Below are 72,089 nucleotides of genomic sequence, written 5' to 3'. Positions count from 1 at the left end.
TGTTAACAGTGAAGTTATCCTTGTTGGAAGCTTGTGGAGCAAGGGCTTTGTAAACAAAAGGAGCATAAGGATGTGATCTACATGACATCAAAGATCACTTTACAGATTTATACTGTAGATCACTATCTGAGTGAGAAGATATTGATGCACTGCAAATGGGACTCGTCCCAAACTCATTCTCTCCCACTGTCTCCTGGAACAACCCCATTTAACCTTCTCACACACAGAGATGCCAGGCAATACGAACACTGTCTCACTGACCAGCTACTGACCACTTGGAACATCAATACTGTTATAGGATGAGTCAGAAACAGTGCCCTTGTCACGCCCTGACCTTAGATATCTGTTTTCGATATACACTGCTCAAAAAAATAAAGGGAACACTTAAACAACACAATGTAACTCCAAGTCAATCACACTTCTGTGAAATCAAACTGTCCACTTAGGAAGTAACACTGATTGACAATCAATTTCACATGCTGTTGTGCAAATGGAATAGACAAAAGGTGGAAATTATAGGCAATTAGCAAGAGACCCCCAAAAAAGGAGTGATTCTGCAGGTGGTGACCACAGACCACTTCTCAGTTCCTATGCTTCCTGGCTGATGTTTTGGTCACTTTTGAATGCTGGCGGTGCTCTCACTCTAGTGGTAGCATGAGACGGAGTCTACAACCCACACAAGTGGCTCAGGTAGTGCAGTTCATCCAGGATGGCACATCAATGCGAGCTGTGGCAAAAAGGTTTGCTGTGTCTGTCAGCGTAGTGTCCAGAGCATGGAGGCGCTACCAGGAGACAGGCCAGTACATCAGGAGACGTGGAGGAGGCCGTAGGAGGGCAACAACCCAGCAGCAGGACCGCTACCTCCGCCTTTGTGCAAGGAGGTGCACTGCCAGAGCCCTGCAAAATGACCTCCAGCAGGCCACAAATGTGCATGTGTCAGCATATGGTCTCACAAGGGGTCTGAGGATCTCATCTCGGTACCTATTGGCAGTCAGGCTACCTCTGGCGAGCACATGGAGGGCTGTGCGGCCCCACAAAGAAATGCCACCCCACACCATGACTGACCCATCGCCAAACCGGTCATGCTGGAGGATGTTGCAGGCAGCAGAACGTTCTCCACGGCGTCTCCAGACTCTGTCACGTCTGTCACATGTGCTCATGTGCTCAGTGTGAACCTGCTTTCATCTGTGAAGAGCACAGAGCGCCAGTGGCGAATTTGCCAATCTTGGTGTTCTCTGGCAAATGCCAAACGTCCTGCACGGTGTTGGGCTGTAAGCACAACCCCCACCTGTGGACGTCGGGCCCTCATACCACCCTCATGGAGTCTGTTTCTGACCGTTTGAGCAGACACATGCACATTTGTGGCCTGCTGGAGGTCATTTTGCAGGGCGCTGGCAGTGCACCTCCTTGCACAAAGGCGGAGGTAGCGGTCCTGCTGCTGGGTTGTTGCCCTCCTACGGCCTCCTCCACGTCTCCTGATGTACTGGCCTGTCTCCTGGTAGAGCCTCCATGCTCTGGACACTACGCTGACAGACACAGCAAACCTTTTTGCCACAGCTCGCATTGATGTGCCATCCTGGATGAACTGCACTACCTGAGCCACTTGTGTGGGTTGTAGACTCCGTCTCATGCTACCACTAGAGTGAGAGCACCGCCAGCATTCAAAAGTGACCAAAACATCAGCCAGGAAGCATAGGAACTGAGAAGTGGTCTGTGGTCACCACCTGCAGAATCACTCCTTTTTTGGGGGTCTCTTGCTAATTGCCTATAATTTCCACCTTTTGTCTATTCCATTTGCACAACAGTATGTGAAATTTATTGTCAATCAGTGTTGCTTCCTAAGTGGACAGTTTGATTTCACAGAAGTGTGATTGACTTGGAGTTACATTGTGTTGTTTAAGTGTTCCCTTTATTTTTTTGAGCAGTGTATTTTGGTTAGGTCAGGGTGTGACTAGGGTGGGTACTCTAGTTTTTGTATGTCTAGGGTTTTTTGTATGTCTATGTTTGCCTGATATGGTTCCCAATCAGAGGCAGCTGTTTATCGTTGTCTCTGATTGGGGATCATATTTAGGTAGCCATTACCCCATTGTATTTGTGGGATCTTGACTATGTGTGTGTGTAGTTGCGTTCTGCACTGCATGTAGCGTCACGGTTCGTTTATTCGCTTTATTGTGCTTTAAGTTTCTCTTCTAAATAAAAGGATGGAAACTTACCACGCTGCATCTTGGTCCACTCATTTCTAAACTCATTTTTTTAGATTAGCTCTAAATCTAGATTAATTTAAACCATGTTGGTGCAACCCACCCCTAGAATACATCTTGTGGCTAGAAAGTATGTAAACTGACAGTTGATTCATGATTTTACCATTTTTGCTGTGAAGAATTTTAAAATAATTAAAAAAATATTGAGATACAATTATTTAGGTCGGAGGGGTCACCACCTTTCTGGAGAGGGAACACATGGGCAGCCTACAAAACCCTGGCGATAGCACCCGAGATGATCGTCAGATTACAAATGTGTCAATGACTCCACTATCTAGGGAGCAGACAGCTGCAGCAAGACAGGATCAAGCAAATCAGCCCCAGTGGATTTTTTTTAGTGTCTCTCTCTCCCCATCTTTCTCTGTCTCTCTCTCTCTCTCTCTCGATGTCTTTTTTTCTTTCTCTCTCTGCCCTGCTCCCGAGTAGAAAGTTGTTCAAATGAAAACAAAGATTCACTAGAATTTGACTGATTTTCCAACGAGCCGGCTGGAGGCTGGGAGAGGGAAAAGCAGTTGACTGATTGACCAGGGCCAATCATACCACCATTTCTTTCAAATAAAAAGCCTGCAGAGATAAAATGCTGATTAAAAACATCAGTTATTGCATTTCTCTCAGTAATGATGAGTCTGACACCTTGCTTAGGCAGGGAAGGAGAGGAATTTCCATGCTTCAATGCAATTTTTTTCCAAAATGTTGATGATCACCAGCAGAGTCCAAGATATAACTTAGAAAGTAGCTTGATTTAGCGTTCTTAATTGAGGAAGTACATCTCTTTTTCAGTCGACTGAATCGCTGCTGCCAATCAGCTAACCCCATCAGATTGGTAAATTGTGTGACTGACAGCAGGTAAGAATTGGCAAATCAACACAGTCTGAATCAGCTGTTGTGTGATAAAGGTTTAGAATGAAAGATTCCCTTATTGGCCCCACACTGTTCAACACTCCAAATGTTGCCTTTGTAATTGAATACATCTGCTTTGCCTGTCCAATGACAGAGAGTCAAAGAAAAGAAAAAGATGGAGTGAAGAAAAGAAGGATAGAGATTAAGAGAGAGGGAGCCTTCCCTTCATCTGGGTATAGGTGTAGTGGAATGATCTCAGAGAGCTGTGATAATGAGATTGACCAGAGCTATTCACCTCCTAAATTAATGGTATCCCTGATATCCTGAGGCTGGTATAGGAAATAGCTGAGGTCCAGGAGAGAATTGTTCTTTGCCGCACACAAGCCTAAGATCACTACGTGAAATGCCAAGCGTCGGCTGGAGAGGTGTAACGCTCGCCGCCATTGTACTCTGGAGCAGTGGAAAAGCGTTATCTGGATTAATGAATCACGCTTCACCATCTGGCTGTCCGATGGACGAATCTGGGTTCAGGCGGATGCCAGGAGAATGCTACCTGCCCCAATGTATAGTGCCAACTGTAAAGTTTGTTGGAGGAGGAATAACAGTCTGTGGCTGTTTTTCACGGTTTGGGATAGGTCCCTTAGTTCCAGTAAAGGGAAATCTTCGCGCTACAACGATTCTGAACTTCAAACTTTGTGGCAACAGTTTGGGGAAGGCCCTTTCCTGTTTCAGCATGACAATGCCCCCCTGCACAAAGTGAGGTCCATACAGAAATGGTTTGTCGAGATCCGTGTGGAAGAACTTGACTAGTCTGCAAAGAACCCTGACCAACTGAGAGCCAGGCCTAATCGCAAAACATCAGTGCCCAACCTCACTAATGCTCTTATGCCTGAATGGAAACAAATCCCTTCAGCAATGTTCCAACATCTAGTGGAAAGTCCTCCCAGAAGAGTGGAGGCTGTTATAGCAGCAAAGGGGGGACCAACATATTAATGCCAAACATTTTGGAACGAGATGGTCGTCGAGCAAGTGTCCACATACTTTTGGTCATGTAGTGCACTTCTACTCAGCCCCCAGACGCTGTCTCCCAGAAAGCCTGGCCTTTCCCCAAGGTTGCCATGGAAATATTAGACTCGGAGACGAGCACTCGAGAAGTTGAACCTTGTTAGCGACGCTAACCACATACATGCGCACACACACACTAATGTTCATGTGAAAACTTCAAAGAACTTGGTTGTCTTCCAGGAAGGCAGGATGAGAGAATTAGTATTCCAAAGATACCTTGCTTCCCGCTCACACAGACACACACACACACACACACACACACACACACACACACACACACACACACACACACACACACACACACACACACACACACACACACACACACACACACACACGTGTTCCTACTAAAATGCTGAGGCCATTATTTATGTAGCTTTTAATGTGCTCTCCATTTGATATTCAGAGTGCTTTTGGACCTCCATCACAGGCTTTGCCACTGCTTCATTATGCTCACCTCGCCTGCGACCCCATTTTGGATCTAACCCAAGGCGCTTGCGGCTCCCAATACCTGTCAGTTGAAGGTACCTGGCTCTGTCTGGCACTCTGTTGCTTTGTAGAGCCAGTTAAGCACTAAGCTAATGCCATTCTACTTTTCTGACGCACATTACCTGCTAATATGCTAATCAGTTAGCTCCGCTGCCTTGTTGACTTTGAAGTGGAGTAGCACTGGGTATCTAAAAGGAGACTTGTAGCAAATAGGTACATAGCAGAGAGGAGAGGTGTGTGTGTGTGTTGAGAGATGCACGTAGGAGGATTAACCTGACCTGGGACAGGTGTTTCTCCTCCTAATCTACCTGCTTGTTGACACTGTTTTGCATTTTTCATCTATTTCTCTCTCTCCCTTTCTCGCTGTCTTTCTCATTTTCTCCGTGTATCTCTCCCCCTCTCTGGACAATCTCTGTGTTGCCTAATAATCCAGTGACTGCGGTCTCTCCATCTACCTTTCTCTCTGTCTCTTTCTCTCACTTCTTTTCCCTTTGTTCCTCTCCCTCTCTCTCTATGGTTGCTACTACAGACCTGGTCAAAGACAAACACCTTAATCCGGCCCGGCCGGGTAATCCCTGTGGGGTAGGCATCATCTAATGCCTGTCAACACGGCAGCCGACACACACTACGCATGTGAAAATAGACATGTACAAAAACATGCATGAATTTAGGGCTCAATCTATATAGCTGATTGCACAATAGAAACGTAAAAGGTCATTTCAGACTGAGCCGACGTATACAGCATTTACTGTGAATGCTGTCTCTGCTAACACGGGAACGCTGCTTTTCAATTTCAATCACGCTGTAACGCTGAACTTCCGCGATACGGATTGTCACGCGTCCAATATGCACACACGCAGACACATTTAAACAAACAAAACGCATATGTACAGACATACAACACACACACACACACTTAAACGAACAAAACGTGTGTGTACAAACACGTTACACACAAACAAGCAGCGACACAGCCTGATTAAAGTGGCTGTTAGATTAGCCCGAATAATTCCAGGCGTGATCCCTGCGGAAATCAGATAGCCTGTCAGACAGTAGAGGACACACATGCTTCACCATCTCCCCTACATTACCGACCATAAGAGCGGCGATGGCCTTCTGCTGCACAGCATTCTGATTAATATTACCTTAACTAATAATATTACTTCTACTTATGGTATCCTCATGGTACGGCAGACAGGATTAATATGTGAAGAACGTAGTGTACCGTGCACGCCGTGTCCTTTATTGATTTCCTTTATCATAATGCCATTGCTATGTGCTGTTCATGGTCATATTAGAGATACTATGTTACTTTAAGATGCCGAAATGACAAGATATTTACCTACAAACGACAAGATGAAATATTCTCAATACACTGGACATGATGTTATCAATCCCTGGTGCCAATAGTAGATGTTGAGCACTGACCTGAAAACGTGCTTTGATGTTGAGACATGGATAGGGCAGATATTTCAGTATAATTTGGCACCAGGTTGTTAGCCACTGATACATCATTTTCATTGTAAACACCAATTGAAAAAGGAAATAAGCACTTCCTCATTTCCTGTATACCCTGACTTTAAATGTAGAGTGTACAGATGGGAAGGTACTACACTATATCCACTCCAGGTAGAACAGCTATTCTCTCACACCACCAGGGAGTTGTGGTTATTGACAGTGTGTTGGATAATGACCTCTCTACCTGCCACTGAGGATCTAATATGCCTTATTGACCATGAGGAATGAGGACGACGGGTTGATTTAGGGGTTGTCATGGCAACGTTTCCTGCATAGCATAACAGAGACAGGCGGCTAGGACCAGAGAAGGGTGCGGTCATGCCGGCCAATACGCTTGTAGCACGGTGGTTATGTGGTCACTGATGTGTGTGTCAGGGTATTAACCGTGTGTGTACAATCGTGCGTGTGATTAACGGGATGTGTGTGTATTGGCGTGACCACCAGGCCACCATTGTTCCTGTACCCAAGATGGCAAAGATAACTGACTATCGCCCCGTAGCATTTACTTCTGTCATCATGAAGTGCTTTGAGAGACTAGTCAAGGATCATATCACCTCCACCGTACATGCCACCCTAGACTCATTTCAGTTTGCATACCGCCCCAACAGGTCCACAGACGATGCAATCGCCATCACACTGCACACTGCTTTGTCCCATCTGGACAAGAGGAATACCTATGTAAGAATGCTGTTCTTTGACTACAGCTCAGCATTCAACACCATAGTACCCTCCAAGCTCATCATTAAAGTTGAGGCCATGGGTCTCAACACCGCCCTGTGCAATTGGGTCCTGGACTTTCTTTTTTATCAAAAAAATTAAATAATAATTGCAATATATCTATTGGCATTTTTTTTAAACAATTTAACAATCAGCTAAATTTGACAGCTAATACCCCGTTATTCCTTTCACCTAACACAAAACACCATGCTACATGGGGGCACATTGTGCAAACCCTTCCCTCCCAAACACATGAACACCCCCTCCCTCCCCTCTACCGGTATTAGCTTCAATGATTAACAACAACAAAAAGAAACAGAATGACCTTCACATTACATGCGAAAAAAATAATTATTCAACGCAAAACAAATAATAATAATACATTCATGAAGAAAGTAATAATTGTAACAATAATTGCTTAGACAAAAACAAAAACATATGCATAAATGTGCCCACCACCGTTTTACACCTTGGGCAAAGTTTTGAATAGATCTTATACAGTCTCTCTGGTGTAAAGTAGACCCTATGTAAAATATTGAATTGCATCAACTTGTGCCTTGTGTTAAATGAAAGACGCTGAGCATCTAAAAAGAGCTTTCCTCGTTTCTCATCCTCAAAAATGAGACTAAGATCATCATGCAACTTCATGCAAGCTTTCAAAGTTTCATTGTTCCCCAACAGAGCTTGAAGACTAGAGTACATGTAAGAAATAAAACCTTTTACCCCTTTACCCTTTTCCTTTCCCTGGGCTGAATCCTCCCTGCTGAGTGGCAATATAATGCCTAACCTGTAGGTACTTGAAGAAATGAGTTTGAGGTAACTGAAAATGAGATGCCAGTTGTTGAAAGGAGAGTAGTTCATCTTGTTAGGATTTCTTTTTCAGAGTAAGTAACTCACGGACACTATAGAAGCTTTAACCAAGTTGAATCATCCCCAAAGGTTCTGTACAGCTGAAAACAGACAGCTAAACATTTCAGACTTCACAGTTTATATGCATCCTACTTAAGACACTCCCCTTCCTCTCCAATCCTTACATTCTATGGCTCTACAGGAAGCTAATAAAGAGGGTAACAGGATTCCAAACATGTATTACTCTCGTAAGAGAATCTGTCCTCACCTCCTGACCTCAACCCCTCTTTCAGCTAATACACAGATGTCCATCTGTCTCCCCTGTATCAACACATCGCTGTCCTCTCCTCCATCAAACGCATTCCAAAGCCTTCTTTCTTCTGAGAACCATTCACGTCTAACATAACCCATTCTCTTTAATTTCCTATCATTCATTTGATATCTCAATGTTCAACGTTTAGCACATCCCAACAACCTTCTCTATAGAGATTACAACATATTTTAATGCCTTTGTTGAACCAAGAAAATGCAATACCATCTCTCAGGGCTTTGGGTAAGATGGGGTTATTATAGGAAGGTTTTTGTTCATTTATAGATCTAAGCCCTTCTGTTTGTTTACAGACTTCAATCCATATATTTAAAGTGTTTTTAATGAAAGGGTTATTTTGAGACCTAGCAAAGCTTTAGGTGGGCTAATATAAGGTGCCAATGTTGCAGGGGTCAGACACTCTTCCTCTATCTGTCTCCAACAGGGTGAAATTCTTGTTGTATTTTGCCGTACCCACACAGCCTTTAACTGAGATGCCCAGTAATACAACTGGAAGTCAGGTAGAGTGAGTCCTCCTTCTGAGTATGGTTTTCATAAAGTTGTGGGATTCACTCTGGGGGGTTTCCCTTTCAACAGAAATGAAGAAACCTTCCTATTAAGTTGTTTGAAAATAACTTTGGGCAAGGTTTGAAAAAGGTGCAAGAATTGTGGTAACATATTCATCTTTACACAACTGACCCGCCCAATAAAAGAAATTGGTAAATCCCGCCATCTATCCAATTCTTCCCCAACCTTTTGTGGAGTATAGTTCAGTTGATATGTCTTAATAATTTCAGAAGGAATTTGCAATCCAAGATATGACATTTCCTGAAGTTTCCAAGAAAACGGCTGGTCTAAGATTGGGTTCTGCATAGCTGCCCTGTTAAAAGGCATAATTATACTCTTTGATAGGTTTATTTTATATCCTGAAAAGGTCCCATATTCTTTCAGGATGTCAACTAATGTTCGGAGTGAAATTTCTGGTTTAGTGAGGTAAAGCAAAATATTATCAGCATATGACACCATAGGCCCACTTCATCTTGCTTACCGCCCCAATAGATCCACAGATGATACAATCGCCATCACACTGCACACTGCCCTATCCCATCTGGACAAGAGGAATACCTATGTAAGAATGCTGTTCTTTGACTATAGCTCAGCATTCAACACCATAGTACCATCCAAGCTCTTCATTAAGCTTGAGGCCCTGGGTCTGAACCCCGCCCTGTGCAACTGGGTCCTGGACTTCCTGACGGGCAGCCCCCAGGTAGTGAAGGTTGGAAAAAACAAGGATGTGTGCTCAGCCCACTACTTTACTCCCTGTTTACCCTTGACCCCCTCCCTGTTTACCCTTGACCCTTGACATGCCTCCAACTCAATCATCAAGTTTTCAGATGACACAACAGTAGTAGGTCTGATTACCGACAATGAAGAGCCTACAGGGAGGAGATGAGGGCCCTGAGAGTGTGGTGCCAGGAAAATAACCTCTCACCCAATGTCAAGAAAACAAAGGAGCTGATCGTGAACTTCAGGAAACAGCAGAGGGAGCACCCCACTATTCACATTGGCTGGACCGTAGTGGAGAAGGTGGAAATCTTCAAGTTCCTCGGCGTACACATCACTGACAAACTGAAATGGTCCACCCACACAGACAGTGTTGTGAAGAAGGAGCTACAGGAGGCTGAAGGAATTTGGCTTGGCACCTAAAACCCTCACAACTTTTACATATGCACAATCGAGAGCATCCTGTCGGGCTGTATCACCGCCTGGTACGGCACCTGCACTGCCCGCAACCACAGGTCTCTCCAGAGGGTGGTGCGGTCTGCCCAACGCATCACCGGGGGCAAACTACCTGCCCTCCAGGAAACCTATAGCACCCGATGTCACAGGAAGGCCAAAAAGGAAAGCCACAACCACCCGAGCCATTACCTGTTCACCCACGCTATCATCCAGAAGGCTAGGTTAGTACAGGTGCATCAAAGCTGGGACCGAGAGACAGCTTCTATCTCAGGGCCATCAGACTGTTAAATACTGTTAAATAGCCATCCCTAGCACGTTAGAGGCTGCTGCCCTATTTACATAGACTTGGAATCACTGGCCACTTTAATAATGGAACACAAGTCACTTTAATAATGTTGACATATTTCACATTACTCATCTCATATAACTGTAAACTGTATTCTATGGTATTCTACTGCATCTTAGTCTATGCTGCTTTGACATTGCTCGCCCAAATATATAAATATTCTTAATTCCATTACTTTACTTTAGATTTGTGTGTATTGTTGTGAAATTGTTAGATATTACCGTTATATATTACTGCGCTGTTAGAGATAGAAACACAAGCATTTCGCTTCACCCGCAATAACATCTGCTAAACACGTGTATGTGACAAATACAATTTGATTTGATTTGATTTGTATGCATGTCAATCTCTCCTGACTCAAAGTGAAGGAGAGATTGACTTCATCACTACTTGTATTTGTGAGAGGTATTGACATGTTGAATGCACCAAGCTGTCTGTTAAAACTACTGGCACACAGCTCGGACACCCATGCCTACCCCAAAAAGACATGCCACCAGAGGTCTCTTCACAGTCCCCATGTCCAGAACAGACTATGGGAGGTGCACAGTACTACATAGAGCCATGAGCACATGGAACTCTATTCCACATCAAGAAACTCATGCAAGCAGTACAATTTATATATTTTTTAAATGATAAAAATACAGCTTATGGAACAGCAGGGACTGTGAAGCAACACAAACATAGGCACAAACACATGCATACAAACACACGATAACATACACACTATACACACACATACACATATATTTTGTGTTGTAGATATGTGGTACTGGAGTAGGGGCCTGAGGGCACACACTTAATATGTTGTGAAATCTTTTGTGAGTGTATTGTAATGTTTAAAAAAATGTATAACTGCCTTATTTTTGCTGGATCCTAGGATCCATAATAAACACTAATACAAATAGTATACTCCCGTTACCTGATTGTATCACTTTATTTACTTAGCCAGGATAGTTCACTCAGTAACACTTGTCATTGTTTTCCAGGGAGAATACCTCATCCTCCTATCCACATTATTGAAACCCATTCTGTCAAAAATGTACTGTATGTTAGTGTATTTCAGAGAACATGTCCTCATACTGTCAACAACCAGAAATAATATTGCACATCATTACTGTCCCTCTGCCCACCTCATTGCCTCTCTTCCCAGCCTTGCCCAGCCGAGACTATCCCAGCCCAGCTGCACGGGAGAGCTTGGAGCCCCTGGGGAAATTGCCCTCCACTCTGCTTCTTCACAGACATCTGCTGACAACACCACCAAGATTAACTCAGAGAAACCCTGTAAAAAAATATGCTCTCAGCGCGTCGGTAATAATAAAACAAGGAAGAGCACGAATGTCATGCAAAGAATTGTGTATTCACAAAGACATCAGCTGGCATTCAGACATCAAACTAAATACCCTAAAAATAATGAAAATTAAATCAAAATGTTATTTTATTCATTAATTAACTCAAATGTATAAGAAATCTCTGTTCAGTAGTTGAGCAACAACAATGCCTTTGTCTTACAATAAAAGTAAATGTTAGATTGAGTTCAATACCAAAATCGCAAATAATCCAGATAATTAAGGTGCAAGAAATGAAATAAGTATTGATCTTATCGGTTCAGCTGTTCCTCTGTGTAAAATTCCAAAGGAAAGTAGTCCACAAAGGAAAATGAGTGGCGCCGTTGAGGACTTTCACCATTTTGAAGTATTGTCAACTGTGTGGGACTTCCTATCGGTTAAGAAAGGATCACATAATTCCATCTAGGTCATCAATAAGGATCACCCACTGAATTATACTTGTGAGCAAACATTCCATAACTGCTTGGCTTTATACCTGTTCAAACAACTCACAGAAGTAGGAGGAGAAGAAAAATGGCTACTTCAAAATGGAGATGGCCTCAACAGCAATGCCCAATCTCACAGACGCTTTAATAGGACAGATACAAAGATGAGTTTTCTAAGTCTATGGAATGTTCTGGCCTGTATGGCGTGAGGAAACATTGGGTCCATACTGGGTCCTACCTGAGGTTTAGACCTTTGGTTTAAAATGGCTAGCTGTTAACTTTTCTCATAGGCAAACCTGGCACAATTAGCTGCCTGGCTACCACGAGTCAAACATGTTGGAGGATTATATGTTTACATTGATAGCTACATCATTAAAAAAGACAAAGACGATGGAGGTCTTGTTAAATAGCTGTATTTTATTATTTTTCCTCTCTCTGACTTGAAGTTTGTGGGATGTGACAGCTGTGAGTTCAAATTAAGTAATGATGGACTGTCTTTTCTCTTTGCTTATTTGAGCTGTTCTTGCCAATATATGGACTTGGTCATTTACCAAATAGGGATATCTTCTGTATACCACCCCTACCTTGTCACAACACAATTGACTGGCTCAACCACATTAAGAAGGAAAGAAATTCCACAAATTAACTTTAAACAAGGCACACCTGTTAATTGAAATGCATTCCAAGTGACTACCTCATGAAGCTGGTTGGTTGAGAGAATGCCAAGAGTATGCAAAGCTGTCATCAAGGCAAAGGGTGGCTGCTTTGAAGAATCTCAAATATAAATTATAATTTGACTTGTTTCACACTTTTTTGTTTACTGCACGATTCCATATGTGTTATTTCGTATTTTTGATGTTTTCACTATTATTCTAAAATGTAGAAAAAACACTGGAACGAGTAGGTGGGTCCAAACTTTTCACTGGTACGGTAGCTCCTTATTAAATTAATTCTTAATCTTAATTTTTATTGTATTGATTATGGAACCAAGGCAGCAGCTACTCTTCCTGGGATCCAAACACATTAAGGCACTTACATCACACGTCAAGGTGTTGTCTGCACCCTTCTCAACACACTGGCTGTGTCTGAAATCTTGCTTGGCTACTACTATTTGTGCTATATACTATTTATAAAGTACTGTTTAGTAAAGACAAATGCAGTAAGCAACAAATATCAGCATACTAGGCTCATCCTACATCATCTAATGTACAATTTCGTTGATTCCCTCCATTCATTCATTTTGGTACAGCGCGTCCCCTCGCTGATTGTCAGCTGGGTCTCAACATGCGATTCTCTTCCTCAATAGTGTGCAGTGAATTCTACTAGATGAAAGGCAAAATGAGTGTGACATCTTGCCATTTAAAGCATACTAAATCATCTAAATGGTTTCACATACTATTTAAAATGCAACCATGGCTATCTGGACACGTCCACTAACACAATTAACATGCTTCTACATTTCAAAGGAAAAAATGTATAATGTGGGATTCAAACCCTATTTGGCCAGCTAGTCACACATAATGTACATGATCTAGTTTATTTGATTAGGATAACGTGCTGTTGGACTTCTGTTAAAGATGCTTTCATAAATAAAAAGTGTTGGATCACTTCAAACTACGTTGACAATTTTAGTTGGCTGATACAGAATTTTGTTACCGGATATAATCATGCTGCTCAGGTGGTCGTAATTGTGCCGATGAGAAAAGCTAGCAGCCAACCATTTTAAACCAAAGGTCTAAACCTCAGTTTTATGCAAGAGTTCATGAAAGTTCGGAAAGTTGACCCCTTTACTTTTTCCAAATTTTGCTACGTTACAACCTTATTCTAAAATGTATTAAATTATTTATTTTTCTCATCAATCTACACAGAATACCCCCTAAATGAAATACATGATTTACATAAGTATTCAGACCCTTTACTATGAGACTTGAAATTGACCTCAGGTGCGTCTTGTTTCCATTGATCATCCTTGAGATGGTTCTACAACTTTATTGGAATCCACCTGTGGTGAATTCAATTGATTGGACATGATTTGGAAAGGCACACACCTATCTATATAAGGTCCCACAGCTGACAGTGCATGTCAGAGCAAAAACCAAGCCATGAGGTTGAAGAAATTGTCCGTAGAGCGCCAAGACAGGATTGTGTCAAGGTACAGATCTGGGGAATGGTACCAAAACATTTCTGCAGCATTGAAGGTCCCCAAGAACACAGTGGCATCCATCATTCTTAAATGGAAGAGGTTTGGAACCACCAAGACACTTCTTAGAGCTGGTCGCCCGGCCAAGTTGAGCAATCGGGGGAGAAGGGCCTTGGTCTGATGAAACCAAGATTGAACTCTTTGGGCTGAATGCCAAGCGTCATGTCTGGAGGAAACCTGGCACCATTCTTACGGTGAAGCATGGTGGTGGCAGTATGATGCTGTGGGGATGATTTTCAGCGGCAGGGACTGGGAGACTAGTCAGGATTGAGGGAAAGATGAATGGAGCAAAGTACAGAGAGATCCTTGATGAAAACCTGCTCCAGAGCGCTCAGGACCACAGACTGGGGCGAAGGTTCACCTTCCAACAGGACAACAACCCTACAGTAAGCACACAACCAAGGAGTGTCTTTCAGTTTTATTATAGAACGATGAGAAAAAAAAACGATTTAATCCTTTTTAGAATAAGGCTATAACGTAACAAAATATGGAAAGAGTTAAGGGGTCTGAATACTTTCCGAATACACTGTCTACCCATGGCTTTTAAATTATGAAGGGTTTTCTAGTTACTAGCCAGCGACTGGGGTGGAGCCCACAGCCTATACATAGAACCTTGTGGGTCACAAAGTATCTAAGTGTGTGAAACAGTAAATGTTATATCTTTAGTCTGTTAAATCCTATCACTGAATAGAATGTGGGTAAATATTTTGGAACACCACAGCGTTTTTAGGAAATATCTTCACCAACTGTGAGAAAAAAAACCGAAAAAAATGCCAAGTAAATGCCTACAAAAACTTTCAGCTGAAAGGACCCGTGTACAACACAAATCACTACAAAGAGGATGTAGATAGAGCACCCACTGTATACTTTAATCAATGTGGAAGAGCTATAACCACCCACAGAGGGGTTTGGCTGGGAGACAGTTTGCCATTAGCGATTGACAGATATTTATCCGCCTGGTGATGGATGGAGGGATCAGGATGAAGAGATGGATGGATGTTTTAAAGAGAGAGAGAGAGCGAGAGAGAGAGATAGAGAAAGATGATGTTAAGAGAGTTTTGACAGGAAGCCTCAGCTACTGCTGTGTTAGGTAACACACACACAAGCACGTATATACACAAACACACACATACACACACTCCAGCTGCCGTAGGTGTTAAGTTTGACACAGCGGAAGTGTTATTGATGTGTTGGAGGGCGGATGCGAGATGCTTTCTGTAGCGCTTCGCTAAACTGTTAGCCTGTTTGCTGATTTTCACAGCGTTTGGCTTGACAGTGTGCTATTCAATTAGTCTAATTAAGGTTGTCTAACACACACACGCGCGCTTTGTTCGATTGCACACACACACCCATTACGCATCATCGCGCCGCGTCAAATTGAAAGCCATTTGATAAGAGCATCTGAGGGTTTAATTATTGTAATGATCTCATTGCACAACAATCAGCTTTTCATCGTCCGACGTTGCCGTCAGAGACAGATTGTTTTTAAAAGCCCCAGCTCTCTGATGAAAGTCTGTTTGCTCTCTCTATCTCTTTATTTTTCTCCTCTTTGCACAATCTATTCTCTGCTTTATATCTCTGATTAATAAAACGTAGACAAAATAAAAGCGTACCATTTTGAAATGTATTTATTCAAAATTCTTTGAGTTCTAAGAAAAGCATTTTTGACATCATAAACTGTAGTGAGATGAAAAAGAAAGTCTCTAGAATTCATATAATGTGACAGAAATGCTTACAGGCTTGTCAGAACGAAGTCAACCTCATTTTAAATCATCTTACCTGGCTCAACAGAAGCCTGATCGCAGACAAGTTAGTGATATAACCTTTCAGACTTTTCAGGGGGGACTGTAAAACTTTAAAGGGATGGTGTGAGATTTTGTCAGTTAAGCCCTTTTTCTACTTACCCAAAGTCAGATGAATTCATGGATATTATTTGTATGTCTCTGCATCCAGTATGTCTAGGTATTAGCTCTGGCCTCAGACATGAGTCTTCAGGACACAAACACAAATATTTTACCTAGAGATCTCAGATCTCAGCACCGATTGACAGATTGAAGGATATGGTATCACCATATATACACATTATTTATTTTCAGAGTTAATTGGTGTTAAAATATCAAGGATTCTCCCCTCATTAATGTTTTTATATGAAGACATAATGTCTGCAATGGAATTGACTTTATGAAAGCAAATACACACACACACACACACACACACACACACACACACACACACACACACACACACACACACACACACACACACACACACACACACACAGAGGGCCAGGACTGGGTCGCCAATCATTTTACAGCATGTTACAATCAGTAGCGGTGCGTGGGTAAAATCACTGAGGAAGCTAAGCCAGTAAAAATGCTACGGCGGCAACATGTTATACTCTTTTGGTCCAGACAGCATCCGATACATGTGTACACATACTGAGATAGAGTGGCGCTGCTTCCATTGATGGAAAATTATGAAAACACAGAGAGAGAGACGAAAGATAAATTATTTTGAAATTAAATTTGTTTTATTGGTCAAATATTTGCAGCCATGAATACACACCACTGGTTATAATATGTAACCTGTTGATGATAGAAGATGTTCTTCTATTAAGGGCCGGAGGGCTATCTGGTCCAATGCAGATATTTCTACATGTTCTAGTCAATTGTGTCTGCAGCCATAACAGTCTCATGGTATTCCAGTTATTCCACCGTAATCAGATTATCTGCTTGCTGCTAATAGATAAATGAGATTATAAGACTTTATCTTGAATGGACTTAATATACCATCTGAAATATTGGGATGCCCATGACACAGTGCTTAATGGCCCTATCTCAATTCCTAACATCCTATGTACTCACCTCCTTCTCAACCGTATAGGAGAAGAAGGTCCAAGGTCCCTCCCCTCAGACCTTCTCCACAAATATGTTTTGAGGAGGCGATGAGAGAAGATGTGGAGGAATCAAGGCTTTCCTGAATTGAGAAGGAGACAAAGTAACAGCATGCAACAGATCTTCAATCTCACCCAGCTTTGTAGTGGTAAAAAAATAGGTGGGTAAACTCTGATCGCCGGTCGCAGTGAGAAAAAAAGGCAATGCTCCCTATACTTTCAATGCAGTTTTCTGCAAAAAAAAAATTCTCAAACAAAAGAAGTGGGTAAACCACACTACTGACCTCACCTTGAACTGCTGTTAATATGATACACACTTCGTTGCCTTTACATTGGTAAACACTTCCAAGTGTTGTTCACGGTGCAAAACCTTGAAATGAGAGTGTATGTAGACCATCTTTATTCATCGCTTACTGACAGCAACATGCTCCACCTCGGGCAGAACACTGTGTGTGTGTGTGTGTGTGTGTGTGTGTGTGTGTGTGTGTGTGTGTGTGTGTGTGTGTGTGTGTGTGTGTGTGTGTGTGTGTGTGTGTGTGTGTTCGACACACTCAAAACTCTCCTCAGCAACTAACTGCCAATTTTCTACATAATTACACCCACAAAAGGCCAAACACACCTTTCAAAAGATATCAATAACAGCATTTCCAGTCCAGACTGATTGAAGCCGAATGGAAAAACTTGCCTGTTATTTTTGTCTGTTCCCGCCCTTTTGCCTTCTCGCTTTCTCCAAACAACTACTCATCTTTAGAACTTAAACTCATAAACCCAAGTTATTCATCTAATATGTATTCTTCTTCTGGCCTTCCAACACCTTTTTGAACATCTGAACAGCACTTTAAACAAAGTGCAGGTTCTATCATCAAAAAGATCTTCTGTAGCTTAATCTGCTATAAAATCAAGTAGACCTGAGCATTCTATTGATCTCTTCTGTATTCGCAAATCCACCTTGAAAAAGTTACAGAACTTCACAAAGTCAATTGAGTCCATGAGCATCAGTGAACTGAACCCCTCAGTACAATAAACAAGTCATTGTATCCAGAATCAGCTCTAGCTGCAAAAGTCCAATTGGAGAAAAACAATTACAAGGAGCTATATATCTAGACACTCTCCTGACCCTTGTTGATGACTGTAAATACCACCGCCACCCCTCACAACCTGCACCCTTTGACCCCGGCTCCATATTGATCCATGTAGCCTGGAGGAGAGAAATTGCCTGGGATTACAGGTATCAAGTAACAAACAAAACCCTCCAGAAATACGCTAAACAAATAGTCCTCCAATAATCCTCCAGTAAACAAAAAGTCTGCTCCGTAAGAGTATCCCTATAGGGCGGGATAATAAAGACCTAAAAATATGAAAGATATATTTTCATTCCCACGACCGGGAGGCACAATCAGAGTAGAGAGGGATGGATTTTTAAGGGCCTCTTTGTTGACTGGACAGAGGAGAAAATAAAGAGAGGGAGTGGTTATTGCCATTGATTCAGTAGAGGCAGAGGTGGAAGAGTAGTGTGAAGGGGGGTGATCGTGGGAGTTCATTTTTATTTGGTGACTCGGAGGTAGGACATCGATCCCACTGCTGACACCAGTAATGAGACCGCTGCCACCCACTCTGTCCCCTGATGGGTCTATCTTCAGCACTCCTTGGCATCCCACCCAGTTTACTGTCTGTCAAGGACTGTCTGCCAGCACTGTGGAAGAAAATGACACCAAGAGAGAGTAATTATACTGTATCAGGGGTTGACAACAGGTGGCCCACTGGACAAAACCGTCCCGCAAGTGATTGAACCCCCCGAAAGTTTTTTGTAAAAAAATAAACGTCCTCTCACTGTCAACTGCGTGTAAATATTTGTATGAACATAACAAGATTCAACAACTGAGACATAAACTGAACAAGTTCCACAGACATGTGACTAACAGAAATTGAATAATGTGTCCCTGAACAAAGGGGGGGTCAAAAGTAACATTCAGTATCTGGTGTGGCCACCAGCTGCCTTAAGTACTGCAGTGCATCTCCTCCTCATGGACTGCAGCAGATTTGCCAGTTCTTGCTGTGAGATGTTACCCCACTCTTCCGCCAAGGCAAGTTCCCGGACATTTCTTGGGGGAATGGCCCTAGCCCTCACCCGCTGATCCAACAGGTCCCAGACGTGCTCAATGGGATTGAGATCCGGGCTCTTCGCTGGCCATGGCAGAACACTGACATTCCTGTCTTGCAGGAAATCATGCACAGAACGAGCAGTATGGCTGGTGGCATTGTCATGCTGGAGGGTCATGTCAGGATGAGCCTGCAGGAAGGGTACCACATGAAGGAGGAGGATGTCTTCCCTGTAACTCACAGCATTGAGATTGCCTGCAATGACAGCAAGTTCAGTCTGATGATGCTGTGACACACCGCCCCAGACCATGACGGACCTTCCACCTCCAAATCGATCCCGCTCCAGAGTACAGGCCTCGGTGTAATGCTCATTCCTTCAATGATAAACGTGCCCATAGGCAACGTTGTTGCCGGTGATGTCTGGTGAGGACCTTCTTTACAACAGGCCTACAAGCCCTCAGTCTAGCCTGCCTCAGCGTATTGCGGACAGTTTGAGCACTGATGGAGGGATTGTGCGTTCCTAGTGTAACTCGGGCAGTTGTTGTTGCCATCCTGTAGCTGTCCCGCAGGTGTTATGTTCAGATGTACCGATCCTGTGCAGGGGTTGCTAGCGTCCCACCTGGCCAACCTCCAGTGAAATTGAAGAGCGCCAAATTCAAAAACAGAAATACTCATTATAAAAATTCATAAAACATACAAGTGTTATACATCAGTTTAAATATAAACTTCTTGTTAATCCAACTACGGTGTCAGATTTCAAAAAGGCTTTACGGCGAAAGCATACCATGCGATTATCTGAGAACAGCGCCCAGCAGACAAATCATTACAAACAGTTACCAGCCAAGTAGAGGAGTTACACAAGTCAGAAATAGAGATAAAATTTATCACTTACCTTTGATGATCTTCATATGGTTGCACTCACAAGACTCCCATTTACTCAATAAATGTTTGTTTTGTTCGATAAAGTCCCTGTTTACATCTAAAAATCTCTGTTTTGTTCGCACGTTTTGTTCAGTAATCCACAGGCTCAAACGCAGTCACAACAGGCAGACGAAAAATCCAAATAGTATCCGTAACGTTTGTAGAAACATTTCAAACAATGTTTATAATCAATCCTCAGGTTGTTTTTAGCCTAAATAATCGATAATATTTCAATCGGACAATAACGTCGTCAATATAAAAGGTAAACAAGAAAGGCGCGCTCTCAGTCGAGCGCATGAAAAAGCTCTGGGACACTGCAGTGTCCACTCATTCAGAGTGGTCTTACTCCCTCATTTTTCAGAATACAAGCCTGAAACAATTTCTAAAGACTGTTGACATCTAGTGGAAGCCATAGGAAGTGCAATTTGAGTCCTCAATCAATGGATACTGTAATGGCATTCAATAGAAAACTACAAACATAAAAAAATCCCACTTCCTGGATGGATTTTTCTCAGGTTTTCGCCTGCCAAATCAGTTCTGTTATACTCACAGATATTATTTTGAAAACTTCTTATGGCTGCAATCCCGGTAACGGGATTGATATGACAAAAAGAAAAAAAAGTGCAGGGCGCCAAATTCAAAAAACAGAAATCTCATAATTAAAATTCCTCAGACATTCATGTGTCTTATATCATTTTAAAGGTAATCTTGTTGTTAATCCCACCAAAGTGTCCGATTTTCAAATAGGCTTTTCAACGAAAGCACTACAAACTATTATGTTAGGTCACCACAAAACCACAATAAGCACAGCCATTTTTTCCAGCGAAAGATAGCTTTCACAAAAACCAGAAATAGAGATAAAATTAATCACTAACCTTTGATTATTTTCATCAGATGACACTCATAGGACTTCATGTTACACAATACATGCATGTTTTGTTTGATTAAGTTCGTATTTATATAAAAAAATCTGAGTTTACATTAACGTGTTAGATTCACTAGTTGCAAAAACATCAAGTGACTTTGCATAGCCACATCGTTTCAACAGAAATACTCATCATAAATATAGATGATAATACAAGTTATACACATGGAATTATAGATATACCTCTCCTTAATGTGTCAGATTTCAAAAAAACTTTACGGAAAAATAAACCATGCAATAATCTGAGACGGAGCTCAGAACAATAGCCAAATTAGCCGCCATGTTGGACTCAACAGAAACCAGAAAATACATGATAAATGTTTCCTTACCTTTGATGAATTCATCAGAATGCAGTCCTAGGAATCCCAGGTCCACAATAAATGCTTGATTTGTTCGTTAATGTCCGTTATTTACGTCCAATTAGCTACTTTGGACATGTTTACCAAACGCCAAACCCAAAGCGCGTCCACTACCGTCCACTATAACGTGACGAAATGTCCAAAAGTTCCGTTAGTCAGAAACATGTCAAACGATGTACTGAATCAATCTTTAGAATGTTGTTAACATACATCTTGAATAACGTTCCAACCGGAGAATTTCATCGACTTCAGTTGACCGATGGAACGGAGCTGACTCTCACATGAACGCGCGTGTTCAATGCGTGATCACCTCCTGCCAGAGCTCACTAATTCCTGTCTCCTTCGGCCCCCCTTCACATTAGATTCATCAGACAAAGTTCTATTGACTGTTGACTACTAGTGGAAGCCGTAGGAAGTGAAAACTCATCAATATCTCTCTGTGATTTCAATGAGAGCTTGGTTGAAAATTGGCACCCCCAGAAAAAATACAAACAGGAAGTGGAACTTCTCAGGTTTTTGCCTGCCATGTCAGTTCTGTTATACTCACAGACATAATTCAAACAGTTTTAGAAACTTCAGAGTGTTTTCTATCCAATATGAATAATACTATGCATATATTAGCAACTGGGAACGAGGAGTAGGCCATTTAATATGGGCACCTCTGTGCACCTTTCATCCAAGCTACTCAATACTGCCCCTTCAGCCATAAGAAGTTAACAGGTTTTGAAACTTTAGAGTGTTTTCTATCCAAATCTACCAATTATATGCATATCCTAGCTTCTGGGCTTGAGTAGCAGGCAGTTTACTTTGGGCACGCTTTTCACCCGGAAGTGAAAATAGTGCCCCCTACCCTTGTGAAGTTTTAACGACCGTCCCATGTTCATTAATTGTTTATGGTTCATTGGACAAGCTTGGGAAACAGTGTTTAAACCCTTTGTAATGAAGATCTGTGAAGTTATTTGAATTTTTACTAATTATCTTTGAAAGACAGGGTCCTGAAAAAGGTAAATTTCTTTTTTTGCTGAGTTTATACACTGCTCAAAAAAATAAAGGGAACACTTAAACAACACAATGTAACTCCAAGTCAATCACACTTCTGTGAAATCAAACTGTCCACTTAGGAAGCAACACTGATTGACAATAAATTTCACATGCTGTTGTGCAAATGGAATAGACAAAAGGTGGAAATTATAGGCAATTAGCAGGACACCCCCAATAAAGGAGTGATTCTGCAGGTGGTGACCACAGACCACTTCTCAGTTCCTATGCTTCCTGGCTGATGTTTTGGTCACTTTTGAATGCTGGCGGTGCTTTCACTCTAGTGGTAGCATGAGACGGAGTCTACAACCCACACAAGTGGCTCAGGTAGTGCAGCTCATCCAGGATGGCACATCAATGCGAGCTGTGGCAAGAAGGTTTGCTGTGTCTGTCAGCGTAGTGTCCAGAGCATGGAGGCGCTACCAGGAGACAGGCCAGTACATCAGGAGACGTGGAGGAGGCCGTAGGAGGGCAACAACCCAGCAGCAGGACCGCTACCTCCGCCTTTGTGCAAGGAGGGGCACTGCCAGAGCCCTGCAAAATGACCTCCAGCAGGCCACAAATGTGCATGTGTCTGCTCAAACGGTCAGAAACAGACTCCATGAGGGTGGTATGAGGGCCCGACGTCCACAGGTGGGGGTTGTGCTTACAGCCCAACACCGTGCAAGACATTTGGCATTTGCCAGAGAACACCAAGATTAGCAAATTCGCCACTGCCGCCCTGTGCTCTTCACAGATGAAAGCAGGTTCACACTGAGCACATGAGCACATGTGACAGACGTGACAGAGTCTGGAGATGCCGTGGAGAACGTTCTGCTGCCTGCAACATCCTCCGGCATGACCGGTTTGGCGGTGGGTCAGTCATGGTGTGGGGTGGCATTTCTTTGTGGGGCCGCACAGCCCTCCATGTGCTCACCAGAGGTAGCCTGACTGCCATTAGGTACCGAGATGAGTTCCTCAGAGCCCTTGTGAGACCATATGCTGACACATGCACATTTGTGGCCTGCTGGAGGTCATTTTGCAGGGCTCTGGCACTTCAAAGTGTTTCCTTTTAAATGGTATCAAGAATTTGCATATCCTTGCTGAAGGTCCTGAGCTACAGGCAGTTAGATTTGATCCTTAAGAGGTTTTAAACAAATTTAAATATATTTTATAGTTGAGATTCTTCAAAGTAGCCACTGTTTTCCTTGATGATAGCTTTGCACACTTTTGGCATTCTCTCAATTAGCTTCATGAGGTGGTAACCTGGAATGCATTTCAATTAACAGGTGTGCCTTGTTAAAAGTTAATTTCTGGATTTTCTTTCCTTCTTAATGTGGTTTGAGCCAATCAGTTGTTTTATGACAAGGTACACGTGGTATACAGAAGATAGCCCTATTTGGTAAAAGACCAAGTCCATATTATGGCAAGAGCAGCACAAATAAGCAAAGAGAAATGACACTCCATCATTACTTTAAGACATGAAGGTCAGTCAATCTGGAAAATTTCTTCAAGTGCAGTTGCATAAACCATCAAGCGCTGTGATGAAACTGGCTCTCATGAGGACCGCCACAGGAATGGAAGGCCCAGAGTTACCTCTGCTGCAGAGGATACATTCATTAGAGTTACCAGCCTCACAAATTGGCAATTAACCTGTTTGGCGTGCAAGCCCGACGTCGGTACACTTATGACAACAGCCACTTCAAGTGCAGGGCGCGAAATTCAAAAGATATTTTTTTTAAATATTTAACTTTCACACATTAACAAGTCCAATACAGCATATGAAAGGTACACATCTCGTGAATCCAGCCAACATGTCCGATTTTTAAAATGTTTTACAGGGAAGACAAAATATGTAAATCTATTAGCTAACCACGTTAGCAAAAGACTCCACTTTTATTACTCCATCAGTTTTTGACTCCATCAGTAGCTATCACAAATTCGGCCAAATAAAGATATAAATAGCCACTAACCAAGAAACAACCTCATCAGATGACAGTCTGATAACATATTTATTGTATAGCATATGTTTTTTTTCGAAAAATGTGCATATTTCAGGTATAAATCATAGTTTACATTGCAGCTACATTCAGAAATTGCACCGAAAGCAGCCATAATATTTACAGACACCAACGTCAAATACCTAATTACTCATCATAAAACATTTCTGAAAAATACATAGTGTACAGCAAATGAAAGACAGGCATCTTGTGATGCCAGACAATATTTCCGATTTATTAAGTGTTTTACAGCGAAAACAAAATGTTGCGTTATATTAGCTTAGCACAATAGCCAGAAACACTTGGGCGCCGGCGACTACGACAGATATATGAAATAACATCATAAATTGGGTCTTACTTTTGCTGATCTTTCATCAGAATGTTGAACAAGGTGTCCTTTGTCCAGATGAGTCGTTGTTTGGATTCAGAATGGCAACTTTCTCTCTCCATTTAGCAAGCGCGCTAGCCGGGTTGCACGGATCTCTCCATGTAAACAAACGGAAGAGAACGGAACACGGCAAAACTCCCGAAAAAATTTCAATAATCTGATGAAACTATATTGAAAAAACATACTTTACGATGATATGGTGACATGTATCAAATAAAATCAAAGCCGGAAATAATAGTCGCCTATAACGTCAGCAAAACAAAAGGCAACCCCACTGTCCAAATCGCGTTCTTCAGAGTACCGGAACTGGGGTACACGTCATTCCAAGAGGATTTATTCCATCCCAGATCGAGATAATCACCTCATTTCTTCTCTCAGAGCCTTCTTGACACCCAGAGGAAGGTGTATGACGTGTATGTATACTAATAGGTCTTGTGCCCATGTATAGGCATGAAGAAGAACAGAGCATCGATTTCAGACGTTCCACTTCCGGGTCAGGAAAAGTGCTGCAGAATGAGTTCTGTTTCACTCAGAGAAATAATTCAAACGGTTTTAGAAACTAGAGAGTGTTTTCTATCCAATAGTAATAATAATATGCATATTGTACGAGCAAGAATTGAGTACGAGGCCGTTTGAAATGGGCACGATTTAACTGGCTACTCAATACTGCCCCTTGCAGCCATAAGAAGTTAACTGCACCTCAGATTGCAGCTTAAATAAATGCTTCACAGAGTTCAAGTTACAGACATATCTCAACATCAACTGTTCAGAGGAGACTCCACAAATCAAGCCTTCATGGTCAAACTGCTGTAAAGAAACCACTACTGAAGGACACCAATAATAATAAGAGAATTGCTTGGGCCAAGAAACAGGAGCAATGGACATTAGACCAGGGGAAATCTGTTCTTTGGTCTGATGAGTCAAAATTTGAGATTGTTGGTTCCAACCGCCATGTCTTTGTGAGACGCAGATTAGGTGAACAGATGATTTCCGCATGTGTGGTTCCGACCGTGAAGCATGTGTGGTGGTGCTTTGCTGGTGACACTGTTTGTGATTTATTTAGAATTCAAGGCACACTTAACCATCATGTCTACCACAGCATTCTGCAGCGATACGCCATCCCATCTGGTTTTCGCTTAGTGGGCCTATCATTTGTTTTTTCAAAAGGACAATTACCTAAAACACACCTCCAGGCTGTGTAAGGTCTATTTGACCAAGAAGGAGAGTGATGAAGTGCTGCGTCAGATGACCTGGCCTCCACAATCAACCGACCTCAACCCAATTCAAATGGTTCGGGATGAGTTTTTATTTTTTTATTTCATCTTTATTTAATCAGGTAGGCTAGTTGAGAACAAGTTCTCATTTGCAACTGCAACCTGGCCAAGATAAAGCAAAGCAGTTCGACACATACAACAATACAGAGTTACACATAGAATAAACAAACATACAATCAATAATACAGTAGAAAAAGTCTATATACAGCATGCGCAAATGAGGTAGGATAAGGGAGGTAAGGCAATGAATAGGCCATGGTGGCAAAGTAATTACAATATAGCACTCAAACACTGGAATGGTAGAATGTGCAGATGATGAATGTGCAAGTAGAGATACTGGGGTGCAAAGGAGCAAGATAAATAAATAAATACGGTATGGGGATGAGGTAGTTGGATGGGCTAATTACAGATGGGCTATGTACAGGTGCAGTGATCTGTGAGCTTCTCTGACAGCTGGTCCTTAAAGCTTGGGAAGGAGATAAGAGTCTCCAGCTTTAGTGATTTTTGCAGTTCGTTCCAGTCATTGGCAGCAGAGAACTGGAAGGAGAGGCGGCCAAAGGAAGAATAGGTTTTGGGGTGACCAGTGAGATATACCTGTTGGAGCGCGTGCTAGGGGTGGGTGCTGCTATAGTGACCAGTGGGCTGAGATAAGGCGGGGCGTTACCGAGACTTGTAGATGACCTAGAGCCAGTGGGTTTGGCGACGAGTATGAAGCGAGGGCCAGCCAACGAGAGCATACAGGTCACAGTGGTGGGTAGTATATGGGGCATTGGTGACAAAACGGATGGCACTGTGATAGACTGCATCCAATTTGTTGCGTAGAGTGTTGGAGGCTATTTTGTAAATGACATCGCCGAAGCCGAGGAGCGGTAGGATGGTCGCCTCGCTTCGCGCCAACAGAGATGGCCGCCTCGCTTCACGTTCCTAGGAAACTATACAGTATTTTGTTTTTTGATGTGTTATTTCTTACATTGTTACCCCAGGAAATCTTAGGTTTTATTACATACAGTCAGGAGGAACTATTGGATATAAGAGCAACGTCAACTCACCAACATTGAGTTATCCGCTTCGGGAATACGACTTTCCCGAAGCGGATCCTCTGTTTGGCCCACCACACAGGACAATGGATCGGATCCCAGCCGACGACCCAAAACAACGGCGCCGTAGAAGGGGCAGACGGAGCGGTCTAATGGTCAGGCTCCGTAGACGGGCACATCGCGCACCGCTCCCTAGCATACTACTCGCCAATGTCCAGTCTCTTGACAACAAGGTAGATGAAATCCGAGCAAGGGTTGCCTTCCGGAGAGACATCAGAGACTGTAACGTTCTTTGTTTCACGAAACATGGCTCACTCGAGACATGCTATCGGAGTCGGTACAGTCACCTGGTTTCTTCACGCATCGCGCCGACAGAAACAAGCATCTCTCTGGTAAGAAGAAGGGCGGGGGGGGGGGGGGTATGCCTTATGATTAACGAGACGTGGTGTGATCATAACAACATACAGGAACTCAAGTCCTTTTGTTCACCTGACTTAGAATTCCGCATTATCTACCAAGAGAATTCTCTTCAATCTTAATCACATTCGTGTATATTCCCCCCCAAGCAGACACATCGACGGCCCTGAAAGAACTTCATTTGACTCTATGTAAACTGGAAACCACATATCCTGAGGCTGCATTTAATGTAGCTGGGGATTTTAACAAGGCTAATCTGAAAACAAGACTCCCTAAATTTTGTCAACATATCGATTGTGCAACCCAGGCTGGCAAAAACCCTGGATCATTGTTATTCTAACTTCCGCGACGCATATAAGGCCCTCCCCCGCCATCCTTTCGGAAAAGCTGACCACGACTCCATTGTGTTGCTCCTAGCCTATAGACAGAAACTAAAACAGGAAGCACCCGCGCTCAGGTCTGTTCAACGCTGGTCCGACCAATCGGATTCCACGCTTCAAGATTGCTTCGATCAATGGGACTGGGATATATTCCGCATAGCGTCGGACAACAACATTGATGAATACACTGACTCGGTAAGCGAGTTTATTAGCAAGTGCATCGGTGATGTTGTACCCACAGCATCTATTAAAACATACCCCAACCAGAAACCGTGGATTGATGGCAGCATTCGCGCAAAACTGAAAGCGCGAACCACTGCTTTTAATCAGGGCAAGGTGACCGGAAACATGACCGAATACAAACAGTGTAGCTATTCCCTCCGCAAGGCAATCAAACAAGCTAAGCGTCTGTATAGAGACAAAGTAGAGTCGCAATTCAACGGCTCAGACACGCGAGGTATGTGGCAGGGTCTACAGTCAATCACGGACTACAAAAGAAAACCAGCCCCGTCGCGGACCACAATGTCTTGCTCCCAGACAGACTAAACAATTTCTTTGCTCGCTTTGAGGACAATACAGTGCCACTGACACGGCCCGCTACCAAATCCTGCGGGCCCTCCTTCACTGCAGCCAACGTGAATAAAACATTTAAACGTGTTAATCCTCGCAAGGCTGCAGGCCCAGACGGCATCCCCAGCCGCGTCCTTAGAGCATGCACAGACCAGCTGGCTGGTGTGTTTACGGACATATTCAATCAATCCTTATCCCAGTCTGCTGTTCCCACATGCTTCAAGAGGGCCACCATTGTTCCTGTTCCCAAGAAAGCTAAGGTAATTGAGCTAAATGACTATCGCCCCGTAGCACTCACTTCCGTCATCATGAAGTGCTTTGAGAGACTAGTAAAGGACCATATCACCTCCACCCTACCTGACACTCTAGACCCACTCCAATTTGCTTACCGCCCCACAGACGATGCAATCGCAATCACACTGCACACTGCCCTAACCCACCTGGACAAGAGGAATACCTATGTAAGAATGCTGTTCATCGACTACAGCTCAGCATTTAACACCATAGTATCCTCCAAACTCGTCATTAAGCTCGAGATCCTGGGTCTCAACCCCACCCTGTGCAACTGGTTCCTGGACTTCCTGACGGGCCGCCCCCAGGTGGTGAGGATCGGAAACAACATCTCCACCCCGCTGATCCTCAACACTGGGGCCCCACAAGATTGCGTTCTTAGCCCTCTCATGTACTCCCTGTCCACCCACGACTGCGTGGCCATGCATGCCTCCAATTCAATAATCAAGTTTGCAGACGACACTACAGTGGTAGGCTTGATTACTAACAATGACGAGACGGACTACAAGGAGGAGGTGAGGGCCCTCGGAGTGTGGTGTCAGGAAAATAACCTCACACTCAATGTCAACAAAACAAAGGAGATGATCGTGGACTTCAGGAAACAGCAGAGGGATCTCTCCCCTATCCACATGGACAGTACAGTAGTACGGCGTACACATCACGGACAAACTGAAATGGTCCACCCACACAGACAGCGTTGTGAAGAAGGCGCAGTAGCACCTCTTCAACCTCAGGAGGCTGAAGTAATTTGGCTTGTCACCAAAAACACTCACAAACGTTTACAGATGCACAATCGAGAGCATCCTGTCGGGCTGTATCACCGCCTGGTACGGCAACTGCTCCGCCCACAACCGTAAGGCTCTCCAGAGGGTAGTGAGGTCTGCACAACGCATCACCGGGGGCAAACTACCTGCCCTCCAGGACACCTACACCACCCGATGTCACAGGAAGGCCAAAAAGATCATCAAGGACAACAACCACCCGAGCCACTGCCTGTTCACCCCGCTAACATCCAGAAGGCGAGGTCAGTACAGGTGCATCAAAGCGGGGACAGAGAGACTGAAAAACGTCTTCTATCTCAAGGCCATTAGACTGTTAAACCATCACTAACATTGAGTGGCTGCTGCCAACATATTGACTCAACTCTAGCCACTTTAATAATGCAAAAATGTATGTAATAAATGTATCACTAGCAACTTTAAACAATGCCACTTTATATAATGTTTACATACCCTACATTACTCATCTCATATGTATATACTGTACTCTATACCATCTACTGCATCTTGCCATCTTGATATAATAAATGTATCACTAGCCACGTTAAACAATGCCACTTTATATCATGTTTACATACCCTACATTACTCATCTCATATGTATATACTGTACTCTATACCATCTACTGCATCTAGCCTATGCCGTTCTGCCATCACTCATTCATATATTTTTATGTACATATTCTTATTCATTCATTTACACTTGTGTGTATAAGGTAGTTGTTGTGAAATTGTTAGGTTAGATTACTTGTTAGATATTACTGCATGGTCGGAGCTAGAAGCACAAGCATTTTGCTACACTCGCATTAACATCTGCTAACCATGTGTATGTGACAAATAAAATTTGATTTGATTTGGGTCAGTTATACGAGGGAATGTTTTTGGTATGAGTTGGGATTGCAGAGTGAAGGAAAAGCAGCCAACAAGTGCTCAGCATATGAGGGAACTCCTTCAAGATTGTTGTAAAAGCATTCCAGGTGATTACCTCATGAAGCTGGTTGTGAGAATGCCAAGTGTGCACAAAGCTGTCATCAAGGCAAATGGTGGCTACTTTGAAGAATCTCATATAAAAAATATTTTGATTTGTCTAACACTTTTTTGGTTACTACATGATTCCATATGTGTTATTTAATAGTTTTGATGTCTTCATTGTTGCTCTACAATGTAGGTGTGTACAAACTTTTGACTGGTACAGTATATACACATATACAGTTGAGGTCGGAAGTTTACATACACTTAGGTTGGAGTTATTAAAACTCGTTTTTCAACCACTCCACAAATTTCTTGTTAACAAACTAAAGTTTTGGCAAGTCGGTTAGGACATCTACTTTGTGCATGACAAGTAATTTTTCCAACAATTCCTTACAGACAGATTATTTCACTTATAACTCACTGTATCACAATTCCAGTGGGTCAGAAGTTTACATACAATAAGTTGACTGTGCCTTTAAACAGCTTGGAAAATTCCAGAAAATGATGTCATGGCTTTATAAGCTTCTGATAGGCTAATTGACATATTTTGAGTCAATTGGAGGTGTACCTGTGGATGTATTTCAAGGCCTACCTTCAAACTCAGAGCCTCTTTGCATGGGAAAATCAATCAATTTTCATGGGAAAATCTAAAGAAATCAGCCAAGACCTCAGAAAAGAATTGTAGACCTCCACACGTCTGGTTCATCCTTGGGAGCAATTTCCAAACGCCTGAAGGTACCGCGTTCATCAGTACAAACAGTAGTATGCAAGTATAAACACATTGGGACCACACAGCCGTCATGCTGCTCAAGAATGAGATGCATTCTGTCTCCTAGAGATGAACGTACTTTGGTGCGAAAAGTGCAAATCAATCCCAGATCAACAGCAAAGGACCTTGTGAAGATGCTGGAGGAAACAGGTACACAAGTATCTGTATCCACAGTTAAAAAAGTCCTATATCGACATAAACTGAAATGACGCTCAGCAAGGAAGAAGCCACTGCTCCAAAACCACCATAAAAAAAGCCAGACTACGGTTTGCAACTGCACATGGGGACAAAGATCGTAATTTTTGGAGAAATGTCCTCTGGTCTGATGAAACAAAAATAGAACTGTTTGGCCATAATGACCATCGTTATATTTGGAGAAAAAAGGTGGATGCTTGCAAGCCGAAGAACACCATCCCAACCGTGAAGCACGGGGTGGCAGCATCATGTTGTGGGGGTGCTATCCTGCAGGAGGGACTGGTGCTCTTCACAAAATAGATGGCATCATGAGGGAGAAAATTATGTGGATATATTGAAGCAACATCTCAAGACATCAGTCAGGAAGTTAAAGCTTGGTCGCAAATGGGTCTTCCAAATGGACAATGACCCCAAGCATCCAAAGTTGTGGCAAAATGGCTTTAGGACAACAAAGTCAAGGTATTTGAGAGGCCATATTAAAGCCCTGACCTCAATCCTATAGAAAATGTGTGGGCAGAATTGAAAAAGCATGTGCGAGCAAGGAGGCCTACAAACCTGACTCAGTTACACCAGCTCTGTCAGGAGGAATGGGCCAAAATGTTAGGCAGAGCAAAACAGGGAAGCCCAAGAGCAGACTCAGACCAGGAAACAGGGATGAATGAACCAAGATATGTATTGTAACACAGGGAGAGATGAAGGGCAGATCCAGGGAAGCTCGGATGAGTTGTAGGAAACCAGATGTGGAGGCTGAGGTTGGAGTGAGCTGGGTTGGGACAGGGTAAACAGGTCTGGATTGGAATCCAAGGGAGTGGTGGTGAGTTGAATCCAGAACAGTGTAGCAGGGTGGTGAGAGGTAGAACAGGAGACAGAGTCAGAGCGGCAAAACTGCAGTGAGAGGAGAAACAGCGTCAGGCAAGGAAACAGGTACAGAAAATACAGGATCTCAAATAATAATAAGTAGCTAGAAGCATGACTGCCTGAACGGAGATTACGATCTGACAGAGTGGAAGTGGCAGGACTGAGTACTTGTAGAGGTCTTGATTATGGAACGGGTTGCAGCTGGTGGCGAACTGCTCTGACTCCAGCACACCTGTATCCGACCACACAATCACACACAGAGAAAGAGGGAGAGGGCGAGGGAACTGGGGGAATGGCTGCAGGTCATGGAGACACCGGATGTCCACTAGGGGGTGTGGCAAGAGCAGATGTGACACAAAATTCACCCAACATGTTTGACCCAAGTTAAACATTTTAAAGGCGATGCTACCAAATACTAATTGAGTGTATGTAAACTTCTGACCCACTGGGAATTGTGATGAAAGAAAGAAAAGCTGAAATAAATCATTCTCTCTACTATTATTCTGACATTTCACATTCTTAAAATAAAGCGGTGATCCTAACTGACCTAAGACAGGGAATTTTTACTAGGATTAAATGTCAGGAATTTTGAAAAACTGAGTTTAAATGTATTTGGCTAAGGTGAATGTAAACTTCCGACTTCAACTGTATATATATATATATATATATATATATATATGGAGTTTTTAGTAAAAAAGACTAAAATCAACAGGAATACAGAAAAAAAATCATTTATCAAATCTGTTCCCAAGTATTCCCATAAATAAAAATAGAGACATATAGAGACATATATATCATGTCTCAGTGTAAACAAGGTATAAAATTATTATTTTAAAATCAATTTTTGGCTTATTTGAGATCAATTTGCAGTGTAAAAATATATATTTTTTTAATTGACCTCGGCTGAATTTTGTTGCCTACCCTGTGGATTTTCCAAGTTTACAGTTTGTTGACCCATTTATTTTTTGGAAACTGTGGGAAAATATATCTAAAACAGAACATCATTGATCACATCACCCAACTCATTTGCAAAACTTTGAATCATTTTCTTCTCTTTGTACATTGATAGGTGATCTTAGAAACTGTTGTTTAACTCAGATTGTGTCTGTTTGGAGCACAAAGGTTCAAGTCTTTCGAAATATATCTAGCCTAGCACACTGCACGGTTTAAGCTTCTGCAAAGCAAATGGAACAAAAACAAAAAGAGCCTAAACAAACATCGGTAAAAATAACTCTACAGCTCACCTCTGTTCTTCCACGTCGAGCATTCCGTAACTAGAAACAAACCAATTTTGCCAGCCATTCATAAATCACAATTTAGAAAAGGCTTGTACAACAAAACACAGTCAGCATTTTCATAAACAATTATCTGAAATTCAAGGTAAAGCAAGAGTACATTCCTCTGCTGGATTTTTGAAGCTTCATGTTGCTGCCTCTCCTATTGAGAAGCTTCCAGTAAGCCTCTATGTGGTTGGTCTAATGTGACTTCCTGTTATGTTAAGAGTGCTTGTGTCAGACCCGTCTAATGTGTGCAGTGGACAAGGTGACTCATAATGTCATAAAGGACCACATCCAGCACTCCATTATTAGCCAGCAGATAAGAGAGGGGGAGGAAGGAAAGGAGGTACAGATGGAGGGAAGGAGAAAGTGAGGGTGGTGTAAATTTGTCCTACAAAGTGTCATGAGGGTTTACATAAAGCGTTTCATTCATTTTGAAAGAAGCATCGCATCTATTCGCGATGGACTAAATCACTTCCCTCTACCGGCTCAGAAAAACTTCAGAACAACTTCACCCTGTATATGTTGAGAGGTCAAACGAGTCTTTAGATGGTTATCACTACCAGGTTGTCATTGCCAGGGTCATTCAAAGGTCAAGACATGTCAATGAAGATAATTCATTGTTTAATTCTGCTCATCTTTGAATACCTAATGTGTCAGTCTAATGGTTTGACAGGACTTAAAAATTATCATTTAAAAAAAAAAATACACTAGGCTGAATTTTGTTGCCTACCGTCTAGATTTGATCTTTCTTGTAAGGAGAATACAGATACTTTCTTGCATAATGTCCAGTCTTTTTGATACGTTTATTAAATGTTTAGTATAAGTACATCATTTTTAGTTCACTTTTTCCCCACTAATCTTTGAATGATCCGTATGCAACAATTTACGTCATGCTTAGATGGTGATTTGTAGATCAGTTGTGCCTTCTGTGAGTGAACGCCAATCAATAGATCTCGGTGACCTATTCTACCTTTTGTAATATGAAAACATCTGACTTTTTTATTGCTTATGCAGTGGAGTGACAACTATTTTCATAGATTATTATTATCATGCCTCTGTTGTTTCTGAAGATATTGGAGATGGCGAAGTGGATATGAAGAAATGCTTGACTTAACAATTTTTATTATATATTATCTGAAAGAAAAAAACTGCCTGCCTGGCAGCCACTTATTTTCTTAAGACAAGCAATACATCTGAGAGACAATTCCATTTTCAGGCTGCAAAATAAATGTCACAGAAGATAACAAACAGCTGACAAAGAATTACAATTTGTTTTGTTTTCCCTCCTTGTGTGTGTGTTTATTTGCTTTCATAAAGTCAATTCCATTGCAGACATTATGTCTTCATATAAAAACATTAACGAGGGGAGAATCCTTGATATTTTAACACCAATTAACTCTGAAAATAAAATCACGTGTATATAATTCCACACTTATAGAGGTGATACCATATCCTTCAATCTGTTCCACATATGTTCCAATGGACACAAACCTCAGACAAACTGGTAGAAAAAGGGCAGATTTATTTAAAGCACTTTGTCCCCTACATAGAAAAATATGATTGATTTGAGTCGACAATAATAAATAGAGTGCCTGACTATCCTCAGGCCCCATTGGTAACGTACAGCAGTACAATCAATATCCAGTTACACAATACAGCAAAGGCACTAGCATTTACTGCAATCAGAACAGTCGACAGGGGTTGTGCGAGGCATGGAAGGTGGCAGGGGAGGTGGTGTCTGGATCCATCTCTTGGTAGCCAAGTCAATGGCAGCTCTGTATGTACCTAACCCATAGTAGCCATGTAGGGTATGTGCCCAGCCCATAGTGCCTTTATATGTAACCGTTCAGTCATTATGAAGTCATCACAGTAGCAAATAGGCTTGAACACTTGTGCCGTTTCTTGTGACTGTAGTTGTATACCTATTATTTGGTATTTGGAGTGGTAGGTTCATTGGGGTTGAACGGTTGATTTGTTACTGCCCGGTTGTCCCATGGATTATGCGTGGTGTTTAAAACAGTAGTAGTAGCATAGAGATTTAGGAAGGGGTTGGGATTAGAGAAAGAAGGGATGGTTTGTGAGAACAGGAGTGGGTTTCTGAAAGGTGTACAAAAAAACAAGAAATGGGTAAATAGAAAAAGGAATGAAGTTTTAAAGGAAAGGGGAAATGTTCGGTAGATGACAAGGTTTGTTACAGTAGATGGCACATAAGTGTATCACTCATCTAGACATGGCACTGGTAATACTCCAATCGCTCATGGAATTTCAGAAGTGATTTTTAACAATTCAACAGGCCGTTTATTTGCAGCCATTTAATTTCTAGCGAGGTGCTTTTTTTGTTGCCATTTAAAAAACAATTGGGTCTGGTTGCAGTGGTCCCAATCAGTAGTGACTTGTATTTTTGGGCTGAATTTGGCCTCATATTTGGCTTAAGGGGATAAATATTTGCTCAAAGAAAAAATAAAATTAACATATATAGTACCAGTCAAAAGTTTGGACACCTACTCATTCAAGGGTTTCTTTATTTTTACTATTTTCTACCTTGTAGTAAGAATAGTGAAGACATCAAAACTATGAAATAACACATATGGAATCATGTAGTAACCAACAAAGTGTTAAACAAATCATAATATATTTCATATTTGAGATTTTTCAAATAGCCGCCCTTTGCCATGACCACTCTTGGCATTCTCTCAAACAGCTTCATGAGGTAGTCACCTAGAATGCATTTTAATTAACATGTGTGCCTTATGTTCATTTGTGAAATGTATTTCCTTTCTAATGTGTTTGAGCCAATCAGTTGTGTTGTGACAAGAGGGTATACAGAAGATAGCTCTATTTGGTGAAAGACCAAGTCCATACTATGGCAAGAACAGCTCAAATAAGCAAGGACAAACGACAGTCCACTACTTTAAGACATGAAGGTCAGTCAACACGGAAAAATAAGAACTTTGAAAGTTTCTTCAAGTGCAGTCCCAAAAACCATCAAGCGCTATGATGAAACTGGCTCTCATGAGGACCGCCACAGGAATGGAAAACCCAGAGTTACCTCTGCTGCAGAGGATATGTTCATTAGAGTTACCATCCTCAGAAATTGCAGCCCAAATAAATGCTTCACAGAGTTCAAGTATCAGACACATCTAAACAGCAACTGTTCAGAGGAGACTGTGAATCAGGCCTTCATGGTCAAATTGCTGCAAATAAACCACTACTAAAGGACCCCAATAATAATAAGAGACTTGCTTGGGCCAAGAAACATGAGCAATGGACATTAGACCAGAGGAAATTTGTCCTTTGGTCTGGAGTCCAAATTGAAGATTTTTGTTTCCAACCGCCGTGTCTTTGTGACGCAGTGTGGGTGAACAGATGATCTCCACATGTGTATGTCCCACCGTAAAGCATGGAGGAGGTGTTATGTGGGGGGTGCTTTGCTGGTGACACTGTTTGTGATTTATTTCGAATTCAAGGCACACTTAACCAGCATGGCTACCACAGCATTCTGCAGCTACACGCCATCCCATCTGGTTTGGGCTTATTGATACTGTCATTTGTTTTTCAACAGGACAATGACCCACACACCTCCAAGCTGTGTAAGGGCTATTTGACCAAGAAGGAGAGTGATGGAGTGCTGCATCAGATGACCTGACCTCCACAATCCTCCGACCTCAACCAAATAGAGATGGTTTGGGATGAGTACGACCACAGAGTGAAGGAAAAGCAGCCAACAAGTGGGAATTCCTTCTAGACTGTTATAAAAGAATTCCAGGTGAAGGTGGTTGAGAGAATGCCAAGCGTGCAAAGCTGTCATCAAGACAAAGGGTGGCTATTTGAAGATTCCAAAATATAAATATTTTGATTTGTTTAACACTTTCTGGGTTACAACATGATTCCATATGTGTTATTTTATAGTTTGTCTTCACTATTATTCTTCAATGTAGAAAATGGTAAAAATAAAGAAAAACCCTTGAATGAGTAGGTGTTCTAAAACTTTTGACTGGTGGTGTATATATGCCATATTTGTTTGTTAATAATTGATAATCATTTACATTGAGAAAAATACTGATATCATTAAATTTCTTAAATATAATGGAAAATTATAAGGCTTAAACATTTCTCCAGTTTGATTGGTCACTCCGAACGTGATTCCCGACTCATCCTCTTGAAGAGACCAGGGAAGACGCAACTTCCTTTTCTTTCAGTTCTGTGTTTCCCCAAATTCCTGTCCTTGAGTTCCAGGTCCAGATATCCCATGTGGACAGATTGGTTTGAGATGTATTTTCCTCAGAAAAGGCCCTGATTGTCAGAACAAATCATGATAATCGTCACTTTCTCCCAGACTTAAAGCAGTCAACCACTCATCCCTTTCAGAGAAACTTATTCCCAGTGAGCCCAATATCTTGTCACCACTGTCATGTCTGATCTGTTTGGTTCTTTGTTTTTATTCCAGTTTGGGTCATAACCCATTATAGCATAGTTGGGTGGGTCATCCCAGCCCAAACCACCCCAGAAAGTTAAGCTAACACATCTCCAGAATGTTCTACAAGACTTTAAAGCTATTCAAGCTTAGTAGTGATATTGGCTGATAGTTGCCAGTATTCCCAAACCCCTTTAGACTTGCCAGGGACCAGCATGGGGGCCGTTGGGGCCCTAGGTATGAAGCCCAGTGGCCCTTGGGAGTCCTGGTTTAGATGTTCCTCTGAGCAGTAAGGTACTTGAGGGCGGCTGCGCCGTACTTCCGGGACAGGTCTTGGTGGAACTCCTCTTTTAGGGTCTGCAGGCAGTATCGGTAGCCTGGGCTGGAGCGGAACTTGGAGATGTCGAAGCTGGGTGCGTGTGGCATGTGGATCATGAACGCGTTGGGCAGAACCATCAGGTCGTACTCCTGGGGGGGTGGGAAAGGGGGGGTGGGAATGTATTATTTTAATTGCTTATTGAACATGGTCCGTGTACAACAGACACCAGATTTTAGCTACGTAGCTAATACTCTTCCGCAGTCCCAGCTGTGAATGAAAAAATTTAAGACTCCAGAAACAAAGTCACAAACGTTGCTCTTAGGTGCTGAACACTGAAAGGTCACAGCTTGACTTTGATTTATGGGCCGTTACAATAGCTATTATTCCTGACTCAGCGAACGCATTAAACCTAATATCAGTAGTCTACCGCAAATCACATCTATTCTAATCATTAGCATAACTTTAACTGAATTCCAAAGATGAGTTGAGGTTTTGAATTAAATTAAAATTAAAATTAGTTATTATGTGCAGATTATTTGGGAGTAGAGTCTTTGAGGATAAAATGTGAACAATAACCATTTTTCTTCTCAACAAGCCATAAACAGATAAGTGTATCCAGACTTTAACTACATCTTTGTCTGCCCGTCTTGTCTGCTATGGTTGTTTGGTCTACCTAGTGTGTGCAAATGTAATGTGGTGTGATAATGTGTCCTGGAAGAAAATATATATATTATATTCTAACACCCCACCACTATCCTCCATACTGTACCTGTGCATCTAGCTCCATGATATGGGAGACCTTGTTCCAGCCAAATCCCACGAAGCGCTGGTCATACTCAGGACAGTCCCGCTTCACCACCACATAGGGCTCAAAGTCCGCCTCCCACTCCACCTTATAGGGCGTGGTGGCTGTCCGCCACTTGGCGTAGTTGGTAGGAGCATGGCCCTTGGTCCAGACGTGATACCTGTGAAGGCAAGGAGAAAGAGATGTGTACAGGTGTGTTAATAATAGTTTTGAACTAGATTGCATACAGTGCATTCGGAAAGTATTCAGAACCCTTGACTTTTTAAACATTTTGTTACGTTACAGCCTTATTGTAAAATAGATTAAATATTTTTTTTTTCTCATAAATCTACACACAATACCCCATAACGACAAAGCAAAAACAGATTTGGAGAATTTCTGTTATTCAGGCCAAATAGTTTAATCTTGGTTAGTCTGAGAGTCACTTAGGTGCCTTTTGAAAAACTCCAAGCGGGCTGTCATGTGCCTTTTACTGAGGAGTGGCTTCTGTCTGGCCACTACCATAAATAAAGGAAAAGCAGCCAACTAGTGCTCAGAATATGTGGGAACTCCAACACTGTTGGAAAAGCATTCCAGGTGAAGATGGTTGAGAGAATGCCAAGAGTGTCCAATCTGACATCAAGGCAAAGGGTGGCCACATTGAAGAATATCAAATATAAATTATATTTTGATTTGTTTAACACTTTTTTGGTTAACATATGGAATCATGTATTATTTCATAGATTTGATGTATTCACTATTATTCTACAATGTAGAAAATAGTATAAATAAAGAAAAACCCTTGCATGAGTAGGTGTTCAAACTTTTGACTGGAACTGCACATATTATCAAATGACTTCAACGTAATCAATGTACTAAATATAGTATCAAAATCAGGATGGATGCTCCAAGGTATGTCATCTATTTCAGAAGGGCCAATCAAACCTCCTGATCAACAAGCCAGACTGACCAATGGGGTGAGCTGTTAGTGCTGGTGTACCTGAAGGTGTAGAGGGTCCCCATGTCCAGCATGGAGAGCAGCTCAGCTTTGGATTTGGGAAAGGAGAGGCGGTAGCGCAGCGTCTCAAAGGCCGGTACAACCAGAGCTTTCTTAGTGTGGGCCATGTCTAACTGGACCACTGACTTCCTGCGGGTATAAGACAAAGAAACCATTCATTTACAACCAAAACTGTACATCAGCTAGAACCACAGCTGCCACTAGTTGGTTGGAATGCATTGCTGGCAACACCTTAGCTGTGGGTTTGACTCCCACATGGGCCATATATGAACATCATACATGAAGTCGGAAGTCTACATACACCTTAGCAAAATACATTTAAACTCAGTTTCGCAATTCTAACATTAAATCCTAGTAAAAAATTCCCTGTCTTAGGTCAGTTGAATCACCACTTTTATTTTAAGAATGTGAAATGTCAGAATAATAGTAGAGAGAATTATTTATTTCAGCTTTTTCTTTCATCACATTCCCAGTGTTCATACACTCAATTAGTATTTGGTAGCATTGCCTTTAAATTGCCGTCCACAAGCTTCCCACAATTAGTTGGGTGAATTCCTCCTGACAGAGCTGGTGCAACTGAGTCAGGTTTGTATGCCTCCTTGCTCGCACACGCTTTTTCAGTTCTGCCTACACATTTCTATAGGATTGAGATCAGGGCTTTGTGATGGCCACTCCAATACCTTGACTTTGTTGTCCTTAAGCCATTTCGCCACAACTTTGGAAGTTTGCTTGGGGTCATTGTCCATTTGGAAGACCCATTTGCGACCAAGCTTTAACTTCCTGACTGATGTCTTGAGCTGTTGCTTCAATATATCCACATCATTTTCTCCCTCATGATGCCATCTATTTTGTGAAGTGTACCAGTCCCTCCTGCAGCAAAACACCCCCACAACATGATGCTGCCACTCCTGTGCTTCACGGTTGGGGTGGTGTTCTTCGGCTTGCAAACCTCCCCCCTTTTCCTCCAAACATAACGATGGTCACTATGGCCAAACAGTTTCATCAGACCAGAGGACATATCTCCAAAAGTATGATATTTTTCTCCATGTGCAGTTGCAAACCGTAGTCTGGCTTTTTTTATGGCAGTTTTGGAGCAGTGGTGTCTTCCTTGCTGAGTGGCCTTTCAGGTTATATCGATATAGGACTCGTTTAACTGTGGATATAGATACTTTTGTACCCGATTCCTTCAGCATCTTCACTAGGTCCTTTGCTGTTGTTCTGGGATTGATTTGCACTTTTCTCACCAAAGTACATTCATCTATAGGAGACAATGTGTCTCCTTCCTGAGTGGTATGACGGCTGCGTGGTCCCATGGTGTTTATACTTGCGCACTATTGTTTGTACAGATGAACGTGGTACCTTCAGGCATTTGGAAATTGCTCCCAAGGATTAACTAGACTTGTGGAGATCTATAATTATTTTTCAGAGGTCTTGGCTGATTTATTTTGATTTTCCCATGATGTCAAGCAAAGAAGCACTGAGTTTGAAGGTATGCCTTGAAATACATCCACAGGTACACCTCCAATGACTCAAATTATGTCAATTAGCCTATCAGAAGCTTCTAAAGCCATGACATTTTCTGGAATTGTCCAAGCTGTTTAAAGGCACAGTCAACTTAGTGTATGTAAACTTCTGACCCACTGGAATTATGATAGTGAATTATAAGTGAAATAATCTGTCTAAGCAATTGTTGGAAAAATGACATGTCATGCACAAAGTAGATATCTTAACCGACTTGCCAAAACTATAGTTTGTTAACAAGAAATTTGTGGAGTGGTTGAAAAACGAGTTTTAATGACTCCAACCTAGGTGTATGTAAACTTGCGACGTCAACTGTATGTTGTCTGTAAATTGCTTTGGATTAAAATGGCTACTAAATGACTATATATTAAACATCTCAGCCAGTGTTCTATCAATGTTTGTGATGGAACATCTCCAGGAAAAACTACAACTCACCTGAGGTAATCATAGAGGCCGTACATGGGCAGGAAGTCCACGTCTGCCAGGAACACATAGGGTGTGTTGGCGTTCCTCAGGGCCACATTTCTCACCAGGTTGACCGGATAGAACTGGCCCTCCTTGTAGACGATGTGGTAGCCCACGTTCCCCCTGGACATCAGGACCTCTGACCCCTGGGTGTAGCGCAGGAACTGTTGAGCCTCAGCATCAGAGAGATACAGGGCCAGGCTGATAGGACCTTCCCAGTGTTTACAGATAGCCTCCAACATCTGTAACCTGAGATAAATAGAGATGTCATAAAAGAGTATTAGAGACACAGAGATGTTTTGTACATAATGATAATAAAAGCAGTGGTGGAAGTAGAGAAGAAAATGGGGAGGAGGGGGAAGAGGAAGAGAAAGTAGAGAAAAAAGCAAAATACAATCATATTTGTAGAGAGTTGCACTCATTAGCCATATCGTAATAATGAATTCATGCTTACATCCCCAACAACTAGTAAACCAAAGGCCAGTAGGGTCAGAGCTATAAGGTGAGTTTTTAACCTGTCCATGGAGAGCTGTGCGACCAGCGTGACGTCTGTGTCATCCCCGGCGGGCGTGTACTCGTACTGCAGAAAGTAGAGGTGCACGCGGTGCACTGTGATTCGCTCCCGCCGGAAGTCATAACACTGGTCGTCTTCATCCAGCTCCTCCAGAGCTCCTTGTAACTGGAGAGGGATGGACAGAGGGAGGTCAAAACCAATGTTTAGATTGTAAATATTCCCTCTAATAGGCTAACATGGTTTCATGACACCATGCTGTCAGAGGTGACGAGACCATGCGGCACTGTACACTCTGTTGTATTCTGACTGGATGTCCATGGGTATCATAGTATAGTGAATAAAGGTATGGTGAATATTAAAACCACCTTGAGGTGGTAGGGAGTGGTTTGTTAAATGTTATACAATGGGTGGTCCTAATCTTGAATGCTGATTGGTTAAAGCCGAATTCCAGACGGTGTCTATTCCACAAGTTACCACCGGCTCAATCTATGATGTTAAAATGCCTATTTACTCTGTTCCATCTGGCTGCACAATCCACTGTCTCATCAGCCCAGCCAGGCAATTTATGAACTTGATCTCCACTATAAATAGCATCTAAACATTATCTCACATTTCTTTTAGACTAACATTTCGTTTTCAACAGCGGAGATTTGTATAGACCTTGCTGTCTGTCTCTCCAACATTTGCAACATTGTTTCAATTTTCATCCAGCTGTCCCATAGTAATGAACGTGTCGGGAGTCAGTACGAGAGACAGGCAGGCAGCGCTTCTCAGCCAGTCGTAATCATGAATCAGCTGGCATCATTTTTTGGGGTCTATCCAAAGAAATGTCAATAGAAAGCAGGTAAAACTAATGGAAGTGCAGCTAGTTCAGTCTTTCCAGCTTCAGTTTGAAGGGATTGTGTTTGCTGTGTTGTTGGCTAGCTCCTCTGAACAAGTGTCCTGGCAAGAGAGCACAATTTCTATGCCAGGTGAAATCACGCCTCATTATGAAGTGAATCTACAAAAAAGTTAATTGATGCCTATTAATCCTTCTGCAAACTTATTTTAGTTGTGTGCCTTTGAGAGTGACTACACAGAAATTGAAATATTTGGGAATTTGGGTCACGAACAATTTAAAAGATCTCTATAAAGCCAATTTCCCTCCCTTGATACTCTGCCTGAAACAGGATCTTGAACACTGGGATTTACTTTCTATTTCTTTGGGCGGTATAATTAACATTGTTAAAATTAATGTATTAAGTTTATAGTTATTTATCTTGGAGATCTCATCCGGTGGCCCCACCTCCTTAGCTGCCTTACTCTGCTCAAGACTTGCATTAGCTGAGCTTGTTTCCTAATACACGAAAAACCCTATTGTGAATCACTCTTTAAAAATCTGGAAACAGTTCAGGCGATCGTTTGGTCTCAGTGAATTTTCAACTTCTGCCCCATTATTAAAACAACCATACATTATCTCCATCATTATTAGACCGTGCGTTTCATATCTGGTCTGGAAAAGGGATCCTCACTGAACGACTTGGACATTGATATGGATTTTGCATCTTTTGAACAGTTAGTACAAAAAAAAAAATTCAGAGATCCCATTTCTTTAGATAACTGCAATTGCGTAGTTTTGTATCGTCATACTCTAGTCACTTGCCACCACGCCCTCTACCTCCCTTCTAGATTATCTTTTTAAAGTGAACTGTTATATCAAAGGGGGCATAGACTTGATCTATAAGTTATTAAACGTGCACAATCTGGATTCCATGAACTCTTAATAACCACCTATACGGGATCGGTATCCCCCCGCCGCGGGACGGTTGAGCTAATGTAGGCTAGTGTGATTAGCATGAGATTGTAAGTAATAAATGGTTGTTAATCTAACTGCACTGTCCAATTTACAGTAGCTATTACAGTGAAAGAATACCATGCTATTGTTTGAGGAGAGTGCACAATTATAAACTTGAAAATGTATTAATAAACCAGTTAGGCACATTTGGGCAGTCTTGATACAATATTTTGAACAGATAGTCAATTGTGCATTGGATCAGTCAAATTTTGCACATACACTGCTACCATCTAGTGGCCAACATTTAAATTGTGCCTGGGCTGGAATAATACTTTATGGCCTTTCTCTTGCTTTTCAAAGATGATGGTAAAAAAATACATGTTTTTTTCTTTGCATTATCTTTTACCAGATTTAATGTGTTATATTCTCCTACATTAATTTCACTTATCCACAAACTTCAAAGTGTTTCCTTTCAAATGGTATCAAGAAAATGCATATCCTTGCTTCAGGTCCTGAGCTACAGGCAGATTTGGGGGAACATTAAAAAGGGGGCGGATCCTTAAATTACGAGCCTAGTTGGTTTAGCCACAGAAAAAGTAAGCAACCTTCTCACTAGCCATGACTGGCTGAGATAATGAGTGGGTTGGACATGCCGAGAGATGAGTCCGGATGGGTCTGCCATATAGCACGCGTCTGTCTATTTGAGCTGGTCAGTATTTGTAGGTAATCCTGTCTAGGACAGCTTTTTTATGTATCACATAGTAGAACTGCACAAGTGTTGCTCTCCACTTTCTGTAGGACCGAGTTTTGAAATCAGTGGAATTAGAATTTGATAGCTAAGGAGCTGGAGAAAACACCTGTCTCCGGATTACATCTTTAAACTAAAGGCAACCATGGCATCCGTGATATGGAGAGGCGTCCATCCATGATGTATATGGGTTAGATAGTTTAGCTAGGTACATTTTCAGATATTACACATTTCTATTTGACAGAAAGTAGTTTTCATTTCAAGTTAAATTGTACTGTTTGCTCTGAGATACGTTTGTATCTCAGAGCCATTTGATTTGCTAGTTAAAGCCTAATGTTAGCTAGCTAACATTGAACCTGGTTGGTTAGCTACCTGAAGGGTAGTAATGTCATGAGTTGGGATTATGGTTCATTGTTAAGCTAGCTATCTACATGTCTTAACAAAAGACTCCCCTATGCAAGTAATGATTTCAATAGAAAGTCACTGTGACAACTGTTGATAGACGTAGCTGGTAAATCCACTCTAGCTATCTACTCCGATTTCAGAACACTCTCCTGAGTGTGCCAGAGTGCAGAATAACTGACGAATTTATGAACGCTCATCCCCCGTTGAATATGGCCGGTGTCAGTAAACATTGTCAAAAAAGTGCAAATTGTTGCCAGCAGCACAGTTACATCACCAACACTCTTGATAACATAACAGCCTAACCAGCTCTGCTAGGGTGTTGAGGATATATTGGCACGGTTTGCCGCAACACCCATGCCAAACACCGGCTTCAAAGGCATCATCACTTAATTATGGTTAAAGTAATGGTAATGTTCTACTCACCCGAACGCTCTCTGAGGTGGCCTGGCTGGGGCAGCCAAACAGCTCTCGTCTCAGTAGGTTCCCATCGTACTCAAGGAAGGTAAGGTAGAGGTTCCTGAAGAACTCCACATGCTTGTTCTTCACACGAAGTTTCTTAGGAGAGTTCCAATGGATCACCTGACACCGGACATGAACATGTTACAGTGTTACGGTAGCCAGATGACTAGATGCAGTACATTCATAAGGAAAGAATTGAGGGATTTTGCTATAGTGTGTGTGTGTATGCGAGTGTGTGTATTTCACTGCATAGCCCTACCTTGAGGTCAGACACCTCTGTGTAGCACTGTTCAGAGCGTGTGTGGTCAGACAGCTGAACGTTCCAGAAGCAGGGCAGCTGATGCACTAGGACTGGGTTCTGCTTAATGAACGCATTAAAGATGTCCTGCACACAAGATTACCCACTCACATTAAAGACCTGTGTAATACACTCCTAGAAAAAAGGGTTCCAAAACAGTTCCAGGTTGAACTCTTTTGGGTTCCATGTAGAACCCTCTGTGTAAAGGGTCCTATATGGAACTCAAAAGGGTTCTACAAGGACCCAAAAGGGTTATTCAAAGGGTTCCCCTATGGGGACAGCCAAAGAACCCTTTTAATTTCTAGATAGCTCCTTTTTTTCTAAGAGTGTATTATACACACTCATTTTAACATGAAGATCATATAGAACTCTGGCACACAATAGTAAACATTCACACATCCGCCAAATGTTCATTATAGATGTCCTACGCACTTACATTACTGTAGAAAAGGCCAATGGAGTTGGTGGAATAATCCTTTAATTCATGGCCACTTACTCAGCTGGGCCAGAGCGCTTTAATTAGGTCAGGTGGCAATGACCGACAGATCTCATCCACATAAGAGGAAAATGGCGTCGCCTGATCTCGCTGCTTTCTCTTCCTTAATTCCGTCTGCTCGAAGTTCTGTGCGTCCATGAATCCACGTAAGTCCACCGACTCTGTTACCTTTCATCTGAACTATCTGTTGCGAGCGGGAAAGTGGGCCATCAGTTATTGTTTATAGTTATTATCGCGGAGCACATTTGTGGCCTGCTGGAGGTCATTTTGCAGGGCTCTGGCAGTGCTCCTCCTTGCACAAAGGCGGAGGTAGCGGTCCTGCTGCTGGGTTGTTGCCCTCCTACGGCCTCCTCCACGTCTCCTGGTAGCGCCTCCATGCTCTGGACACTACGCTGACAGACACAGCAAACCTTCTTGCCACAGCTTGCATTGATGTGCCATCCTGGATGAGCTGCACTACCTGAGCCACTTGTGTGGGTTGTAGACTCAGTCTCACGCTACCACTAGAGTGAAAGCACCGCCAGCATTCAAAAGTGACCAAAACATCAGCCAGGAAGCATAGGAACTGAGAAGTGGTCTGTGGTCACCACCTGCAGAATCACTCCTTTATTGGGGGTGTCTTGCTAATTGCCTATAATTTCCACCTTTTGTCTATTCCATTTGCACATCAGCATGTGAAATGTATTGTCAATCAGTGTTGCTTCCTAAGTGGACAGTTTGATTTCACAGAAGTGTGATTGACTTGGAGTTACATTGTGTTGTTTAAGTGTTCCCTTTATTTTTTTGAGCAGTGTATATTTGTTTTATTTTTATTTTTTATTGTTAGACATAAAAGACTAAAAACACCAGGAAATCAGCTCCAAGTGTCACACCCTGACCATAGACAGCTGTTTATTCTCTATGTTGGTTAGGTCGGGGTGTGATTGTGGGTGGGTTATCTAGGGGAATTGTATGTTTATGTTGGCCTGGTGTGGTCCCCAATCAGAGGCAGCTGTTTATCGTTGTCTCTGATTGGGGATCATATTTAGGTAGCCATTTCACCATTGTGCTTTGTGGGATCTTGTCTGTGTATGGTTGCCTGTGAGCATTAGTCTAGCGTCACGTTTCGTTTGTTAGTCTTGTTGTTTTTGTTATTTGAAGGTTTCTATTCCGAAATAAAGGACGGAAACATACCACGCTGCATCTTGGTCTACTCCTTATGACGACCGTGACACCAAGTGATTGTTATTCAAGACATCTGTTCCCAAATATTTCCACGCATAATAGAGAGACACGTGATCGAATACAAATGTGAGCAAGGTTTGAAATGATTATGTTTTAGTCAAACATCTGTTTGGGCTTCTTGCGGTCAATTTGCGGTCTACAAATGATTTGTAATCATGTTCTGGCACTGACCAGTCACTCAAAAAATATAATAATAATAATAATAATAGGCCCTCGGCTGAATCTAGTTGATTCCTGCCCTATATTAATATATGTTATGTATGTAATGATCTAAAGAGTATCTAATAATATTCTGAATAAAGATAGACTAGAATAGAATTTAATAAACAGACCTGGTCCGCAAGCGAGGTACTGAGCATGCTCATTAGCTCTCTCTCGGCGGTCAGCCTCCACATCTGCTCCCAGCCAATCCGTCGCAGCCTCTCCAGGTAGAGCAGGATGACCCCAGTGTTGAAGCCTCGTCCCAGGGCGGGCCAGGGTTTGTGGTTCTTCCACAGGTTCCCCAGGCACCAGTCACTCTGGTTCTCCACCAGACCTATCACCTGCTTGTCTGCAATCACAGCATCACCAATCATAATTTTTCCAGATTTTAAAATGCTGGTAATGAGGTGGAGTCTTCAGACAGTTTTTGAACTACTAGATTATCAAATGGTATTTTCGTCCTCGGGGGATTTTTATCACTAAACCAATTAATTAATTATTCAATCAATCAGAAATGTTTATCAAGGTCAAAGGTCATACCAGTGAACTTCCTGAAGATGGCCCAGAGCTCAGCGATGTCGGTGGCGAAGGTGATGTCCGTATCCAGGACGATGACCTTTGTGAGGTCAGAGGGCAGCGCCTTGGTTAGGGTCAGCTTCATCAGGCCGTAGATACCTGAGTAGTGCTTGTTAGGTATCCATGACACCTCCGACTGGAAGAGAGGAGAAGATGGAGAGAGAAAGCAAGAGTGAGGTTGAAGAACTTTAGACCTCACAGAAAATGTTGATTTCAAAAGAAAAAAGGGAATATAAAGTTGCAAGGTATGAAAAATAATGTAACTAGAAGCAACACCACTGTGGCTCTTTGTCAGGTGTGTAAGGGTATTCTCCTTCCTTTAAATAGCTAACTTGCGCAGACACCCATCTGTTTCCTAAGATCCCTTTAGTATAAAAGACCCTTTAAAACCAGAGGTGAACCAAGTGGAGCATTACTACTGTTTACTCTACAGCATCAATTTTGAAAAATATCATCTGTTTTAATACCCAGGATACCCAATGAATACTGAAACCTGCACAACTTTTGGCATGCATCTGGGAAACCATGTCTGATCATTAATTCCTCTTGATTCTGCAGAATGGGATCTGCATGAGTGAATCATTTGCAAATATAATCAGCTCAGAAGATGCAGTGTTTCCTTCTTCGTTTGAACTGAGTTAATGAAAACTGAGTAGGTTGAGAAATTTGAGCACAAAGAGCTTTTGTTCCCGCTAAGCTTGTGGAGGCTGAGAGAGAATGTGATGATGGGGGGGGGGGGGGGGGGGGGGAGAAAGACGGAGCCAAGTCATATTGCAGGTCAAGGCAGGTTGGTATGCGAGTTGAGAAACAATGTTACTTTATGAACCCCTTATCAATAGCAAAGAGCCAAAGCTAGACGCACACACCCGCCTGCCCACACACCCACAGAACAAGCACACAACACGCACAAACACACACAATTTTTCGATTTAGACAGACACATATTGACAGAGGAGAGGCGAGAGGAAAAGGACTGAGGTGACACATCACTGTTGTAAGAGTAGGGAAAGGGAGGAGAAGGCGAGTGTAAAGAGCATGTAGAACAAGGAAAATTGAATGAGAGCAAGGATGGTCTCTGTGTCAACTGGATTTCTCTTTCTCCTGCCAACTGATTGTTTGAAAAGTGGTGGAATTCCCTTTAATGTCAATGGTTGCTCACAGAGTGAAGACAAATGATTTCCTGAACACTGATATAAAAGATAGCGCACACTCAGGTCCCTGAGGACCATAGGTGCCCATCACTGAGCTAGAGCTCATCAAAAGAAAATACTGTAAAAGTGGGGGGGGGGGGGGGGTATTTACCTTGAGTTCGTCTGCGTCATAGAAGCTAACTTGTACAGACGGAACCATCCAGGACTGGAACAGAGAACTCAGGATCTGATTGGCTACTGCGTCTGTGATGAAGTGGAAATGGAGAGGGTTTCTCCTGAGAGAGAGAAAGAGAGAGAGAAATACATATGCCAAGAGCTACTCAAGTGCTTAATCTCTCTGATTAAGGGCCTGACCTTCCCTAAAGTCACAACTTCATGAGTCCAATAATTAATTAATCATTTTTACAAGTGGCCTTTGAATTGACATCAGCCTTATTAGTTGAAAATTCATCAAGTAGAATAAACAACTACTGTTGCTATATCCGGTGTAGCTGTAGTTATAGCAGTAGGTGTAGTTGTATGTGAAGCTCTGTTGTGTTACCTGTGGAACAGGATGGACTTGACCAGGGTGACCACATCTCTGCTGGCGTTGTGACCGGCACACACGCATGCTACATGGATCAGCTGCACAGGAGAGAGCAGCATTAGCCACAAGCTATGCCATCAACACTGCTGGGAATATCGATTCCCTATGTTTACCTTTTAGCACTACAGCCATATTACTTATGTCTATGTTAGTTTATCCAAAACACACGAACACCACGGACAGTAGATCTGACATACCAACTTAAAACCAATGACCAAACAGTGAAGCTAAACAAACAGCTAAAGAACCGAGCTGCGCTAAAGTAAGTGTCTGATCCTGGCTCACCTCACACTTCAGTACGGTGGGCGAACGGGGACACTCAGTGTGATTGGCTCTCTCCTCCGCCGTGTTCTCCACATCCTCGGGCCCAGTGTCAGCTGATGCCCCCCATGCCGCATTGCCGTAGTTACCACCGTCGGCGGGCTGGCCAGCCGTGCCCTGCAAGTGGTTGAGCTGCAAGCGGATCTGCCTGTTCTCCTCCTCCATCTCGCGCACCCGCGACTCTAGAACCGCCCGCTCTAGAACCCGTGCCTCGGGGGTCTCTGACAGACAGGGGGACAGGAGGAGAGAACGCCCATCTGAAGGGGGGGGGAGGAGGAGGGGGAAAAAGGGGGAGAGGAGAATTAGGGTTGAATTAAGTCTTTCATTTCTAGAGTTGTATAACACATGAGGGAAGAAAGTGTACACTTCACTTGCAGTGTTGAAAAGATAGTATTTCGGCTACTTTCTCATCAACCCACCTCTGTCTGTTTGACACCCTGTCTGAGGAGCAGCTGGTTGACAGAGCTGAAATGTCACACCCTGTTCCTGGTCGCTTAGAGGAAGGTGGGTGAGATCGAAATACTGATATGTAGACAGTCAGACCCAACACTGACACTGTACAAGGACAGCCTTGTCCTCTAGTGTGGACACAGTAATTCACTGCTTCCTACGGCTATTCCGTAGAGCTTAAGTGAACAGACTGCACTAGAACACCCCATCAGTCATCTTTAGGTACAGTATGTGTGAGAGAGGATTTGCATGCAAATTGTGTGTGTTTATTAATTAGGGCGTGCATCTTTAATTGGATTTAGGAGTGTTTGACAGCATGTCCAGGGTCTATTGTTTTTGTTTACAACAGGATACTGACAATCACAAACAGACTGCCTAACACTTAAGCACAGATATTTGCCGAAGAGCCTTGCTTGATTCTCGGAAGTCACGAAAGTAACCGAAGCAATTCTAGGACAAAGAAGTCTTAGAATCTCGAACAGCCTACAAGATTCTTAGTACAGATGCTGTATCTTTAATTTGAGCCAGTTTCACACAGCAGGATTATAATCTTGCAGCAAGAGGAAATGTGAATTGTTAGGGCAGATCGAAATTGGGAAGGGTTTAAAAAAAATAATATTGGGCACAGGGGAGGGTAGTGTGTTTTTTCCCTGGTTTACATTCGCTCTTTTGCAGGATTTATTATATCATTTATTCTATCCTAGCCACATTTCCTCATCTGCTTGCATGCGCCTCCCTACAGTTCCTTCGGAAAGTACTCAGACCGCTAGATTTTTTCCACATTTTGTTACATTACAGCCTTATGCTAAAATGTATTAAATTGTTTTTTTCCCCCTCATCAATCTACACACAATACCCCATAATGACAAAGCTCATAAATTTTTTTATGAAATATCACATTTACATAAGTATTCAGACCCTTTATTCAGTACTTTGTGGAAAAACCTTTGGCAGCAATTACAGCCACGAGTCTTCTTGGGTATGACACTACAAGCCTGGCACAGCTGTATTTGCGGAGTTTCTCCCATTGTTCTCTGCAGATCCTCTCAAGCTCTGTCAGGTTGAATGGGGAGCGTTGCTGCACAGCTGTTTTCAGGTCTCTCCAGAGATGTTGGATCGGGTTCAAGTCCGGGCTCTGGCTGGGCCACTCAAGGACATTCAGAGACTTTCCCAAAGCCACTCATGCGTTGTCTTGTCTGTGTGCTTAGGGTTGTTGTCCTGTTGGAAGGTGAACCTTTGCCTCATTCTGAGGCCCTGAGTGCTCCGGAGTAGGTTTTCATCATAGATCTCTCTGTACTTGGCTCCGTTAATCTTTGTCTCGACCCTGCCGCTGAAAAACATCCCTACAGCATGATGATGCCACCACTATGCTTCACCATTCAGGCCAAAGAGTTCAATCTTGGTTTCATCAGATAAGAGAATATTGTTTCTCATGGTCTGAGAGTCTTTAGGTGCAATTTGGCAAACTCCAAGCGGACTGTCATGTGCCTTTTACTGAGGAGTGGTTTTGGTCCGGCCACTCTACCATAGAGGCCTAATTGGGGGAGTGCTGCAGACGTGGTTGTCCTTCTGGAAGGTTCTCCCATCTCCACAGAGGAACTCTGGAGGTCTGTCAGAGTCACCATTGGTTTCTTGGTCACCTCCCTGACCAAGGCCCTTCTCCCCCGATTGCTCAGTTTGGCTGGGCGGCCAGCTCTAGGAAGAGTCTTGGTGGTTCCAAACTTCTTCCCTTTAAGAATGATGGAGGCCACTGTGATCTTGGGGACCTTCAATGCCGCAGAAATTATTTGGTACCCTTCCCCAGATCTGTGCAGCGACACAATCCTGTCTCGGAGCTCTACGGATAATTCCTTCGACCTCATGGCTTGGTTTTTGCTCTGACATTTGCTCTGACACCTTATATAGACAGGTGTGTGCCTTTCCAAACCATGTTTATTCTATTTACATTTACCACAGGTGGAATCCAAACAAGTTGTAAAAACATCTCAAGGATGATCAATGGAAACAGGATGCACCTGAGCTCAATCTCGAGTCTCATAGCAAAGGGTCTGAATACTTATGTAAATAAGATATTTCTGTTTTAAATACATTTGCAAAAATGTTTTTGCTTTGTCATTATGCGGTTGTGTGTAGATTGCTAAATACATTGTTTAATTTAATACATTTTAGAATAAGGCTGTAAGGTAACAAAATGTAAAAAAATTAAAAATAAAATGCAGCTTTGAATGCTTTTATGTGTGGCATGACTGCCAGTTAGCCTATTGCAGACCTTGATAAATGGTGCACCTACCACTGTTGTCACTATGAATGGTGGATAGAGGGCAAGAGACTGGTAGACTACATTGAGTAAACCAACCATTCGGAATAACTTCCTAATATTGAGAGTTAAGGTCAAGAAAAGCACAGTAGCAGACCATCCTGGCTGTGTTTTTACTTCTGATACTGAGATGTGCTGTCTGTTGCAGATAATCATTCTTCCAAGTCGTCCTATAGTAATGTGGCCATATACAACTGTATGCTGTCAGCAGGCCCAGGTATTCTGTAAAGCTAAACGCACGCTCTGCTTCCTCTCCAATCCGAGCGGCCATTCCTTGTGCACCTAGAACCTAACGCTTCAATCATGCCTCAATATTAACTTTTAAAATGTTTTACCTTTTATGTGCTACTTCAAAAGTCTACTGTAGGCATGCGCAAGTTTGTCCTAATTCTGGCATCATATTAACCAGGTTCCCATTCAACATTTTTATGCGAGTAAAGTACGTTGGATAAAGATTGTCACGACATCATGGGAAAGCATGCAGTTTATTTTGCTACATATGAAATAAGTTGATGAACTTTACAGGGTGGTGAAAGTGCATGGTGATGAATACCAGATTGGGCACATTTGCTATACCTACGCAATATTATTTGAGACAAAACCATCAGTAGGCCTAGAGTTTAAAATGAGATGGAACCCATTTACCTTTTTTTTTTTTTGGTACACGGGAATTTAACCGCAATAGTTATTTTTATGCAGACTAAGTTAACGCAACAAGTCAATTTGATGGAAACACACCTGATGGGAAAATACAGTTTTTATGCAAATGTTTTAATATTCAAATGAAAATCTGTCACCAAGTGGTTGGAAACCTTGCTATAGCGACAACCTAAAGACTCTGGCTGTCACGTTAGTTTAGAGATGGATTGGACCAAGGTGCAGCGCGATAGGCGGACATTTTACTTTTATTTAAATGACACCGAAAAAAATAAATACAAAAAACGAATGTAAAGCTATATGCAGTGCAGAACGCAACTACACACAAACAAGATCCCACAAACTAAAGGTGGAAAAAGGGCTGCCTAAGTATGATCCCCAATCAGAGACAACGATAGACAGCTACCTCTGATTGGGAACCATACCCGGCCAACAAAGAAATATAAAAACTAGAATGCCCACCCAAATCACACCTTGACTTAACCAAATAGAGAAATAAGAAGGCTCTAAGGTCAGGGCGTGACACTGGCAAGTGTGCTAGTCCAGTGGTTTACCAGAAGCCCCAAACATCTAAAGAATAAGCTACAGACCAAGCCGAAATAAGCTTGTTAGAATTGTACTTAAACTCCCCCTCATGCTCAACCTCTAGATGAGTATTTTTGTTGTCTCTGTAATGTGTCTCTATTATTGTAATTGTATATGTATCTATGCAATAAAATTGGGAACACAATGGAAATAAGTCTGACTTTATTGTGCAATCCCGGTCATTTTGAAAAATCGTTGTACTGTGTGTATGTATATTTTTTTACTAAATCAAATCAATCAATCCAAACTGTGCAGCGAAGCATTTGATTATGGTAAGAGACATCTGTTACAAAACACCAAAAAGTTTAATGACATTCGGTGATTGTTAAGCCAAGCCTTGGGTTGACACTGGGTGGGCCTATGAAGGTATTGAGGGATGCATTTTCTTTTTGTCGAGATTGACGTCTATTTATTGCGGTGTTGAAAATGCAAAACATGATATTGAAGTGCCCGAAGTCGGTATGCTTTGTTTATTGGTTGTGGAGTGCATTGGCACAGAAACTTGTTCGTGAAAAATGTATTGCAAATACATTATATGAAAATCTGATTTCCCCCTAGCTGATCATTGTCTGCAGCTGGCACTGATTGTAGTGTTACTCTTCAGCTCCACTATATGCATTGCGTTGCTTTGCCATCAGTGTCACGTAATGTGAAGTTTTACCTGCTACACAGAGTTTGTTGTTTTGAGAGGGGAGCAGAGTGTTTTCTATTTTGCCTACTGTACCATATTCATCGATTATGCGTAAGTACAATAGCTTTGGTCCAGTTTTTCACAAGTACTCACTAAATTGTTGCTAGTGGTTGTACTAAATGATCCTCTAATTTCACAAGCTGCTTTTGAACCTAGCTAGTCAACGTAACTAGAATGAATGTTTGAAGTCAGCCATCGAGAATTGAACCTCTGATTTCTTGAGTTTGGACGTGACACATCGCGAGCACAACACAAGCAGTGAAGCAGCTTTCATTGATTTCAAAGGAAGCATTTCCTCAATGGCAGATGGCAATGCCTAACACCCAATGGCTACACTGTAGCAGGGCCATAATGAAACAGGCAGAGAGAGTGAGTTTGTCTGTGGTGGTCGGCGAACCCTCAACCTTCTGGCCCGTAGCCCTGTATGACATCGACTGTGCCACTAAGTGGCAAAGTCGATATCCAAGTTTATAAACAAAGGGTTGTTACAGTTATTTGAGGACGTAAACATTATGAGTTTATTTCCATTAGGGCAAATCAAGTCAGACATCTTAAAATACAAATTACAAACTTTAGAAGCCATTTTAAACCTTGAATGCACTACAAGTTTGCATTTCCAAATTCCTGCAACAGGATGACCAAATTAAGATACGGCATCTGTATACCATTGTTTAATCTGTTTTTAAAGTCGTTACAGTACATGCATACATGTTTCCCATTCCTTCCTACTGCAGTTCAATGGAAAAGTAGTTTTGGTCAGTCATGTAACCATGGCGACAGGCAGGTACTACTTACTCTCCAGGTTCCCAGCCAGCAGGTAGAGCCAGGTGAGCAGGATGACGGCGGTCAGAGACGCCACTAGCAGCTTCAGACGACCTCGAAATGGTAGGTGCATAATGGGACAGCCGGGTGGGGGCGGGAGGTGATGGGTCAGGGCTCAGGTGGGGCTCAGTCGCTCATCTGCTTCCTGCTGCATCCTCTCATCTGGAGGGAGAGATGAGGAGATAGAAGGTTAGTATGATGCTGTTACAAAATGCTTTAGTGGCATAACAGTGCAGTTTATATTCAAGCAAAGCAGAAGTTAGGACACGGAACTGTCATGGGCACAATTAAAATATGTAATCTCACAAAACAAATACGAATGCAGAAACCCGCACGCACATAGTTTATTCACAGCCAGGCATTGTGGACAACTGGCAATAAGTGCAGGCAGACTCTCTCATTCTCCATTTCCTTACCTCTCTTTCTACCTCCCTCTATGTATAATGGCTATAAGAGTTCCAGGCCCTCTCTTTGTTTTATGATGAGCTTAATTAATCACGTTTCACCTTAATTAGATGCAGGCCTGAAGGAATCAAGATTGGATGCAGCTGCCAATTAAAAAAGAGAAGTCAAAAAATATTTGGGAGTTTATAAAAAGAAGTGTCTGGCCTTTGCTTTGTTGTTGTGAAAACTCTGGTGAACAAGAGAGGAGAAAGTGTAAGGTTAGGCATTAATGTTAGCGGTGTGGTTAAGGTTTAAAATCTGATCTTATGACTATCAGCTAGTGACCACTCTGCAGAGCTGACTCCAGCATAAGATTCATGACGAAAAACGCTAACCTGTGGCTTTTATCTACTTGACACACACACCCTCAAGACTGTCAAATGAACATCCGGCCCTTCAGTGTGCGACTTTACTTAACAAAAACACAGATGCTTAGCTTGGTTGCTCAAGGTGTGTGTTTGTTTGCTCAAGGGCTCTCATTCCTACAGATTCTCATCACCCCGTTCAACTATCATCTTGACACGGCACTTATAGCTCGCAGACTCTAAAACAACAAGGACAAAGAGCACTGCTGATAATGCCAGAGAGAGAGAGAGAGACAAGCAACAATACCACAACATACTGGAGAGAAACTTCGACATGTGCAGTCTATTAACCAAACGTATAATTCAACAGACAATTATATTAGTAACATTAATAACACAACAACCAAAGCCATTGCTGGGTCACAGTCAGAGTAAGTGACGGCTGTGGAGAGACTTTGTACATTGGATAGGGAAAGAGAGCCAAGGCCTGCAGATACAGAAGAGAAAGGAGAGAGGTGTTCAACCGATTCAGCCACCTCAACGAGCCCCTCTTCAGGACGAGGGTTGGCCACCCCTGCCTTAAAAGGATAGTTCAGCAATCACCTCAAATCTACAGTTGATTCAACTATAACATCAAAATACATTCACGTCTATTACGGATACAGGTATCCTGTGTGTATTTAATTTCTCTCCTTCTCCCCTCACAAGTGGCAATAATCATTCCCCAATCATCAGTCGCTAATCAGAAGACACCTGCTCCTTTTCTCTTACCCTATCACATTCCCTTTCCCTTGGTTTAAAAACCCTGTCAGTTGTTTTCTCTGGAGCTCAATCTCTCTGTCATGCAATCTCTCTGTAGATCTCTTGTTTGGTTAAGCAATCTGTTTTCTTTATATTTTGGTTAGGTCAGGGTGTGAACGTTAGTTTTTGTATTGTCTAGGGTTTTTGTATGTCAAGGGTTGTTGTAGGTCTAGGTGATTTAGATGTCTATGGTGGCCTGATATGGTTCCCAGAGGCAGCTGTTTATCGTTGTCTCTGATTGGGGATCATATTTAGGTAGCCATTTCTCTTTGGTGTTTGTGTGTTCTTGTCTATGTGTAGTTGCCTGTCAGCACTCATTTGTATAGCTTCACGTTTTGTTCAGTGTTCATTCTTATAATAAAGAAGAATGTACGCATACCACGCTGCGCCTTGACGGCCGTGACAGGCATGTTGTGTACATCAAATGATACAAACCCCTCCCCCAAAATCTATTTTAATTCCAGGTTGTAAGGCAACAATATAGGAAAAATGGCAAGGGGAGGTGAATAGTTTTGCAAGCCACTGTGCAATTTATATCTAGGCCTATGGACATAGAGATTTGCATCTGGCATTAGTGTGTAAACCTAAGCTTTAGGGCCTAACTTTACACTTGCCAAATAGCCTACAAGGCAATCCACTAAAGCTTTTGGGAACAGGCAAAGAAAGTTTAATGTCAATCCACTGAGGCAAAAAGGACAATGTCAGAGTTTTTAAATCAATAACAGAAAAGCTGCTAAATGGAGAATTGAAAATAAAGAGTAAGTAGGGGCCATAAAATGTATGTTTTGGAAAGACTTGGTGAAGTGGTGAAAGAGGATGATACCAGTGTTGGCTATGTTATGTGTGATGATTGTGAGGCGCTATATAAATTTGACAGTCACAAGACGGGGACTTCAAATAGCCCTATGACACGTCAAGGGAACTGTAGCCTACTGTTCAGATGGGTTAACCTGTTTGGGCTCAAGGGGCAGTATTGAGTAGCCAGATAAAAGGTGCCCATTTCAAAAAGGCCTCGTACTCAATTCTTGCTCGTACAATATGCATATTATTATTACTATTGGATAGAAAACACTCTCTAGTTTCTAAAACCGTTTGAATTATATCTGTGGGTGAAACAGAACTGGACTTAGAGCAATTTTCCTATGTGTATGTCAGAGTGCAGAATTTTGCTGGCTGTTCTGAGACCTGTGTATTAATTTGCCTGTCCTCTATTGGTTGAGATGCACTGCATACGCCTTCCACTGGGTGTCAGCGAATAGGGAGAGTTGAAATGGAGTTTCTACGTAGGTCCCAAAGGTTATAAATTGCTTGGAACCGAAGTGTCCCATCTTTCCACTCTTCGCTCTGACGCAGGAAGGGTCTTGGCATGTCATTTTAGAAGCTCCCGTATTAGCTCCTAGATATATCCGGCTCTGTTTTTATTCGATATAGGTGTTGAAGACATCGTAATGTTGTTATTTTAAACCGAATTATATCAGTTTATGTCAGTATATTGCGATTTTCGGGTATTTATTTTCGTGACGTTTTAGGAAGTTGGGTATCTTCTGGCCCACATGGCTATTGTTTACAGCTAATTGCAACGTTGAAGACGACGTTCTCCAACCTAGCAACGATTCTTTTGGACAAAGGACACATTTCCCAAGATTCTGATGGGAGTTCATCTAAAAGTAAGAACTATTTATGCTGATAATTCATTGTTCTGTTGAAAAATGTCAAATGCATAAGACGCCATTTCCTGCAGTGTAGCCTTGCGTTATCGCAGCCTGTATTGCGCAGTAAGGTTAATTTTAAAAATGTAATTCAGCGATTGCATTAAGAACTAATTTGTCTTTCAATTGCTGTCCAACCTGTATTTTTTTTGTCAAGTTTATGAATAGTATTCGATAAGAAAAGGTGCCTTTACAAGATGGCGTCGGACAGATTGCTTGACGTTATGGACACTATTCTCATTGTCTAAGCACGATTTGTGCCGCTAAATATGCACATTTTCGAACAAACTCTATATGCATTGTGTAATATTATGTTACAGGACTGTCATCTGAAGAATTCTGAGAAGGTTAGTGAAACAAGTAATATATTTTGGTGGTTTATACGTTATAGCTATTTTTGCCTTGAATCAATGCTGTTGTTATGTTTGCTATTGTGCTAAGCTAATATAACGCTATATTGTGTTTTCGCTGTAAAACACTTGATAAATCGGAAATATTGTCTGGAATCACAAGATGCCTGTCTTTCAATTGCTGTACACTATGTATTTTTCAGAAATGTTTTATGATGAGTATTTAGTTATTTGGCGTTGGTGTCTGTAATTTTTCTGTCTGCTTTCGGTGCAATTTCTGACTGTAGCTGCAATGTAAACTATGATTTATACCTGAAATATGCACATTTTTCTAACAAAACATATGCTATACAATAAATATGTTATCAGACTGTCATCTGATGAAGTTGTTTCTTGGTTAGTGGCTATTTATATCTTTATTTGGTCGAATTTGTGATAGCTACTGATGTAGTAAAAAACTGATGGAGTAAAAATAGTGGTGTCTTTTGCTAACGTGGTTAGCTAATAGATTTACATATTGTGTCTTCCCTGTAAAACATTTTAAAAATCGGACATGTTGGCTTGATTCACAAGATGTGTACCTTTCATCTGGTGTCTTGGACTTGTTAATGTGTGAAAGTTAAATATTTAAAAAAAATATCTTTTGAATTTCGCGCCCTGCACTTTGAGCTGGCTGTTGTCATAAGTGTACCGACGTCGGGCTTGCACGCCAAACAGGTTAAAGGGAAACTGAAATCTGGACAATGACTGTAGGTCTATAACTTCTCACAGTCTTAACATTAACTCATGCAGAATTAAGCATTTCTTGCAGTAAATTGATACCAACAAGCTCAAGTCAGAATTAGACGTACATCCATGTTTCTCAAACATAACATTTTGTGTTTAGGAATTAACTCGGAATTTTTAAGGTAAGGGTTAAGGTTTTGGGATAGGTTTACAACAAAAATCTCAAAAACAACTTTCTATTGCTGGATTCAAACATGCAACCTTTGGCACCAGAGGCAATTGCTTATGCCCATCCACAATCCCAGTCCACAACACCATAGCAAAATCAAAACCTACTTGAAGGTAACAGCACTCACTGTTGCCCCTTGTGGACAGTTTACACGTCATCGGCAGACATCCTCAGACATGGATGGACGTCGAATACTGACTTGTATCACAGGTGACCTGGCTGATTGATACACCCAAATGTACATTTTGACTCGAGAACAGGAGTGGAGAAATTATTTCTTTCTTTCAGCATTCTTGAGTGAATGCGAATGTGCAGTTAGGGACCATCAGTAGAGGTGTTATCTTTATAAGCATAATAAAATATTTAGCACTGAAAATATTACCCTTCTTTTTTGTTATTGCATTTTCTCCCCGGTCCCTAAATGTCTTTGCTCCACGAAGGAAGTAGAGATGACAGAGAACTGTAGCGATGTCAACTACACTGTAAAAGTAGAAAGTCTCAGCTGAGATCTGGAGTTTGGAGGGTGTTTGAAAGTCAACCCAATGCAAGTGTTTTAATGCACAGAATGTGTTTTAAACAGAAATTAAGTACTCTGAAACACCCAAAGTGGTTCTTCAACCTTAATATGGGTGTTTTTAAGGGGTTTTAGTGCACATGAAAAGGCAACATCAAAACACAAAAACTGTTTATTATACAATCAATGGTGTATAGCTTAAATATTGAATGATGACAAGGGCCAAAGGAGAATATTTGTTGTGGAATTCCACCTTTCTTATTTCAATGCTTTAATAAGACAGATTAGAAACAGGAGGGCAGTAAAATTGTACATTTCATTGGAATTTGACCCACTCAACCACACTGTATGAAATTATTCTGGGGTTAATTGAAATTAACTCAAATAAACAACCAACATATAAACTCAGCAAAAAAAGAAATGTCCTCTCACTGTCAACTGCGTTTATTTTCAGCAAACCTAACATGTGTAAATATTTGTATGAACATAACAAGATTCAACAACTGATAAAAACTCCACAGACATGTGACTAACAAAAATGGAATAATGTGTCCCTGAACAAACGGGGGGGTCAAAATCAAAAGTAACAGTCAGTATCTGGTGTGGCCACCAGCTGCATTAAGTACTGCAGTGCATCTCGTCCTCATGGACTGCACCAGATTAGCCAGTTCTTGCTGTGAGATGTTACCCCACTCTTCCACCAAGACACCTGCAAGTTCCCAGACATTTCTGGGGGGAATGGCCCTAGCCCTCACCCTCCGATCCAACAGGTCCCAGACGTGCTCAATGGGATTGAGATCCGGGCTCTTCGCTGGCCATGGCAGAACACTGACATTCCTGTCTTGCAGGAAATCACGCACAAAACGAGCAGTATGGCTGGTGGCATTGTATTGCTGGAGGGTCATGTCAGGATGAGCCTGCAGAAAGGGACCACATGAGGGAGGAGGATGTCTTCCTTGTAACGCACAGCATTGAGATTGCCTGCAATGACAGCAAGCTCAGTCCGATGATGCTGTGACACACCACCCCAGATCATGACGGACTCTCCACCTCCAAATTGATCCCGCTCCAGAGTGCAGGCCTCGATGTAACGCTCATTCCTTCAACGATAAATTTGAATCCGACCATCACCCCTGGTCAGACAAAACCGTGAAAAACCTTTTTACTGTTTTATTTCTTTACCTACCTATTGTTCACCTAATATCTTTTTTGCACTACTGGTTAGAGCCTGTACGTAAGCATTGCACTGTTGTTCACCTGTTGTTTTCGGCGCATGTGACAAATAAACTTTGATTTGAAGAGCACTTTTTGCCAGTCCTGTCTGGTCCAGCAACGGTGGCTTTGTGCCCATAGGCAACGTTGTTGCCGGTGATGTCTGGTGAGGACCTGCCTTACAACAGGCCTACAAGCCCTCAGTCCAGCCTCTCTCAGCCTATTGCAGACAGTCTGAGCACTGATGGAGGGATTGTGCATTCCTGGTGTAACTAGGGCAGTTGTTGCCATCCTGTACCTGTCCCACAGGTGTGATGTTCGGATGTACCGATCCTGTGCAAGTGTTACACGTGGTCTGCCACTGCGAGGATGATCAGCTGTCTGTCCAGTCTCCCTGTAGCGCTGTCTTAGGCGTCTCACAGTACGGACATTGCAATTTATTGCCATGGCCACATCTGCAGTCCTCATGCCTCCTTGCAGCATGCCTAAGGCACGTTCACGCGATGAGCAGGGACCCTGGATCATCTTTCTTTTGGTGTTTTTCAGAGTCAGTAGAAAGGCCTCTTTACTGTCCTAAGCTTTCATAACGGTGACCTTAATTGCCTCCGTCTGTAAGCTTTTAGTGTCTTAATGACCGTTTCACAGGTGCATGTTCACTAATTGTTTATGCTTCATTGAACAAGCATGGGAAACAGTGTTTAAACCCTTTACAATGAAGATCTGTGAAGTTATTTGGAGTTTTACGAATTATCTTTGAAAGACAGGGTCCTGAAAAAGGGGCGTTTCTTTTTTTTTGCTGTTTACTTCATTAAAATGAATGCAAGTCGTGTAGAGCCCGTGGTCTAGCAATAACGGACACGGCTTAGAAACGCCACCCCTCTATCCACCGAAGACCGGGGTTAAATTCCCCGCTCCAACCCTTCGATCCCGGGCTGTATCACATCCGGCCATGATCGGGAGTCCCATAAGGTGGCGCACAATTGGCTCAGCGTCGTCACTGAAAATAAGAATTTGTTCTTAACTGACTTGCCTAGTTAAATTAAGGTAAAAAAAATAAATAAAAAAACGTTCTGGTGAGTTTATTTAGTCTATAACGACAGAAGCAAAGCTGCACGTATCTAAATATAGACAAGTTGACTAACAAATAGTCTACCAAAAACAATCCTGCACCCCCTGTCAAAAATCATTCCGCCTTCCCTGACTAGCCTAATGCACATATTCTATATTTGCGGGTTAGGATCAGGTGCGGGCATCCGGTTTTCACTTTTATCACATATAGTCGGGTGGTTGTGGATGGGTTATTAGCAATTTCGGGCGGGTGAACAACCACCAGCATGTGTGTGAATGTGTGTGTTAGTGTTTGGTTGGCTGACGATGTGTGTGTGTGTGTGTGTCCTCATGTATTGTTGTTGCAGCCTCCCTAGATCACTTCTGTTCATTTCAAATCAGGCTTTATGTCGCTTGGGGCAATATACGGTAATGGAGTCTGTTCAGGCGTGTGTCAGGGAGATGACAGAGAGATGCAGCACACACACACACACACACACACACACACACACACACACACACACACACACACACATTTCTCTCTTCTGCATTTTTCTCAGAGCAGGGTAAGAAACCCAATTATCACCCCGGTCAATAATCTGTGCTCACATGATGGTTCACACACTTCACAGTAACAGCAGGGTGTTTTCACATGAAACTGCAATTTAGACAGTTAGACCCTGCTACTCATATCACATCTGCTGGAGCTCTGACTGCTATCATAAGAGAAGCAAATCAAATCAAAGTTTATTGATTTGCAGATGATGTTATCGCAGGTTTTTAACTCCAACAGTGCAGTAATACCGAGCAATAATAATACAATTTTCAAAAATACACGCATAATTGAGAAAACATAAATATCAGAACGAGCAATGTCAGAGACAGGAAAATAAATATATATATGTACATATAATAGATAGAGTGCATTTGGAAAGTATTCACACCCCTTGACTTTTTCCAAATTTAAATGTTGTTACGTTACAGACTTATTCTAAAATGGATTAAATACAACATTTTCCTGATCAACCTACACACAATACCTCATAATGACAAAGTGAAAACAGGTTTAGTCATTTTTGCTAAGTTATTTAAAAAAAAATATATATTATTTACATAAGTATTTAAACCCTTTGCTATGAGACTTGAAATTGAGCTCAGGTGCATCCTATTTTTATTGATCATCCTTGAGATGTTTCTACAACTTGAGTGGAGTCCACCTGTGGTAAATTCAATTGATTGGACATGATTTGGAAAGGCACACACCTGTCTATATAAGGTCTGACAGTTGACAGTGCATGTCAGAGCAAATACCAAGCGATGAGGTCGAAGGAATTGTCTGTAGAGCTTCGAGACAAGATTGTGTCGAGGCACAGATCTGGGGAAGGGTACCAAAAAATGGCTGCAGCATTGAAGGTCCCCAAGAGCAGTGGCCTCCATCATTCTTAAAACAGAAGAAGTTTGGAACCACCAAGACTCTTCCTAGAGCTGGCCGCCCGGCTAAACAGAGCAATCGGGGGAGAAAGGCCTTGGTCTGATGAAACCAAGATTGAACTCTTTGCGCTGAATGCCAAGCGTCGCGTCTGGAGGAAACCTGGCACCATCCCTACAGTGAAGCATAGTGGTTGGCAGCATCATGCTATGGGGATGTTTTTCAGCGGCAGGAAATGGGAGGCTAGTCAGGGTCGAGGGAAAGATGAACGGAGCAAAGAACAGAGAAACCTGTTCCAGAATGCTCAGGACCTCAGGCAATGCAGGAGTGGCTTTGGGACAAGTCTCTGAATGTCCTTGAGTGGCCCAGCCAGAGCCCGGACTTGAACCCGATCTAACATCTCTGGAGAGACCTGAAAACAGCTGTGCAGCGATGCTCCCCGTCCAACCTGACAGAGCTTGAGAGGATCTGCAGAGAAGAATGGGAGAAACTCCTCAAATACAGGTGTGCCATGAAGAATATCCTGTAATCGCTGCCAAAGATGCTTCAACAAAGTACTGAGTAAAGGGTCTGAATACTTATGTTAATGTGATATTTCAGTTTTTGATTGTTAATACATTTGCTAACATTTCTTAAAACCTGCTCTACTTTGTCATTATGGGGTATTTTGTAATAAGACTGTAACATAACAATGTGTAAAAAGTCAAGGGGTCTGAATACTTTTCGAATGCACTGTATAAGGAGGATTCTCTATGTTAGTATGAATATATGAGAGAGAGAGAGAGAGAGAGAGAGAGAGAGAAAAAATGTTTTTGCAGTAGTTTTTCAGTCACAACAGTCACACACACACGCACGCACGCAAACACAAACTCAGCGTTACATGGTCCGTTGGTCCTTTGATGATTAAACCCGAGCTAATGTGTGTCCTCACGTCTGGCCACCCTCTAAAATCAGCCTTTATCAGTCTGCGTCTCAAAGTCCCTTCTTTTCCTAATCTTCCCCTCTATTCCAATCTCTTCCTCGGTTCTATATCAGAGCACCTCTACAGTGCTGGTAATGGAAAGATGAACACTTCTCCAGGGCCAATCCAGGTTGGCACTTCACAGCCTCAGCAATTCACAAACAATGGGCTTGATTATCAGTGAGGAATATTAAAGGGAAACTGTAAAACGCAGCGTCATATGATGCCAGATGCGTCACACAGGCCATATTTCTGTATTTTGAAAGTTACATATCTTCAAAACGTGATTGCTGACATGCAAAACATTTTGGGACTATATCAACAATGGACTAATGAAACAAATACCAAAAGATAGTGTTTGGGTGTAGTTTTCCATTTCCTTCGCAAACACTTTTACAGTCTTTACACACTTGTCCTGTGGTAGTTAAAGCACACACACAAACACATACATACATACATACATACATACATACATACATACATACATACATACATACATACATACATACATACATACATACATACATACATACATACATACATACATACATACATACATACATACATACATACAGAGGAATGAAAGCACATATAGTACTAGAAACATATGGCATGAGGGAATTACATGCTTGAGGGCAGACTAGGATATCATTCCTGGGAGAAAGAGATACATCTATGGAGGACTTTAGTCTAGGAATTCTAAGTGGGAATGGGCGTCAGGTTACTAAGGGCCTAAAGGAGAGAGAGTAAGTGTGTTGTTTAAATGTAACTATAGCTCTGCAGCTGCCTGTAGAAATATGAGAGAGAGCAAGAAGCAAAATAACGGTTTCTGGACAAATAGCTATGATCTATGACTTATTGCCTATCTGCTAGCTATCCCTTATCTATCACAGATCATCGGCATCCATCACAGAGGCCCAGAAAAACAGACTTCCAGAATATGGTTTGAAAACTTTCAAGAAACTCCTCTCCTAATGGAAAAAAAAAGGTGATTCAGCAGTGTGTACGGTGTATTTGGCTTTTTGCTGAACTGTGTGAAAATCTGTTAATCTTTAGGCACGCATGCACGGACTCTCTCTCACACACACACACACACACACACACACACACACACACACACACACACACACACACACACACACACACACACACACACACACACACACACACACACACACACACAGACACAGACACACAGGGAGTGTGCAATCAGAGCCATAGTAAAGAGTAAGGCAAATCCTGTTTAAGGTCATTCAATTCTAGTTTGAATAATAGGTCAATGTCATAATCGTATGTTTGTTGACAATATGAGGGATTGTTTTCTGAGCGGAACCCCAGCTGTCACAGAGACACAGGGGAAGGACACACAATAAAGCTAGAGGCTACGCTAGGTCACCAACGAACTAATCTCACTTCAGTTTACACTACAATTTGCCTGGTTATGCATAAACACACACGGACGCAGGCACGCGCTGATACACACGCACACACAGGCACACGCACGTCCTCCTCGGCCCCCTGTACGGAGTGACGCGACAACAGATTAAGCTGAGTATCCTTCAATGGCCTGCAGGAATAACCATAACAGCAGAGATAGTTACCTTGTCCCATGTGCCCTACTTTGTTGTTCCAACATACCGTCACCTCTGGCGGCTCACTCGCTAAAACAACCACACACTGGATGACTCAATAACAACGTACAACAAAGAAAGACAACGGAACATAGTACACACACACACACACACACACACACACACACACACACACACACACACACACACACACACACACACACACACACACACACACACACACACACACACAGTCTAGAGAAGGACATCCGAGATAGTAAACACAGCACACAAAGGTCAAATTCCTGGGGAAAACCTTTAGGAGATAGTACCTTGAGGAAAACAATGATGTGAAAAGATCTCAGAGAATATAGAGCTGCAGGACACAAACATAAAAAACAGAACATTCTGTAGGTAAACCACAACAGATAGAGATACTGTAGGAAGGGAGGGACAGAAGAAAATAATGGGACAGAAGAACTACAATGACAGCACAAATGCTCTATTCACTCAAGGGGGGAGGGAAGGAGAGAACAGGGGAGTGCTGCTCACCTCCCACTCCTGTTCACACAAGAACACACCACTTGTTCTGTCCACCTCACACACAGACACAATCTCTTGTTCTGTCTCTCTCTCACCTTTCCATCTGTAAGACGTGCTTGTAGGTCTGGCAAGAACATTTGACAGCTGACAGTGAAAACAAAGCCGACCCACACACACACAAGCGGACAAACACAGACCCACACAGTTGATAATAACAAGCTATGACCTTTGCACTTTCTTCCTACCTGCGTGTGTGTACCCTCCAATCGTTTGCTCCCCTCTCCGTGTGTTAAGTGTCTGCCAAGCGGGTAGCGGCAAGTCCGCGTTGTTGTGCACAGCCACACTTTCAATAAGCCCCTCCCTTCTCTTCCTCTCCCTAATCCTCCTTTTCTTCTGCGGTTCTCTCTGTGTCTCTGTGTCTCTGTTTCTCTCTGTCTCTCTCTCTGTGTGTTTATGAAAGTAGTCCAACTCGAATAACAGAAAATGTGCAGAAAAGGGGGCGAGAGGCTGAAAGGAGAACTAGAGAAAGGGGGAGTGGTGTCACCTTGCACATGGTTAAGCCTCTGTGACAAAAGACAGGAGTTGGTCAGAGCTCTTATTGTCTTTCGCTCTCTTTTTCGTTCTCTTTTAACACAGAGACTGGGTTACCTATGCATTACTGAGTAACCTGATTCCTAAGAGTGGATGATTAACAGTGTTAGTGTGTGTGTGCATGCATTCCTTCAATTCAAATGTAATTCTGTTTCCTGTAATTCTGTTTCTGTTTCCTGCTTCCAAATGTATTGTTTGAATTAAATTACATTCAGAAATTCCGAATTGACCCCAACCCTGATGTGCGCGCATGAATGTGTGCACATAAATGCAGACATGGTTGGCTCCAAGTGGTTCTATGTATATTTATACAACATGTGGGTCTAATTCTGAATGCTGATTGGTTCCATTACCATTTCGGTGTCTATTTCACAAGTTACCACCAGCTAAAGCTATGACGTTGAAATGCTTATGTTCCATCTCACTGCGCAATCCACTGTCTCATCAGCCCAGCCACGCAATTTATAAACTTGATCTTCACTATAAAAAGCATCTAGACATTATCTCCCATTTCTTTTAAACTAGCATTTGGTTTTCAACAGCGGAAAAATTATTGTTTCAATGTTCAAATTTGATCTCCAGCTGTCCCATAGTAATGAACATGTCGGGACGAGACAGACAGGCAGACAGCTTTTCTCAGCCAGTTGAAATCATAAATCAGCTGGTGTACTTTTTGTGGAAATACATAATGAAATGTCTATAGAAAACAGTTCAAACTAAATGAAATTAAGCTAGTTTGCCGTCTTTCCAGCTTCCGTTTGAAGTGAGTGTGTTAGCTGTGTTGTTGGCTAGCTCCTCTGAACGACAGTGTCCTGACGAGAGAGCACAATTTCTAAGCCATGCGAAATCGCGCATTCTTAGCCCGACTTCGTCTCAGGCCTAACAACACCCGTGCCAATATATCCTCCAAACACCAGCTTCTCTGGCATGATCACTTAAGTAGGGAATGTGTGTCCGTCTATGCATGTGTACTTACATATGTGCATGTGAGTGGGTGGGCTCATGAGACGGGGGAGTACAGCTCTCTAATTAAAGTAGGACACAATGTTGTTTTCGCTAAACAGAAAGCTAGTTGGAGCCTGCGTCTGGCCTGCTATCTAAATGAAGCTGTGATGATGGATCCCCCATTAGGGACAGTAATAACTGGAGAAAGTCTAGAGGGAGATTGAACTGAGCTGAAAGAGCAGAGAGGAGCAGAGGGTACAGTCTCAGCACTCCTTATCTCTTACACAGGAGCACAACGATACTGTATCTACCCATGCAAGGCCAGTCACAGGCATTTCTGTGTGTGTGTGTGTGTGTGTGTGTGTGTGTGTGTGTGTGTGTGTGTGTGTGTGTGTGTGTGTGTGTGTGTGTGTGTGTGTGTGTGTGTGTGTGTGTGTGTGTGTGTAAGAAGAACATATATAAATGCTGAAATGCAATGCAATGCAATCTCAGTCCCTGGAGCACCAGTTTGCCTTTGAGCCTCCAAGCTAAACCAAGCCAGTCAGATGTGGAAACAACTACAAACAACCACACACAGACAACTGGTAGCAGCACTAGCCGTTCTATACCATTACCAAAAAGAAAACACCCTGATGAAAGGATAGGTGTTTCATACAGCACTTCTACAGGCACCGGTTTTAAGATTTTATATTGCAAACGGACCTTTAGTTCAACTGGTTTCACTGCTTTCCTCTCGTCTCCAATGCTCTTTCTCCTCTGGTTGCTTTGGGTAGAAGTTACCCATAGTCACAGTTATAGATCTAGGATCAGCTTACCTTCTGCCATTCCTCACCATTAGAGGAGACGCAGACAGAACTGACCTTAGATCAGTGTCCAGGGTTGTTGGCTGAGGATCCAGTGGCTGTCAAACCAGATGACTAATGCAGGTTAACACCTCTTCTCATCTCCTAATTATGGGGTTAAGGGTCACCCTGGCGGGGCCTTGGCCAGTAAACCCATAGTCCCCTCACCCAAACACCAATACAGGGGGTCCGACATAAACAGGGGGGGGTTCCCAGGGTTGGGTTTCCCCAGCACCATAAAAGGAGTGGGAAGGGGGAGAGAGAGAAGGGAGTTTACATGGTTTAGGTTTCCCTGGCTCCCAAAGGGTGTCCCATATAAATAGGTGGGTAGGAAACAGTGGAGAGAGAGAGAGACAGAGAGAGACAGAGACAGACAGAGAGACAGAGAGACAGAGATTGGGTTTCCATGGCACCTGCTGTATTTCCCCTCCAAGAACCTTCTGGAACGAGACCTGCGGGGATATCCACCCTCTCTTACCTCTCCATGCTTCCTAAGAGAAACCCAGTAGCCCTATCTCAGTGCCACTTGTCTGCTCTGCCTTCCAAGGGAGACGTGGCAGGGAAGGCAGCTACAGTGTCAAAAACACAGGATAAACAAGCTGCCAGACAAACTTTTGATGGGTACTGTATATGATGGAGTGTATACACCTTACGGACAGTATATGAATAGAAAATGTGTGTACAGCAGTAGTTATGTGGGATGAGCCTTGATTAGAATACAGTATATACTGTACATATGAAGTGGGTGAAGCAGTATGTTAACATTATTAAAGTGACCCGTCTCTGAGGTGCAGGGTTGAGTGCCGTGTGGTAGCCGACTAGTAACAGTGACTGAAGTCCAGGGCAGGGTATGGGGCGAAGGCCGGCTAGTTGGTAGAAAATGTATGTAAAATATGTTGGTAGTATGAGGGTTATTGGATAAAACATTGGCTACGCTATCACTGCGGCTCGGCGTCTTCAAAAACAACAACATCATTAACTTAGTAGTTAATCATCCAAAGCTGAATCCCTAAAAACAGAGATCATGAAGACAAAGATCATGTAATATCAGATAAAATCTCCATGTATGAGAAAAGGAGAGAGTCAACTATAAGGGTTTAGAGAGGGAGAGAGCGAAAGCGAGAGAGAGAGCGCTAGAGAGAGGGGAAGAGAAAGAGAGATGGAAGTGTGACAGTAGGCCTTATGGGAAAAGGGGGAGGAAAGAGGGACTGTTTATGAAGAGGAGAGAGGAGGGGAGTGCAGTGGGGAGAGGGATGATAAAGGATGGGGTAGAGTTTATTTCCCCAGTGGAGCAGAACCACCATTTCTTACCTTCCAAAGCAGAAGATGAGAGGCATTTATCTCTCTGAAAGAGTAGTGGATGAGAGGGGGAGGAGAGGAGGAGTGGATAAGATGGACAAGAGGAGGGGAGAAGAGGAGAGGGAGGAGAATGGGTGGAGGTAGGTTTAGAGTGGGGGGGGGGGGAGGGAGAAGTGTAACGGATGGAAAGAGGGGAAGAGGGGCATTGAGGACAGCAGAAGTGTAGAGAGGGGTGAGGAGGAGAGGAA

The 72,089-nt window shown here is 42.4% G+C and overlaps 1 protein-coding gene across 1 annotated transcript; it reads right to left on the bottom strand.

Moving 5' to 3' along the window:
* Positions 1–37,491: 37,491 nt before the first annotated feature.
* On the bottom strand, positions 37,492–68,520 carry LOC120055734 (LARGE xylosyl- and glucuronyltransferase 2-like). Its single transcript, XM_039003673.1, has 14 exons — positions 68,410–68,520; positions 56,297–56,485; positions 50,766–51,058; positions 50,436–50,518; positions 50,046–50,169; positions 48,708–48,879; positions 48,299–48,516; positions 46,208–46,333; positions 45,913–46,068; positions 42,564–42,727; positions 42,019–42,297; positions 40,045–40,191; positions 39,030–39,225; positions 37,492–38,409 (listed from the first exon to the last, which is right to left on the bottom strand). Exons 2-14 carry the CDS (start codon positions 56,394–56,396, stop codon positions 38,212–38,214), a joined length of 2,256 nt encoding a protein of 751 aa, XP_038859601.1. The 5' UTR covers positions 56,397–56,485; positions 68,410–68,520; the 3' UTR covers positions 37,492–38,211.
* Positions 68,521–72,089: the final 3,569 nt, after the last annotated feature.

The sequence above is a fragment of the Salvelinus namaycush genome, chromosome 1 (assembly GCF_016432855.1).
Source record: "Salvelinus namaycush isolate Seneca chromosome 1, SaNama_1.0, whole genome shotgun sequence".
NCBI lineage: Eukaryota > Metazoa > Chordata > Actinopteri > Salmoniformes > Salmonidae > Salvelinus > Salvelinus namaycush.
This window is presented reverse-complemented; position numbering and strand designations above follow the sequence as displayed.

Bases quoted from the DNA above. Each gene is read 5' to 3' on its own strand.
- LOC120055734 (XM_039003673.1), bottom strand. From the start codon at position 56,396: ATGCACCTACCATTTCGAGGTCGTCTGAAGCTGCTAGTGGCGTCTCTG. The intron at 46,069-46,207 runs GTAGGGCTATGC...GTCCGGTGTCAG, and splicing joins CAGAGGTGTCTGACCTCAAG to GTGATCCATTGGAACTCTCC. The intron at 39,226-40,044 runs GTACACCAGCAC...TTGCCTTCACAG, and splicing joins GGGACCCTCTACACCTTCAG to GTATCACGTCTGGACCAAGG.